We start from the raw sequence: 72,089 nt of genomic DNA, 5'->3' as shown, positions 1-72,089 counted from the left end.
CCCACATTTCCAAATATTGGTTATCAGATCTCCCAGCATGCCATAGCACTAAAGCATTTTCAGTTAAGAACATCCTCAGATTTGTTTTCTCTGTATAGGTTCTGTTACAGGAATAAAATTAAAGGTGCCAATACACGTGAAGATCCGCTTGCTTGGCGGGGTCGCCAAGCGAGCGGATCTTCTCCCGATATCCCCACCTACGGAGAAAATGTAGGCTAATTCAATAGTTTGGCCCTGGGGCCAAACAATCAAATTATAATGGTGGCAATGGGGTAATCGGTTCAGGGACCACATCAACGAGCTGATGAAGCCCCCGATCCGACTAAATCTTTTAACCTTCCCGATCGATATCTGGGCAATTTCAGGCCAGATATCGGTCAGGCATGCCCCTTGTTCCTGACCCTGCACGGCCCGATTAGCTGCCAAATCGGTCCAAGGGTCCGATATCGACAGCTACAATTGGCCGTGTATGGCCACCTTAAGAACACGCTAGCAAGCTGATTAGAGCACATAATATACCATTGTGTGGCCCAGAATTAATATAATCTGTATATTTATGCAATTAAGTATATGGGCAGCAATCCCCTGAGATGGCCAGGGAATCCACTGGAAACATTCTCTTGTCAGTCCACGTTAAAATACCAAACCGTTTTAGAGTTTTTTCAACTGTAATGAGATCAAGATAACCTTTGGCTTCTAAATGGTGGAGGTGAAACGCAGGCTGACCCCTGGCCTGTCCGTGTGACCTTGAGGCGGGCTGCAGCGCCACATCGGGAAAGATCATTTCTATTAGTTCTACTGCAAGGGCAGCCTCCCAGCTTTGTGTTACCAAATGAGCGTGAGTTATAAAGGCAAAATGACAGACATCATTCCTCTGTCTTTCTGCGTCAAATAATCAGACTTATTCCAAACAACAAGGAACTGTATAGTGCGTGTGTTCGGCTTTGAAAGCGAGATGTGTGCGGAAGGCAGTCTCTGGCTCCCCCGTGAGACGCACGATGGATTCGTCCCGGGGCTCCCCACAGCTCCACATTAGCAGCATTTTCCCACTCACCCTCTTTTTTAATGGAAATCACAACATGTCTCCGCTAGATAAATCTGTGTTCCTAAACCCAATTGATTTTTGAATAGAAGCCTTAGAAGAATAGCAATAACTCTATGGCAATTAGCACAAAACTTCCTCACAATCAAAAGGCCTAGGTGAGTGCATAGCTGAAGGCGACAGAAGATGCTGCAGTTTAATTGCTTTTAGCACTAGACCTGTTTAACAGGCTACCAACGTTCTGCTGCGCCATTTGAGAGTTGTAGTTGCACTTCAGGTGCTACAATACAGTGTCAAAGTATGGTCTATTGCTTGCATACCAGAATGATAAAAAAATGAACCCAAATGGCTTTATCATTACTATAAGATAATATTTAACAACATACACATACGCACACAGACAAAATGCTGATGTAGAAATGAGATACATACAGGAAAAATTATTGTTTAATCATAGAAGTGACAAAAAGCTTTAGTCTAACAAGTTTGGCATCTGACTTTCAGATGTAACTTCAAGTGCAAACAAATTGAACACAGTAATACTGAAATGAAGATAACCATTAAATTATTTATATAAACTGTTTTGCGTACGGAAAGCAAATGAAATTCTAAGCAGCTTTCCAAGATACATATTTTTGCACACTGTTAATGGTTTAAAAGTTATTTGTCAAGTAATTTCTGTTGTAATCAGTATCTGGCTGGTTATATTTTCTGCCTTGCTGATTCTGACTTTTGAAACAATGTAGCATAAGCCAGCTAATAAAACCACTGGAATAAATATAACTGGGTACATAGTATTCAGAGTGAGAACTAGAGAAATGAAAAGCATCATGTGATCTGCCAGACTAGAGTATGTATGTTTTAAAATTTAGCATTTATGTAATTCACTAATTAATTAGGGTGGTAGCTTCTTAATGTAAATATTGTGTTAACATTCACCTCTGTGTAAGGGAGATGGAAGCTTTTGCACATGGAATAAAAAAAGTATTTATTGCAGACTGGGTGCCCTGTCTTTTTATGGCAAGTGGGTACAAGACCACTGTCAAAGTTATATATTAAAAAAAATGCCACTTCTTGTCCAGCATCTGCTAATTTACTGTACCCAAGAAGCATTGCTGCTCGCTGCTCAGTGGTGGGGAATTCAGTGTAAAGGGGTGGTTCACCTTTAAGTTAACTTTTAGTTTGCTGAATGGCCAAGTCAAAGTAACTTTTCAGTTGGTCTTCGTTATTTATTTTTAATAGTTTTTGAATTATTTGCCCTTTTCAACTTTTTGCAGCATTTAAATAGGGGTCACTGAGCCCAGCAGCCAAACACTACAATTTAATTGTTATTTTTCTTTTTATTCCTTATTTCTCTATTCATCTTCTCTCGTATTCATATGTCAGTCTCATTTTTAAACCACTCCCAAGTTGCTTAGGTAATTTGGAGCCTATCAACTAAAATGCCAAACTCAAGAGCTTCTGAACAAAAAATTGAAATAATTTGTAGAAAAAACTACAAATGATAAAAAATGAAGATCAGTTGCAAGCTGTTTTTGAACACTGTGTCCTTTTAAAAATGTACACAGTCCTTTTAATTTTCTTTTACGAAATAATGTGTGTATGTGTTTCCTTAACACACGTTTTATTTGCTTTACATGCAGATTTGTGGTGCAAACTTGTTAAGAGTTATTCTACATAGAGGTAAGTGCCTATTCTAACGTTTGAAATCCTGATAGTTAGACATGAGATGTATTTGTGCTGTGCTTGGGGCCATATCTGGTTTCACTTTTAATACAGCGCTGTTTATTAATTCCATTTAATGTGCCACACTCAGATTTTTTTTACCTTTCTGAAATATAAATATTCTTCTCTGCACTTTGTCACATCACTTATCAGGACCCTAGTGCTTGTGCTTAGTATACACTTAACTTGTTCTCAACCCTAGAGTAATAACCCCATACATCGGGCACTGTATTTTTTTTTAGGATGTAATCTAAACAAATGTGGAAAATAAATGTCATCTACTTTTGTTTTTAAAAAAATTAAGGATATTTTAGATTTTATTCATAAAAGCTGCTCTCTAGCCTTGCATTCTTTTCTTTCCAGACTCACATTATCACTATTATCCCAATACATCATAACTTGCATTAAAAAAATGGAATTCATGAAGCAAGGTAGGTTTAAAAATAACCTAAGAATGATGTGTGGACTGAACCACAAAAGTGTACATTACAGTGACCAAATGAAACCAGCATGCAATTTATATTAATCTATGCCGCATTAAAACCCACCATTGATATTGATATTTTCTAGGAATACCAGCTTTCCTGTGCAGGGCCATAACTACAGAGGACCTTTCAACTGCTGGGGGACCCGGGAGGTTTAGGACCCCAGTGATTGATAAGCAGTTTTAATATATGTTTATGAAAAACATAATATTCCCAAAGTTTAGTGAATGCCCCAGGGCAAAAAAATTATTTTGCTGTAGTGCTTTTTTTTTTTTATATTTCTAGTTACTCCACTGCTCCTGTGGATGGGCACACTTCTTTACACACAGTAACTGGGTCCTAAAGCCAGACCATAGTGGCCAGTTTTAAAAAAATCCCCACAAAATATATATATGTTTGTGTGTATATATAGATTCACTTTAGTGCTCATTTACACCCATCTTTACTGTTCTTATATGTCTGTTTTACTTTATTTCGTACTCCCAGTTTAGTAAAATCACAAAAAATAGAAAAATCAAGAAACCCAAAGACTTCTACAAATGTATGCCAGTTTAGTACAGTCACCCATGTACCTTGTTTATTTTAGAACACAAAACGTTGTTGGTTACGACAACACAAATGTAATATTATTAACGTGCAAATATGAAATAATTTCTTCGTGTGTTCTTTGCAGCAGTTCTTATTTCTTGCTCTTTTTTTCTTTTATATTTCTATTAATTCACTCCATGAAAATTATTGGTGACTAATGTTTTTCTGAATGCTTTTGTTATTGCATTGTTAGTCAGGATAACAAGAATCACAAATCTTTATACATGATACACTGTATGTATATATCAAATTGTGATAAACGGCCAAACATCTGCCGTACTTTCTTTTAATTTATTTTAAACTCAACACTGCCCCCTGCTGCCATTCCTCAGATTTTCTTTACAGAAGCATGATAGTGTTGGAAAACCCTTAGCTCAGTGATCCCCAACCAGCGACTCGTGAGCAACATGTTGCTCACCACCCCTTTGATGTTGTTCCCAGCGGCCTCAAAGCGGGTCTTCATTCCTGAATTCCTTCATTCCTTAACTTGGAGGCAAGTTTTGGTGGTAGAAAGACCATGAGAACTACCAAATAAAGCCTCCTGTAGTCTGTTAATCCACATAGGGGCTACAAAATAACCAATTACAGCCCTTTTTTGGCCACCCATGCTTGTGTTGCTCCCCAACTTTTTTTATATTTAAATGTTGCACATGGGTTAAAAAGGTTGAGTACCCCTGCCTTAGCTCATAATGTTCATTATGTCAAGTATGTTTAACCTGGTGCTCTCCATTTTTGTATGGTAACTAAAGCTAGCCTATCAAAACATCAAAGGTCTCATGATTAGGTGGCTTACTGTAATTTCTTCTCTGTGCCTTTTAGGGAGCGCTTCAGTGCTCAGACAAGCAGGAGTTTTGTTTTCTGTGTTGTTGGCTTTTGTCACTTGCTCAGAAGTATCTGAACGACTGTGTGCTGTTGCAGTGTAGCTAAATAAAACTAAGGCAAAGTTCTGTTTTACTGGATTTTGATGTCACTGTCTGTTTTCTAACAAAAGTCCTGTTTGCCTACTACAATCATCCACAATATATACACATATATGCACATCCAAACCATGTATGAAAATAGGCGCACAGTCAAATCATTAGATATACTGCAACATGGATCAATTTCCATAAAGTAAAGGTGGCTTTTCCTGGACATACCTGGATATCAGGCTAATTCGAATTACATCGGCGGGAATAGGCACTGCTGGACCGAGGAAGTTGATGCAGTCTCCGATCCGACAGAAAATCAAACCTGCCCAATTGAGATCTCGCCAGTTTTAGGCCAGATATCGGTCTGGTAAGCCCATTTAACTGCCAATAGATTACCCACGTTAGTGCCACCTAGAACACTATATTTATTCTGCAGAAAGTTTTACCATACCTGAGTAAAAAGCCCTAGAAGCTCCCCCTATATCAGGGGATTTCCCTATTTGTTTAGAATAGCAGCTGCCATTTTAGCTTGGTCTCAGTAGCTTCTATGAGCAGCTCTAGCCCCTGGTAGCTCAGACCACCATTCTGATGGGAGGGGGAGTGAATTTTAATGAATTCCTATGAGAAGGGGGAGCAGGAGACAGGAGAGAGCTGCGCAGACTCCGGCCCAGGAATAAAGGATTTTTCTGAGAGAGGAAGTCTGATATTGAAGAACATGTGTACACAAGGGAAGACAAGAAATCCATCCTGTGTTTCTTTAGATAGAGGACCCAGTTCAGCTTTTCTGTGAGTGCTTATGGCTGTATTTACATAGGCCTTTCTGATTATTTAATTTTTATTATTTTATTATTTAATTTTTATCTTTCCTTCTCCTTTAATGGGTAGTCAAATGATCTCATGATTCCTGCTTGGAAAAGCAGTAAAGCTATATTGATAGCTGTAAGAAGCGCACAAAAAGGAACTTTATGGTGTAGTATTTTTAGTAAAAAGAACATGCACCCAAAAGTGCTAGAGAAACTTCAAACAGTGCTTATTAAGTTGTGACTGTGACAGCACTATACAACGATGATCCACCTTCACCCGCCACGTGGTGAGCCAACCTACTCACCAGACTTAAGGTGGCCATACACGTGGCGATCTGACGATGTTTCGTACGACCATCGGTCGCACGAAACATCGTAAGATCCGCCACACACCATTCAGGGCTGAATCGGCAGGTAAGGAGGTAGAAACAATAGGATTTCTACCTCCTTCTGCCAATTCAGCTCTGAAGGGAGAATTTTGGTCAGGCGCCTTCTATGGCGCCCGATCAAAATTTTCAAACTGGTCCGATCGGCGAGTCGTCCGATATCAGCAGCTTCCTGCGATATCGGTCGACTCGCCGACATGCCATACACGCACCGATTATCGTACGAAACGAGGTTTCGTACGATAATATCGGTGCGTGTATGGCCACCTTAAGAGGGGTATCAAAATCACATCAATCAAATCCAAAAGGCTGACACAGAAACCAATTCCTCAGTGGGACACAAAAACCATCATATAAAAAAATGATTAAAATGCATATAGCATAATAAAAATACGACATTCAAGGTACTCACAAAAGTCCACTTCAAGTCATTTCAAGAAGCGACCACACTGAAGTCATATTTTTATCTTTTGCACAAAATCAACTTTTTTTTAAAGTCAAATTCAAATAGGGCCATTAAAAAAAAACAACTATATATTGGTATATTAAGTACCACTGGTCCCCCCATACTTAAAATTATCTTCCAAAAATGTGCTGGTGTCATGCAACTTTTGATTGATGGCAAGAGAAAGCAATCCATTGTGAGAAGTGGACCACATTAGCTTAATAGTTGCTACATGGTGAGTAGTAGCAATCAAAATGCTTCATAACATTTGGTTACAATGTTGGTATTCAGATGCCCAAAACAGGCAAATTCCAGTACTGTCCATTTTTGATAACTAGCGATAGGACCACACGTGGATTGGCAGACTACATGGATATGGTCAACTGGCCAGATGATTGCATGAGAAAGGTCCACTAATGAGCACAACCCATGCAAACTGGTGCTGTCTGCTGATTTTTGCAATTTGGCATCAACAGCCTTTGCATTGGCAGGCCAAGAATGACTAGATTGTTACACCATGTACTACATCCCCCCCCCCCTCATGCTTTGCATGGTGTATTTTAGTGATCCAAGTGGACAAAGGCAGATTGCTTCCTTCACATATTGCACCTGTTTACAGACTTATTGTATTGGCCAGTGGTGCACAATCTGAGCACTGAGACCCATGTTGGAGTCACAATTGATAATCACATATTAAGTACATAAGAACAATGTTTGCTCAAATAAAACTTAATTCTGTTGAATTTATTTTATCCTTACACATTTGCTGTGGTCATTTAAATGAGTGAAATATAGCCTTTTATTTTTAGCATTGTTAAAGTCCAAGGGCTGAAGGACTATTGATAAAGCATAACTATGCACTAAAGAGAAACTATATTTGTCCTGGTGAGGCAGTGTAAAGGACAGGACAGAGCCTAAGGCAACTGAGTTAGTCTGTGCATTACTAAAAAAAGAGACCCACTTAGGGACTGAATAAAATGCAATCCCTGTTGATCAGCTGTTTACAAAGGACCCAACAGACTGCATGAGAACTGGCTGAGCCTAAGGCACCTCTGTTTGTTCTGATGGGATTATCTGATGACACGTCCCTAAGTGTCCCTGTCACCAAAAGTTCAAGCCATGTGCACCAAAGGTGAAAAGCAGTCACATTATTTGAACTATGATGAACTGTCTGATAAAAAACAAGACAAGGGCCTGATTAGAGCAAAGTGAGCAAAGAAAAGTTGGCTGTGCACAAGTTTGGAAAGGGAAGGGCTTATGTGTGTGATAAGAACCTAGATGACTTCCTTTTGCTGTCAGAACTTGATGTATTGAAATAGGATATTGAAATTCCTTATTTGTATCATATCCAGTCACCCAAATGAAAGGCTGCACAATGCAGCCACTGACCATACAACAAGTGGGTGTTGCTATATAGGCTTCACATCCATGTAATTTAACCTTCTTACTTAGGTTATGAGGCAATACATTTATTTATTATACAATCTATATCTATACAAGTTCTTATATCAGGAGATCTCGCCACTTGTCCACAATGCGAGGTTTCTAATACCTCCAACCATGCACATGTGTTCTAGGAGGATCAGTCAAGAAGTGGGACTATAATAGTCTGTGGAGCTAGATGTTGAGAATGTGGCTCTCCAGGGAAAGATATTGTTTCCAGGCAGCCAAAGAGCTTCACGGTCCCCTTTATATGACACCCTTATTTTGAAAATGTATTTGGTTCCAACATTCTGTTGAAAATTTAGATGGCACTGGTCTACGGGGTCACTGAGTTGCTTTCGCTTATATAAAATATGTCTTCATTGCAAAGCCATCTCCCAAAAATATTTTTTTGCCTAATAAAAGAAAACTTAATTCTAAGCAACCTTGCAATATACATTCATTACATATTTGTAATGGCTTTTAAGTTGTTTGTATATATAATTGCTATTAAAAGTATTGTCTGCCTGTCCATTCTATTCTCTGCCTTGGGGGCTCTGGCGTTTGTTACATTGTTTCAGATTTTACAGACTAGTCTTGCTGGAGGAACCTGGCACTTGCAATATTGTTTAAAAAGTAACAACCAGGAGTTCAGCTAATGCTGCTTTCAATAGCAATTATATTTACAAATAACTTTTAAAGCGCTAATAATTCTCAATAAATTGATATTGGAAAGTTGCTTAGAATTATGTTTTCTTTTATTAGGCAAAAAAAATATTTTTGGAGTTGACATGTCCTTTAAAGTATATTACACAACAGCACCTAGCAGTATATAGCATGCATATCTTGAAACATGTAACAGCTGTCCAGTGTGTCTGTACACCTCCTCTAAAACTGCATGTCCTCAGTTATAACAATGATTGCAAAGGCCAAAATTCTCGACGAGGCGACCGATATCGCAAAAGTCTGCAGATATCAGTTGACTCGTTGTTTGGGCGGGTTAAAAGATTTTGATGGCGCCCAAGCAAAATCTATGTTCAGGGCTGAATCGGCAGAAGGAGGTAGAATTGTTTCTACCTCCGTATCTGATGATTCAGGGTGGGAATGATCTATATGGCAGTCATTTCATAGATGAGAAAGGGTTTGCTGGATTAGTCCTGTATTATGGCTGCAATCGCTATTATTTTGATTGCACAGTGCTTTGGGTTATTATGTTGCTTTATTAGTAACTAATGAGATCAGTTTTCAGGTGTCCATCCTCTCTGGGTGGTAAGGAATAGACATGCATCTTTGATGCTTCCATGGAATAGGATTCTACCTGCATAGTTCCTCATTCTCATTACCATGACACAAGCCATCATTACTCAGATTCTTGAGTCAAATGCTATCCCCTTCACTTTCATGAAGACCATTACACTATGTCAATAAATAAATAATTCTTTTCATGGGAGAAGCAGGTTGGACTGAAATGGGGGTCCCCGCTGCTGAATTCCCCTTTCCCAGAGTCCCTCTTCTAACACCTCACTGACAGATTAGTGTCCCAGACAGGAACAAGAAGGCTATTTTGCCAAGTATGACAATGACACATTGACAGACATGTTTCCATCAGCCTAGCCTCTGTTTGTGTGCCCCTGTATGCTGTGCCTTTATGCAAATTGCTGTTATTTGAAGTTGCTTCCCAGGTGCTGAAGTTAAAAGCAGCAGAGGACCATGATCTACGGAGTGGCCCATCCTGGTGCTGAAAGCCCCCTTGTGTCGGGAGCTAATGGCTGGCCAAAGCAGGTCTGCATTAGAGGAGGTGATGACAGTTCCAGCCAAAGAGCTGCCACACAGGTGACTGGGTTTCAACATAGATCCAGAAAAAAGGAACTCTGTATGGTATGCAAAGGGAAAAGCACCTTCCCTTTATTAGCCTCTGACATCTGACACTTAAGTAACACTGATGCCTTTGGTTACACTGCAGTGGTGGAAATGGTGGAAGCTCCACAGGCAAAAGTAATTGCAGTACAAGTAGTTTATATACTAAACACAAATTGATGGGATTTGATTAATTATTTCCCACTATTCTTTTCTGCAGGCATAAATATTAAAGTAAAAACATGACCAAAATTATATATAAAGATATTCCTAAGGTTTGACAGTGCCATGGGTAGAAGGTATTGATCTGGACAGCACCTTGAAAGACTGGGCTGTCCAGATCAAAACCGGACAGGTAGCAAAGCTAATATACATACAGACACAAAAAATGTCAATACACAGAGGTTCAGACCTACATATTATACATTTGTATGGACAACCAGTGTTTCTAAGCTCATTGAAACCTTAATCAAGCTACAAAAACAAATAATTACAATGCTCATCCCCTGCACCCCCACAGGGACCCCCCTAACCCCCCACTGGGCCCCCGCCACCCGCCCAACAACCTCCCCTGAAGGCCCAGTCCGACCCTGACAATGCTGATGGCCCAATATGTGTTAGAAATTAGTAAAATGCATATCTGTATTGTATACTAAGATATTCAGTTATTTGGATGTTTTGTTATTTCATAACTGTTTGCAAGGACATACATTCATAAGTATATATATATATATATATATATATATATATACATTTTTTATTTTTTTTTGTTCAGACAGGCACACCCTTATAAAAACTTCATGTCTTTATTTTAAGCACATTGCACAAAAAAATCTGACGTTTCGGTCCTTATTAGGACCTTTCTCAAGGATCCTTGACAAAAGGGCCTAATAAGGGTGCAGTGATCCCCCAACCCGTGGCTCGTGAGGAACATGTTGCTCTCCAACCCCTTGGATGTTGCTCACAGTGATTTTAAAGCAGGTGTATTCTGAATTCCTGATTTGGAGGAAAGATTTGGTTGCATAAAAAAACAGGTGTACTGCCAAACAGAGTCTCCTGTAGGCTGTCAGTCCACATAGGGGCTGTCAGTCCACATAGTCTATTACAGCCCTTTTTGGCACCCCCTGGAATCTTTTTCATGCTAGTGTTGCTCCCCAGCTCTTTTCACATTTGAAGTGGCTCATGGGTAAAAAAGGTTGGGGATATCTGCGTCTAGTGCAATGTGATAATAATAATAATGTGTCAAACAAGAACAGGACTTACTACAAAAAACAAGTATTAGAAATGTACAGTGGATATAAAAAGTCTACACACACCTGGTAAAATGTCAGGTTCCTGAGCCGTACAAAAATGAGACAAAGATAAATCATTTCAGAACTTTTTCCACCTTTAATGGGACATAAACTGTACCTATAAACTGAAATCTTTTAGGTGGAGGGAAGAAAACCAAAAAAACTAAAATAATGTGGTTGCATAAGTGTGCACACCCTCTTCTAACTGGGGATGTAGCTGTGTTCAGAATTAAGCAATCACATCAAAATCATGTTAAATAGGAGTCAGCATACACCTGCCATCATTTAAAGTGCCTCCGATTAACCCCAAATAAAGTTCAGCTGCTCTAGTTGGTCTTTCCTGACATTTTTTTCCCACAGCAAAAGCCATGGTCCACAGAGAACTTCCAAAGCATCAGAGGGATCTCATTGTTAAAAGATATCAGTCAGGAGAAGGGTACAAAAGAGTTTCCAAGGCATTAGATATACCATGGAACACAGTGGAGACAGTCATCATCAAGTGGAAAAATATGGCACAACAGTGACATTACCAAGAACTGATCGTCCCTCCAAAATTGATGAAAAGACGAGAAGAAAACTGGTCAGGGAGGCTACCAAGAGGCCTACAGCAACATTAAAGGAGCTGCAGGAATATCTGGCAAGTACTGGCTGTGTGGTACATGTGACAATAATTTCCCATACTCTTCATATGTCTGGGCTATGGGGTAGAGTGGCAAGACGAAAGCCTTTTCTTACAAAGAAAAACATCCAAGCCAGGCTACATTTTGCAAAAACACATCTAAAGTCTCCCAAAAGCACGTGGGAAAAGGTGTTATGGTCTGATGAAACCAAGGTTGAACTTTTTGGCCATAATTCAAAAAAATATGTTTGGCGCAAAAACAAAACTGCACATCACCAAAAGAACACCATACCCACAGTGAAGCATGGTGGTGGCAGCATCATGCTTTGGGGCTGTTTTTCTTCAGCTGGAACTGGGGCCTTAGTTCAGATAGAGGGAATTATGAACAGTTCCAAATACCAGTCAATATTGGCACAAAACCTTCAGGCTTCTGCTAGAAAGCTGAACATGAGGAGGAACTTCATCTTTCAGCATGACCCAAACCCAAAAGCATACATCCAAATCAACAAAGGAATGGCTTTACCGGAAGAAGATTAAAGTTTTGGAATGGCCCAGCCAGAGCCCAGACCTGAATCCGATTAAAAATCTGTGGGGTGACCTGAAGAGGGCTGTGCACAGGAGATGCACTCGCAATCTGACAGATTTGGAGTGTTTCTGCAAAGAAGAGTGGGCAAATCTTGCAAAGTCAAAATGTGCCATGCTGATAGACTCATACCCAAAAGGACTGAGTGCTGTAATAAAATCAAAAGGTGCTTCAACAAAGTATTAGTTTAAGGGTGTGCACACTTATGCAACCACATTATTTTAGTTTTTTTGGTTTTCTTCCCTCCACCTAAAAGATTTCAGTTTGTTTTTCAATTGAGTGGTACAGTTTATAGGTCACATTAAAGGTGGAAAAAGTTCTGAACTGATTTATCTTTGTCTCATTTTTGTACAGAACAGGAACCTGACATTTTATCAGGGGTGTGTAGACTTTTTATATCCACTGTATATTTACAAATTACAGTTTCGTTTCCACTGGGGAATTTACTAATCTACACAAACATTATTACAATACTTGAATTTACCACACCAGTGAAATCAGAAACAAAACATGACGCCAAAAGAATACGCTAAGATTAAGTAACACCCAACCAGCAAATGTCCCTTCTGTAATTAGTTATATACTTGTAAAGGTATGTATTTGCAAATAGTTATGGAATAAAAAGCATCCAAATGATTGAATAGTTGAGTATGCAAGGCAAACAGATATGCATTTTACTGTATGCAGGGTATGTCGTCTAAGCACATAAGATGTCCCACTCATGACTTGGGTTACATAGTAATTAGTAGATGAGGGTGAACAAGACATGTCCATCAAGTTCAACCTTTTGTCCAAGTATCTAATGTATCTGCCACTATAAAAAGATATTGTGTAATCTCAAGGGATGCCCTTGCCTTCTCTGGAAGGATTTACTGGTGATCAAGTAATAATAGAATTTATTTTATGGGCCTTATATATATTTATACAAGTTGATTAGTAAGCCCCTCTGCTCTGTAAACAATCCCAACTTGACCAGCCTTTCTTCATACTGTGTAGAATTATAAATTCTAACAACTGAGACCTGTATCTCTGGGTCCTAGGTTCATTTTCAGCTAGGGCACTGTCTGCAAGGAGTTAGTATGTTGTCTTCATGTTTATGTGGTTTTCTCTGTGGACTCCAATTTCCTCCCACACTTCAAAAACATTCAGGCAGTAAATTAGTTAAGACTTTAAGCTCCACTGGGAACAGGACTGATATGTACGATGTGGAATATTCTATGTAAAAGCATCTTATAATATGTGTAGTAATAAGTATAGTAATCAAATAAACAGCTTGCACAAAATAATTGACTGAAATAACATTGCTCTTCCCTTGGTATGTCTGATCTAGTGATGTGTGGGTTAACCCACAATCCACAGGACCTATGGGTTTACTCTTGGTCTAGGCAGGTTAGGGCTGAAATTTTGGTGACCATTGCCAGTTCGTTTTGGGTGCAGGTCAGACTGGGGAAGTGCACTCTTCCTCTGCTCCCGAAGTTTCACTGTCTTGGAACCTAAGGCACTCACAGTGCAAGTGTGAAGAACCGAAGGACACAGGTTAGGGTGCAGGTCCTAAAATGGCAACATTTTGTGGGTAAGGATCGAGTGCAGATTAGGGTCAGTGCGGGTTGAGTTTTTCTTGACCCGCACATCACTAGTCTGATCCACTGGTAATGAAGGATCAAACCTTCATAGGCATTACTGTGGCATTTCTCCTTCTGCCACTTTGCAGGTGAATTCTCCTGACTGCTTGTCAATTAGTCTTCTTGGCCTCAGGCCATAAATCAAGACAATAAAAGGACTGCAGTAAAATAAACACAAACTGTCCCTCCTTCTCCCATTCAGATGTAGTGAGCTGGGAAAGGTTCATTCTCTCAGAGTGGTTCAGCCATCTCTTGCTTCAGTGCTCTCTGAAGAGGAATCCGCATTGAGCCCGGTATCAATACAGGTGAGCAGGTCACAGAGAGAACCAGTGACTGCTCACAAAGTGCACTGTATACAGGGGTCAGCACAAGGACACAGCACCTTTTACTCAATGAACCCCTTTATTGGCAGCTAATTACAGCTCATTTGTGCAATTACACTTATCCCACCCATCACATTTGAAAATTTGAAACAAAATATTCTTTTATAGTGCTTTACTGATCAACCAAACATTTCTCTCTGCTGGGCTTAGATCACAGGACCTAGCAGGCACCATATACATCATGACCACCTTTCTTTTGCTCCATTTGTTTTACCAAATCTATCAGAACAGCAGAAAATAAAGAGGAGCTGCAGCTTCTTTTCACTACCTTATCTACCTATGCATTGTGCATTGGACCAGTCTAAAAGGAACCAATAGATATTGGTGGCGTCTGTTTGGCCAACGTAAACTTGCCAAAAATCTTTTTTTACAGATTTCTTTGTACATATATGATTCTGTTAAGAAGTAGTTAACATATTACTTGAAACGTGGCTATAAATCAGTTAATAACTTGCATGCCAATGTGCTGGATGACCCCATGTGCACCTCCACTAGGCACAATGGGTTGATAATGGCCATAGAGAAGAAGGTGGATAGGAAGGAGAGTGGAATAAAGAGCCTGTCACTGTGTCATCCCTCCATACATGCACAGCAAGTGTACCAATGCACTTGGGCTTTTGTCCATTCTAAGGTTTTGATAGATTGTTGATATACAAGATGAGAGCTTGATTAGGACAAGAATAGAGGGGCCCTTACATGACACTTTCTGAATAGCCTCCTGACTTTTCTTATTTGCTTAGAGATAAAGGCAGAATGCTGTGGTTATCAGTTAACTGGCTCAGCCCCACCCTCTCAGGTCCCAGGTATGACACACCGGCTGGAGGCCTCTGCAGGTAAAATGGCAGTCAGTGCTCTTGTGGAAGATAGGAATCTGTGAAGTAAGTGCCACAGCCTAGGGGACAATGGGCAGAGCTAGGCTGGGAAGCCATTCATCACCAGGGGACAAAGCAGCTGTCAAAGGGGACAGGAGCATCCTGCAGGCATGTCATCTGTGGCGTGGCCGAGCTGACACGGCAAGCAGGGATACCAGGGCAAGGAGTGTGCAAGGGTGACAGAAAAAATGCAACTACCAAACGTACACACAGATATGTATCGTATGCAAACACTTAGGCCTCTATGATATACACAAACATATCGTATGCAAACACTCACACATGCGCTGATACACACAAACATATTGTGGGCAAACACTCATACATGTGTACTGATATATAAACCAACAGCATTATCATTATGAAGGTTAAAGTGACTCTGAGTATATTTAAGGAAGTTCTTTGCTTAGATACATTTATTGCTGTTAGTTTGCCCTGGCCTGCCTTTGCTTTCTGCCATTACTAATAAGTTCCACTATACTACACCACATACTGATATCATAATGGTGAGCAGAAGTATTACGGCTCATACATACCAGTGTTTTTTAATTCATTTACAAACAAAAAAAGCATCATATGCGTTTATATGCATTTAAACCCTCTATTCTACTGAATAATGGACATGCATCAAGTGCACAGATGTTCAACTTGTGGTCCTACAGCATTTTTTGTTTTTGCAACAACATCCACTGTTCCTCAAAAGCTACAGGTTAGAGGACTTTCTCAGCCAGAATATATTACCTATTTATAGAATAGGCAGGTAGCCTTAAATGCAGGACATAAGATTCAACACAGATTGTGTATTCATATTTTTCCTCCGTTTGGCGATCTATTCAAAGATTAGAGTTTTTTCCCAAGGTGTGTTCGGAAGAGGCAGAGAACTAAAGCTGGCCATATACAAAAACATCAACTTGTTTGCCAAATAAGAGCATCTTCGCCTGATTTACCAAGGTTGGTCTGATCTTTATCCCCCAGTCCAATGATTGAACTACATAGGGGTTCTGTTGACAACAGTCAGAAGAGAACAGCATCCATAGCCCAATGCATTCCTTACCTTTAGTTTGGGAGAGCATTGCTTTGGCCCCATACATGTGCCAATGAGCTACTGATGCAGTAAGGAGTGGTCATATTACTGGCCAATATTGGCCAGCTGAAGGGTTTTTAAACCTTGGACTAAGGTGCTACAATACACACACAGCAAGATAACTACACAGTTTGGTTATATTCCTATTAAAAGCAAAATATACAGGTTTCTGGATAAATTATGAATAATGTAATGCCAAACTGGTCTAAAATTTAAACTTGTTATGAAAATGGTGGTCAAAAATGTGTCTTTTTAGCTCTCTCCCAACATATGTAGCAATTAATTTTTTTTAAAAAATTGAAAACTGGATAAACCTCTCAAGGAGAACCCTTTGTGGTCAGGTCCCCCCATAAAATTACCTGGTTGCAGTCACCCGGAGCAGATTTCAGGGCCAAAACCAGTGTGCATTTTGCCAAAATCATGTGCCTGCACCTAGGCAGACACAGTGGTTTTAGGTGCAGGCACAGGGGTAGACTTGTTAGAGCATAGGGACTGATTCTCAGCCTGTGTTTATCTGTAGGCTGAGAATTACGATCTTTCTTTTTAAGTTCCCACCCTCCACTGATGTTTATGGCTGAATCGTCCGATATGGAGGTAGAAACAATAGGGACTCTATTGTCCCATCCGATCAATGAGATGACCGATATCTGAAGCTTTTGCGATATCGTTCTTCTCGTCGTTCCACCATACCCATATCGAATATCGTTCAAAACCTCGCTTTGTACGATAATATCTGTACGTGTATGGCCAGCTTTAGCCTGGTGTGCCCATAGCTTTAATCTTATTATAGTTATATAAAAAGCCACTATGCTATAGTTACAAGCTTATCTATAGTTCATTCCTAATCTTACCCTACTTTTTATGTTTTTATATTTACTCATCTGTACCCACACCACCCCAGCCTCTGCAATCCACTGCAGAAGTTGCAGCCTAAGAGCTCTGGCACACAGGGAGATTAGTCGCCCGCAACAAATCTCCCTTGTCATGGGCGACAAATCTCCCCGAACTGCCATCCCACCGGCGAAAATGTAAGTCGCCGGTGGGATGGCACACGCTGAGGGTTGTTGAGCGCTGACCTAGTATAAAGTTTTTCCCTATACAGTCCCTATGCTCATGGAATGTCTGTTATAAATCTGTATGTTCTATTTATTAGTGTTACACACACTATCACTGCTATGAGCATGTCATGTATAGTGTACATAATGTTGGGGTACTTCAGTTGCTGCTTCTTTGTGCTAACTTACACTTTTAGATGAATTATATAACTGTTAGCTTGCCGGTATCTTACTGGCCTGTACAAATTATTATTAATGATATATATATATATATATAAGAAATATAGCAGGGAAAGGAAGTCTGGAATTTTTTTTCAGAAAAGGTGCCAATTGTAATTTGTTTTCTTTTTGTAAAGGTGAATTTTATTTATAACATATATATATGTTGTATATAACATACAAATCACAAAAACGTGAATTAAAATTACATTGGCTAGTCACTGGTTAAATGTCAGAAGTTAAGTTATAAAGGTAGTTTATTACAGTACATACAGTCGTAGCTCAAAGGTAGGCGTTCACAATTTGCATTTGTTGAGATTCCCATGAGGGACTCCAAGTTTTTATGGAATTTGGCTGAGGTTCCTCTGACTTAATGGGTGGTTTTAATTAGAGGCATCACATTGTTTACTACTTTAATCCAGGAGTCCCTGGTGAGATGTGATGGACCCATCCAATACATGACCACTGTATTTTTTGCATAGAATAGCAGTGCTCTGAATCTTACTTTTGCATAGTAAGCCAGGGGTTCTATCATGAACATGAAACAATTTATAGATTTGTGATCTATAAATGTAGTGTAACAAGGAACAGAAAGCACTTGTTTTGCGCAAAACATGACTTTAATTGTACAACCCATCAGGGTTAGGGTTGGATTTAAGGGAAGAATTGGCACAGGGTAAGAAATGATCTGTCCCCTGATTGAGTAAAAACAGTTTAAACCTTGTGGCTCATCCTAAAAGCATGATTCCTTTTTCCTTGAATGGATTAAGAAGGACTTTTTGACTCCGCCATGTGAGCCTGAGGTGATCACAGTGGTCAAATCACTCGAAATGTCTAGATTGCAGCCCTTCCAGGGATATATCACAGGGGTATGTAGAATATTCTGCTAGGTTTCAAGCACTACCACATCTTTATTATAGTGTTCAATTTCCACAAAAGATTTTTGAATGGATAAAGCTGATATAAACAAATTACAATTTCATTTTGACATATATTCAGTATATACCTATATATACAGTATAGGTAACATGTTGTTCTCCATGGTATCGTTCTTTATTCAAATCAATCCATGTCCCAGTAGAGCTTACAATCTTTATTAGATACACAAGTCTTACTCTAGGATCAGTTTCTTCAGAAACCAATTAAACTTCCTGTTTGTTTTGAGTATGAGAGGAGCCAAGAGAAAACCAAACCAGCTATGGGTGGAATGTAGAAACTGTATGCACAGTAACATAACCAGACCCCCTACCCCTCTAGTGTGCATTCAAAATCACTGGAGGCACAGGGGTGTGTGGGCCCAGGTGCAACTGCACCCCTGGTAGTTACGCCACTGTGTATGCAACATGCCAGTTCTGCAAAGCAGCAATGCTAACCACTGTTTATGTCCTTTCTGTCCTACCCTAAAGCTAGCCCAAAATGTTTAGCTCGGTAGTTCTGTTCCAAGTTATTGACAGGGCTGCTGGCCAACAGCAGCTTGGGAGCTGGACATTTGCTCAAGCAAACAAGAAAATGTAGTATCATAGTAAATACAGATAGACACCATGCAACATATTACTGTAAAAGATTATATCATAGATGGGAGGCTTCATCCAAATTTAGGTGGCTAGAAATAGAATAACTGTACGCATGCCAGTGCCAAGGCTGGGGTAACCTGTGCATTTCTGATTCTAAGGACGCAGGACAACCACCAAGTTCATAGTATTTGTTTATATACTTAGTATGTTAGTTTGTCAGAGATATTATACTAAATATACTAGATTAGGATCATCAGAGCACTTCTGGACTGCCTTTGATCCGGTAACTTTATACTAGATGACAAACTGGCATGTGCTTTCCCATAAGAGAGGTGTGTGTTGGTGTGGTATCCGGTTGAGCAAACTGGAAATGGTATGGGCTGCATCTGGTTAAAAGGTGGGCTTCTCCCAATGAAACCACTCATACCAAGAGATAGTTAGTATCTAAATCCAGGGCAGGACCTGAGCAATTGCAGGAGATGCAGTGACATCTGTCAATGGCTGTTTAATAATGTAATAAATATATTTGCATCAGCTAAAGACAAGGCTGGGTTTAGAGTTGGGAAGTTTTTTCTGAGCCCCCAGGATCATGGGGCTCCCTCAAAGGTAAATCATAGATGTTATATTTTTTCATTATATACATAGGTGATATATAAGTGGCAGTTGTTGTCCAACTTGTAAGCATCTCACTGACAGGTTGTATATGCCTAATTAATAAAATTCTGCTCCCTAAGGCTTCTCAAACTGTTAAAGCCCTACTTTTCTCTGAATTTAGCCTATTTTGGCTTATGTCGACAGAAAGAGGATAATTGCATCTTGATCCATGATCTAACTTACCAGATGCTCACAATGTAAAATTGCTGTTGTCTGGCACCCTCTGGTGGCTGATTGTATAAAATTGCATTCCTCCACTAAAGTGGCATGTGTGCAGAGTATATGGTATATGCAAATTCAGAATGTAATACATTACAGTCTTTCCTCTGGCCATAATACAAGATGTGGATCCAGTTATAAATTTCCCTAAGTGGGTAATATGAATAAAACTGGAGAGGCCAAAATGTGAACCAACTACTGGCATTTTGCTTGTAGAACAGTTTATGTACAATCTACAAATGTGAATACAGGTGTTACATTAATACCCCTGCAGTCAAGATACATTCATGGCATCTACAATAAATTCCTTGTCATTTTTTGTAGGCTGCGTGCAAAAACTTAACTTGTGAAACCTTTAAAAAAGGGATAGGTGAAACTGTTGGATAAAATTAACCAATATTTGTTAATAAAACAAACTGAAATATATTGTTTAATAATAAAAATGGCAAATGAGAATAATTTTGCTTAAACAAGTGCAAAACATTTTTGTTCCCAAAATCAAATTTGTAAGTGTGTACTTTCTAAGCATCTTTAATAACGTGTTGTTGCTTACTTTTGCCTTATCATTATACTTACTTTTTTCCTCTCTGTGATGCCAACATTTCAGGTTGCTTTCATTGGTCCTATGGAATCTCATGATGGGGATGCTAGGTAGGCCTGGACTGGAAAGGTGTTGGTTCTGGCAAATGCCAGAGGGGCTGCTTTAAGATGCCATAGACCAGGGGTCCCTAACCTTTTTGTACCTATGAGCCACATTGAATTGTAAGAAGTGCTAGGGAACAATGCAAGCATGAAAAAAATTCCTGGGATGCCAAATAAGGGCTGTGATTTGCTATTTGGTAGACCCTCTATGGACTGGCAGGCTTCAGGAGGTTCTCTTTGGTATAGTTTTGGTTTTATGCAACCAAAACTTGCTACCAAGCCATGAATTAAAAAAATGGCGTTGAAGCTACTGGGAGCAACATTCAAGGGGTTGGTGAGCAACATATTGCTTGTAAGCCACTGTTTGGGTATCACTGCCATAGACAGTCACTATTTATTTGGCTGGTTGGGGGCTGTTTGGACCTCTGTATACTTAAAATGCCAGGACCAGTTTTGAATCCCAATCCGGGACTGATGCTAGGTAGTGGCAAGTTTATATCCGGCTCTGCCCTGGGCATGGCCCTCTGCCTTCTCCGACCCAAATGGCATGTGTACTGTACAACCTTTGTGAATGTGTCAATGGAAGAACTGGGTACCCCCCCTCCTATTAACTCCCGCTGGATTTGGTTAATTCTGACCATACTGCCCTACCGTCTGGGCATGTATGTCAGGATGAGAGTTATTTTGACAGGCAGTCCTACAACCCTATCAGATGCACCAGAGAGAACAGTACATAGTGCATTGGCAGAAGGGGAAATGAAGAAGAACCTATGTATGACAGAAAAGGAAAGAAACCCTTTTCTTTAACCAAAATTTGTTAAAGAGCTCCACACAACACAGAAACTCCTTATATACCTATGACTTTAATCTGTTCCTTCAAAAAGTATAAACAAATAAACATTTTTCTCTCATTGCTTTATTTGAAATCTCTGCAGGGAAGGAGGGACTAAAACATTGATGCTAAATTGTAACAAATTCTCCACAGCTTACTGGCAGCATGCAGGAACTACATAAACCACAATGTTTTGTGATGTCCTTTTCATTATTGACATTGCATGTGCAGGGAATTGTGGGATTTGGAAGAGTCAGGATGAAGGCAGACTGAGGACAGTCAACTACTGTTACATTCTAAAAGTATTCAGCCAGATCACCAGGAGAACAGGGGGCTAGGCTTAGGTAACTGTTCCAAACCCTATTATTAAATAAAAAAAGGCTTCACATTTTTTAATTGATGTTTATTGCAAAGTTGCTGACAATAGTTAACTTTTCAAAAAGCTTAAGCTGTGTTTGGATGGAGTTCCCCTTTAAAAGTGAACAGCTAAAAATAAATAAACACTTGGGTTTTTCTTTACACGTTTATGTAGCTATAGGATCAGATCTAAAAGTAGTGTAATAAATGATCATAGTATTTAAATGGAAACTTTCCTTAGAAACACACAAGGGACTCCAGATCTTTTTGCTAGTGCTTAAATAGGTGGCAATTTCAATTTTTAACACACAGGGAACTGACAAGGTAAAGGTCCAGTATAAAAAAATTAAAATTGCTTAAATTGGCAGGTTATATCTGTCCTGTACTTGTAAATATGCTTTATTTTAAGTCAAAGCCTGTCTGTTTATACATCCAGAGAAAGCACCAGCAGGTCTTTTTGTGCTCGTGGGAGCTCGAGTTTACACCTATTCATGACTTGGGCCCTAGACAATGAAAACAGAGTTGATGATGACATCAATACAACATGCAAATGTATATGGGGGTCATTTTATTTCCTGGTGTTCCTAGCACTTAAAACTGTATTTTATATTATATTTCTTGATTATCACACCTATGAAAAGTCTGTATACAGTATATATATCTGTGTGTGGTTATACAAGTCATACAGTATCACATTATGTCCTCTCATAGTTATGCAGTGGCACATTATCATACACATAGGATTCTGAATTGTATTGCAGTTCCTTGGCAGTACGCCGTGCTTCCCTGGCAATGGTCTGGAAGCGGCGGAGGGAGAGAATTATAAAAATGAGCAGTATGCCCTGTATGGTAATTAGAAGAAATAGGCAGATTTGGGAGACCAGTGCCAGATTGCAGTACCAGTACTGACAGGTGGTTACAAGCTCTTCCTCTGTCAAGTACATGATGACCCTTCCCTTGAGTGGCTCTGGGGATGCACAGGTGATATCACGGTATAGAGGTTTGTTCTGCTGCCCTTGCAGCCAGCCACGCAGATAAAGAATGTCACAGTCACAGTGCCACGGGTTCTGCTGCAAGTTAACCTGTCTGAGTTGTGGAAGGCGGTCCAGGAGTCCATTAGGGATATATGCTAAGTTGTTCTGGTTCAGGTGAACCACTTCTGTGAATGAAGGGAAGGAAGCAGGCAATGACTTTGTGCTGAGACCCCTTTGGCTACAATCTACAATTCCAGATCCACAGCGACATGAAGAAGGACAACTGGAAGTCCCCGGGAACACAGAGAGCAGCAATGTTAGCAGGACAGGCCAACGTTCCATATTCATTCCTGAAAGCATACATAGCTATAAATTACATTGTTTTACATTGTTCTGTCTGCATACTGACCCTTAGAGGAACTTGCCTGCTTGATGCTCCATTTACATGGGATCTCAGTTAGCCTACTGTCATCCTGTTCTCCCAGTGCAGCCCCAGATAGCTTGGTTCCTTCATCCTGCAGGACTAGCGTACTCAAATAATCACACTAGCTGCTATGGACCCAAAAAATGGAAAACAGCCTCTGCGCCCCCTCTTGTTAAACTGATTATGGTACCATACATCGAGCAACTACAGGCAGCAGCCGTTCGCTAGCAAAGCATAGCCTTCCTGACTAAAGATAAAGGTCTTGAGGGCTGCACATGGCTTAACAGAATTTAAACTGCTAGAGCTCTTCATTTTCATTCACAGTATCTTTGCTTACACAAAAAAAAATTTATGCATATATGTAGCTACAACAGTTAATACACATGTACAGAGCCCTTTTTCTTTAGTGTTCCCTACCATTTTACAACATGGAGACTGGAAGGGGCTTTAGATTGTATGCAATTCCTAACTGTCCTTAACTGTTGGCAGCACTATACCAAATACCCAACTACAAATTCTCATCCCTGTATGAAATCATACTTTCATTATAATCAGGCTCTATATTCAGGTCATATGAGATAATAGGCCCACTGAATAGGAGATGTTTGACAGCACTTCTCTCTGCTAAGCATAGAAAATGAAAGACTTAAGGCTTCATTTACAAGTGCAGGACAAGGTGCAAAATGCAAAAAAAACACAACTTTTGCACAATTCCCTGTACTTTGCAGAATAGCTGCACTTCTTTGTGCTCTGAATTAGAATTCCACGAATACAGCACTGCCTCCATGCAGAAGGGGGAGGCAAGTAGGCATTCCCCCGCCACCCCTACACATTCCTAATGCAAGTTGGGGAGCACTGGTTTTAGTTTAATGTGAATGAGCACTGATGTGAATTCTATTATCAAATTTAAAATAAATAAAATAAATAACTGAGGACAGATTTCAGTTCATCTGGTGGATAAAACTTTTCCATCTTTTATAACAAATGAACTGATTTTTACATAAATCGGCTATTGTCTGTACTTAACTTTCTTTTTTTTTTTAAATAGAAAAAGATTTCTCTGGACCATATTTTCATAAGTTGAACATATGAATTTGCTACAATGAACATAGATGTAGTTGTTTAGGGCAAGATCACATGGTCTGGAGATCCGCTTCTCTCAGCCCTGCGTTTTTCTGTCAGGCTGAGAGAAGCAGATCCACTTTCCTACACTGCTCCATGTGCCTGCACAGAAAACTACAGTATCCACCTAAGTCTTTGTGTATAACATGATCTTTGTAATACAGTAAGGCCCATGAGCATGAGGTAATTTAGATCAAAACAAAGGCATCGTTTTTGTATATAATACTATCATTACTATTATAGTTATACATGCATATTAATTTCTAACCTCACAGAGATATTCTACATTTTTTAGTGCTCAGGACCCCCAGTTTCATTGTTCTGGGCCTATCAGCCAAAATAGATTAGGAAAAGCCATTACACACTGCAAAGTGGCCTGATGATAAGATCATAATCATACATAGCAACACTGAGAAGCCCAGCTGTCAGCCTACCTAGCTCAGTGCTCAGTAACTTGGCAAAGTAACACTACTAAGTTCTCAACAAGTCAGTCTTTAAGGGCTCTGGCACACGGGGGAGATTAGTCGCCCGCGATAAAACTCCCTGTTCGCGGGCGACAAATCTCCCCGAGTTGCCTACCCCTGCCATCCCACCGGCGAACATGTAAGTCGCCGGCGGGATGGCAGACGCGGCGGCGCGATTTCGCGCAAATCGCCGAAAAAGACTCGCGAGTCTTTTTCGGCGATTCCCTGAAATTGCCCCGCCGCGTCTGCCATCCCGCCGGCGACTTACATGTTCGCCGGTGGGATGGCAGGGGTAGGCAACTCGGGGAGATTAGTCGCCCGCGAACAGGGAGTTTTATCGCCCTTATTGCGGGCGACTAATCTCCTTGATATGACATCCCACCGGCAAAAATGTAAATCGCCGTTGGGATGGCATACGCAGCAGCGCAATTTCCGGAAGGCGGGAGGCAACTTCAGCGATCGCGCTGCCGCGACTAAACTCCCTCTTGTGCCAGAGCCCTTAAGAATAAACTGCATCACTTTGTTGTGGCTTTTAGCCACTGATGCAAGCACCTAAGCTTTCCACCATTTAAGATTTGCCTCAAGTCATGATTACTATACACAGAAAATCTAACATTTGCCAATGGCCAGTTGCACCAAAAGCATGTCCTATGTCAATGCTGCCATTAACTAAGGAACCTTTTTCCTTTCTTGCAAAATCTAAAAAATACACTGTTGTGGCAGGGAAGTCCCTCTTCTCATGATGTCTTGGTAATGAAGACACTAGAAAAAATGAACCCTTTGGAACAGCTGAAATAAGATTCTCAGTATATCTGTTTTTAGCTGGGTCAGTCCCACTGCACCCAGTGGACTCAGGAGTACTGGGGACCCAGGTAAGGTCATTACCAAATTCTTATGTTCAAAGCTATTGTCATCATATGCTGTAACTCAACTTGTAATTTTAGGTTTCCTTTTGCAAAGAAACTTTTGGCTCTCACAATGAAGTAGAACTATATCTCTCTATATCTGGTGCGGGGCTTCTGTGAGAATGTTATCTTCATGTATTCGTTTGCTGGCTCCTGTGTAGCCAGAATACATACCACTCTAAAGCTGGCCATACACGTGGCGATCTAACGATGTTTCGTGCGACCATCGGTCTCACGAAACATCGTTAGATCCGCCACACACAGTCAGGGCTGAAACAGCAGATAAGGAGGTAGAAACAATAGGATTTCTACCTCCTTCTGCCGATTCAGCCCTGACGGCAGATTTTGGTCAGGAGTCTTCTATGGAGCCCGATCAAAATTTTCTAACCTGGCCGATCGGCGAGTCGTCCGATATCAGCAGCTTCCTGCAATATCGGTCGACTTGCCGACATGCCATACATGCACCGAATATCGTACGAAACGAGGTTTCGTGCGATAGTATCGGTGCGTGTATGGCCAGATTTACCATACCCCATAATGCAGACTATAATAAGTTTGCAGCCAACCATCAACAATATAAGAATTAATGACTGTTAGACATTATGTTAGAAACTTACCTTGTATGATGCAGACTTGCCAGTCCCACTAGTCACTCTGGCAGAGAATGTCCCTCTGCTTGTATTGACTTGTATTGTTAAAGTACGTTTGAATGATAAGAGCAGAGTGTGTCCTTAGCAGATAAGATGGAAATTGCACGTCACACCCTCCACATACACACAACAACAGGATCTCTGAAAACCACACTCTTGCCTAGTCTTTACAGCTTTAGGTCAGTTGTACAGCCTGTGTTTTACAGTTAAACACAGGAGGAGGTTGCAATTAATGTTTGGGGATGTCAATATAAATTACTTTTTATAGCAAAGCTTTAAATCCTATACTTGCAGTTTGTCTCTTTTATGATTGACTATAGCTTGCCAAGCAGGAGAAGAACCACTTTGGAATAAGTGCTTACCTCTGTGGTGAATGTGAGCAAACTGAAACTTGAGTTAAGCTGGCCATACATGTTAGGATTTTGAAAAGCTCTTTTCATTATCATAGGGCCAAGCTTATCCTGAAACAGTCGTTTAAAAGTATGATTTGTCCAGCGATAAAAACAACCATTTCAAGCGATATTGTCAAGTTGAAGCTAGGAAAATTACCTGCTTGCTTCTGCAAACAATTTGGCAATGAAGAAATTTTATTGTTAACAACGAAAATTTTCAAACCCACCTAATCAATTTCTGACCAATATGGGATGAAAAATCGTACATGCACACTAACCTTATGATAATTTAACAGTTTTGTTGGATTGAACTTAAATTGGTTGTTAAGGAAGGAAAAATCATTACCTGTATGGCCAGCTTTAGAAATCTAGAGCAGTGATATCCACCTTTTTCGGTTATATGAGGCAGAGGGCCATTAATGGAAGCCAGTGCTGAGCGCTCCCATGCCTATGTTACCACACCCTTTAAGGCAAAACTGCAAGAGACTGACTGCCCAACCTTAAATGGCACAATATTGTCCAGCATCATATGGCACTGACTGCTTTGGCACAGTAACGTCCAGCTCATGTGGGATTGAACACTTCTACCATGTGTTGAGGGTATCCTTAATTGAATATGAGCGGGGGAAGGGGGGTACCAATTCCCATAGGGATGTACCAAATCCAAGATTCAGTTTGAGATTGATTAACTGGGCAGCAAAAGATTTAGGACTTGGCCGAGTCCCAAAAAAGTGCAAACTTAAGCACTTTGGTAGAAATAATTTAAGTGCAAGTTACACACTAAATGGTAGGTGTGTTGGGGGGATCCTTAATTGAGAAGGAGATAACAAGTTGTCTAATTTTAGGCAATGTCATTGAGAGGCTAAATACTAAATCAAATAAAGTGCTGTCTTGCACAAAAATGCATTAATTCAAGGCAGTGATGTCCAACTTCTATGGTACAGAGGGCCGGAATTTTTCTGGCCTACATGGTGGAGGGTCGATAATGAAAGCCCCTTTTTAAACCACACCCACTTCAAACCACACCCATGTTATCACAAGAGCTTTTAAGACCATCCGCCCGTTAATGGTGGTAGCACAGGCTGCCTGTGTGTGCCATTTTCTGCCTGCCCTATTCTGTCTCTGTGTGCCATACAGGGTCTTAAAGGTGTGTAAAATACTGGGGATTACATGTATAAACAATTCAAGAATTTACAGCCTGAATCTGAGGTGTGAACAATGCAGGGGGCAGTTAATCCCATTACTGATACCATTTAAAGCTTGCACAAAGGTAAGAAGTGACAGCAGCCAGACAGGCGGGGGTGAGGTGGGCCACCAGTTGGATAGTGCTGACTCAAGGGATGAAAACATAATTTTGCCACTATAGGTTTCTGGTAAGGCCTCACCTTGAGTAGGCAGTGCAGGGCTTAAAGTATGAGGTTAGACTGTTAAGATTGGGGTTCCCTTGCAAGGGAAAATGATTACTCTATACAAGTACATTAGAGGACATTTTGACAGTGGAAGAGCTTTATTCCCATAGAAAAGATCAAAGAACAAGAGGCCACCACTTTAGAGGAACAGAACTTTAATTTGAAGCAGCTTAGGTGGGTCTTCACAGTGGGCAGTGAGGTTGTGATGGCAGACTCTGTTAATGCCTTTAAGAGGGGCTTGGATGATTTATTGAACAAGCATAGTATCCAAGGCTATTGTGATACTACAGTCTACTATTAGTGTAGATATTGGTTTATATATATATATATATGTAAGTGTATCGTTAGGTATGTATAAGCATGTGTATATATGTGCACTGGGGTTTGTTTGGAAGGGTTGAACTTGATGGACTTTTTTCAACACAAATTCACTATGTTAATATGATGCTGGTATTTATTTTCTGGTCTACTGTACATGTATGCTGTACATAAAGCTGGTATGTGCCTTATTCCACATAAGCTTTGTTTGATTGCCAGACTGGTTTGGTTTGCGGTATGGAGTCAAAGGAAGATCTGGCCCCTGTTGATTGGATCACAAATACTAGAAGCTGTCATGTCTATCTACTGACCACATCCGTCCATGCACAACATCAGGCATTGCCTAAAATGTATCAAGACTGTGTCACTGCACAAAAAGAGGTCACAGAAAGGTGTAGTGCATATTTTATACAGAAAAATGTATTTATGCTTTTTTACATGGAAGCTATTATTAATCATGGGGCTCTATACTAGTTACCAGGTCCCACTGATCTCCTGGGTCCCCTGGGTGGTGGGCTGCCACCAAGTAAAATGGGGCCCGCATATATTAACAACAACAAGAGATCCTCTGCACTCCCCCATTATCAATATATATAGGACATTAAGACATTCTGTGCATTAGGCTACTAAGAAATGCCCTCCCCTTTAAGCAAAACAGGGATTGTTTGTCCATATATTCCAAAATACTTCAAGCTGGCCAACTGCTTCAAAGTCATCCCTTCTGGCCAGTCCTGACTTAAGCGATTCATTAAGAATTCTACTATTTGCCCGCAAATATTAACCACAGGACTGTAATGAAGGACAGTAAATGTCATTCACAATTGTAAGTGCAGTGCAAAGTGCAATTTTGGATTGAATTTGCCATGGTTTTTTTTACCCACAATGCATTTCTCATCATTCCAGCGTAATTGCAGGCAAGAGGGGGAGATGCATCTGATGCAATTTTGTCTGACGTGCCATTGCACTAAAGATTTTCGAGTTGGGATTGCAATTTCCTGTGCTCTGTGTCAAAATTACCTCTGTACTTGATTCTTTAGGCTGAGGGCACATAAAGCGTTTGTTCCTATGCTTTCAGGAAGCTGAACAAACACTCCGTGTGCCCTCACCCTTAGGTGCAAGTATGCTGTGTTTCTTGACATAGGCCAATGTTGGAACCCTGGACCAGGGTGCACATGTGCAATAGAGTGAAAAGCTAAACTTCAACAAAAAAAAGTCTTTTTTACTTTTTTACTCTTAAACATGCATCGACCCAAGGATTTAGAATAATGAAGAGGGGAACAAGAGGATCAATTGCTCACAAATCCATTGGGCCTAAGAGGTGCTAACAGGAGCACCAGCCCAGGGTATCAGTTAAGTGATTACAATTACTGGGTGGAGTCCCTGATATTTGGCACCCCCACCAGTTTTCCTTTAAACCTGGAAATGCAGGTGCTACATTTATGGCTGTATGTCACCTCCTCTGCCAATGGCTGTCAGGAAGAGGGTAAAACAAAGCTGTATTTGTGTAATATACAAAATGAAGAGCAGATAACACACATATATGTGTGTGTTATTCACAGAAGAGTACATGGCCAGGAGCAATGTGCATTTTAATGGTTTATTAAGATTCTCAGGTTGTAAACATTAATTACAGCAACAATTAATATAAGAAATATTTGTACGCAGGATATGCACTGTTCAAGGTGGGCTACTACAGGGCAGAGGGTCACAAAAATACTTCAAATGGAAACAAAGGAGCAGGGTTACCAGGCACAAGGGGTGCTTAATCCAACAGCCTGCAGCTCTCTGCCCCTGCCATAACCTGCCTGGCACCAGCTTGCTGAAGCTGATGGGAGGTAAAGATCAATAAGTGGAAGAGCTTTAGGCTGCCAAGCTATGGTTTATCAACTCAATCCCCATTACACAGAAACACCTAAATGGAATGTCCCCTTATTTGATCTTAAGTCAAGAACTATTGGTAGCCTCAAATGAACCTTTCAGTGCCTTTTGTCAACAATATATCTTGGTGCTGATGGTGGATCCCTGCAACCCAAATAGTGTGTGTTGGTGGAGGCCAATTAAATTGTATTTAGAGTGATGGCAATAAACAAAATCCAGACCCTGTGAATTATATTATAGAAAATGCCGTAGGTTGAAGTAAAAAAACAGGACCATGGAAATTAACCAATACCTTTTATAGAGCTTTCTGGTCCATAAGCAGCTAAATAATTCAGCACCAAATATTTTCAGAGCTTAAGAAAATCAATCCCACGTACCAAGTTTATCAGACCGGTGGTCCTCCAGCTGTCATGAATTTCAGTTCTCAGATAGATCTGAGATCCTTAATAAACACTCACAAAAATGCCTGGGAATGTCAGTTCTTTTACTACAGTATAAAAACTATTTCTGATGAATAAAATATAGTAGGGGTAATTTACTATGCCCCTGGACTCATGTGGAAGCAGACTAAGGGGTGCAGAAGCATGACCCTTAGTAGTCCGCATTTCAAGATAAATGACGCCTTTAGTGTATCACCAAAAAAAAATATTAATTAAGGGTAATCAAGGTAGTGCTTCATTTAGATTTAATTTAGATTTATTCTGCAAGGTCCCATTTTTGAAAATGGATCATGGATCTAAAGAACAGAAATAAAAAACTGGGATTGTGTCCTTCCCTGATTAAACTGAGGCTTCATTTTCTTGTCCTACCCTGACAATATTCCATCATTTAAATGCAGCCATAAAGTAAGCCCAGACTACTGTTTGTGACTAGTGGGAGGTAGCTAATGTCCGATCAGTAATGGGCTTCCACTCAACAGAAAAACAGAAAAATAATTATTTTGCAAAAAGCAGAATAATCCCCATTTACAACGCAACACTAATAGCACAGCCGTTGGCATTGCTGCCTTGTAGTGCTGAGGCTTCAAGGTTGAATTACAGTCAGGGCACTCTCAGCAAGGAGTAGGTATATTCTTCTCCTATTTGTGGGGGTTTTCTTCCTGTTACTTCAGTTTCCTCACACATTCCAAAGACATACAAGCCGGCTTGGGGCTTGGGTTTGTGATACAACTGACAGAGTGTTTTGTAAATGTAATAGGGACTTTAATTGTAATCTTTTCTGGGCAAGGAATTAATGTGTATGATGATTAAGCTCTATGGAATAAATAATAATAATGATATAACTCAAGGTCAGTATTAGGCTGCTAGACACACAAGCAATAGTTAGCAAGACAGTTTGAGCTGCCCAGCATCCTTACGGATAAAAGAGAGACTCTAGGTGACGTCTTTGAACTGGTTATTAAACTAACACAGGGCATAGCTTGTCACTTGCACTTGACGTTACCCTACTGGACTATGATTTGTCTGCTTCTTTTATTGAGTTTCAGTACAATCACGGCACCAAAATATGGCAGCTGCAAATGTACTCCTTATTTATCAGCAACTTCTGATCAGATAAGGATAAAGATAAGAAAATCCTGACTTGGTTTTGGTGTAAACATTGGATTTTTCTTAAATAGCAATTTGTATCAGTGGGTCCAGTTGTGCTTCAGAGGTTTCTCATATCTACTGTCATAAATTTGGCCTAAAGCATGTGTTTTTGTGTGCGATACTTGGGCCTGCTTTTAAAAAACAAAAATAAATGGCAGCAATGTGCAACCCTCACTCCTTTGGAAAGAACTACCACCTTTCTGGGTTCTGCTATAATTAGTCAGTCACCTGCTGAGTAAACATCGATACAGAAAAATAATAATACAAATAAAATAATACAAATAAAAAAGGAAGTCCTGAGTCCAATAAACTGCAACACTGTACAAATAAAAAAAGAACACAAGCTTGTCTCAGAGTGGCAGCGGGAGTTGGTAGAAAACTGATTTGGAATCCTTTCTCCAAGAAATATCCCTCTTTCTGCATTAGGGTCAGAGACAGTGGAAGAAATAGGATAGGCTGTCTAAATGTGATACGATAGTTCCCAGAGTGCACTGGGTAACTTGTTTTTTTTCTCATAAGGCTGTGCAGTTATCCTGCGCAATTCCCAGAATGCTTTGCACTTACGGTTATTTTCTTCTAGTGACATGAAAGATGCTGTGATTAAGCTCATTTTTGACAAAAGATTAGCCTTTAGGTGAAGTGCTTGGTTCCATTATTAGGATGTTGTGGAGGAATAGGACAGGTCATTAAACATTGACATAGAGAGAGAGACGTTCATATAGGACGGGTGATTATAACAATAAATAAGATGCTGCAATGAGTCCACGGGTACCACATCCAACTCCGTACTCATCTTAGAGGTGCTGTGTCAGGTATGTTTGAAAATGTGAAGGGTAAGTGCCGTTCTGACAGGATATTCACTGTTCCTGTATTTGCTGCTGCATTTTCTGCAACATTTCCTGCATCCGTCGCAACTATTCAACAAAGAAAGTAACATCAGTGTTGGAGAAGACATCACAGAACAAATACTAAATCATAATCACCTAAATAGGCATATACCTATCTAGCATATGGAAAATACTGGTGGAGATACTATCTGGGCCTGTGGGTAGTATGTCCTATCAGCCATATTACATTCTGTAAAGCAGTCCTGTCTGGTCAAACCAGGGTCTCGTTTTCCAATTTGCAAAATATTATGTACCCCTAAATATGATTCCAAGACACCTAATTCAACAGCAAAATTTCTACATGAAGGCTTTATTTTTATATGTTGTATTTGTACAAATATTCATTGGTGGTCAAAAGTCAGCACCGTGATTGGGGATGGGACAACTCCTGAGTCAGCTCCTTGTGGCCTTGGTAAAGTTACAATTGCACTGCATCTTAGCTATGAAAACTGTAAACTTTATGGTATAGGAGAGTTTATTTACTATCACAATTGCTACACTGCACCAATGAAGTTACCCATATAGATTCTATATTTGCAGCTTCTATGTGAATCATGCACTGTTAGGCAACTTGCAGATCACATAACATAAAGAGGTTACAGTACAGGTATGGGATCCCTTATCTGGAAACCCATTACCCAGAAAGTTCTGAATTACGGAAAGGCCATCTCCCATAGACTCCATTATAAGTAAATAATTTTAATTTTATAAAATTATTTCCTTTTTCTCTATAATAATAAAACAGAACCTTGTACTTGATCTCAACTAAGATAAAATTAATCCTTATTGGGGGCAACACAGTCCTATTGGGTTTATTCAATACTTAAATTATTTTTAGCAGACTTAAGTTATGGAGACCCAAATTACGGAAAGATCCCTTATCCAGAGAACCACAGGTCCTGAACATTTTGGATAACAGGTCCCATACCTGTATCTCAATTGGAAACTGTACGATTTCTCACAAGGGATATACTGTAACTATCCTTCCACTGATTTAAATGTAAGGGGGTCCCATTTCTATTAAAATCAAAAAAGTAATTTGCTGTACTATATTTCAGCTACGGCAACACATGGAACAGTTGCAGGATCTTGTACGTGCTGCTGATTAAGTTGATAACATTTAAAATGAAATAACATTGCAATAGATTGAAGGTCCTTTAATCATTCAAGAAAGCGCTACACCACACTAGGGTTCATTTGGGATTAGGAAGGTAGTGTGCATAGTGCAAAAATTAGGTGTAATCTGCCATTTTGTAGCACTTTGCACATTGCCTTCCTTGTTTAAAGAATTGCTGCAGCTCTCTGATCTTGGTTTTGGAGCACAGAGACCCGAGGCTGCCTGGCTTCAGCACACAGGGGGTTTTGGGAAAGAACTGGGAGGCCTTGTTCCAGCAAGTACCATACAGCCAGTACTGCCTGGCCCCAGTGCACAGCCCCTGATACTCAAATTAGGATAAGGACAATGAGTATTTGAAGGTATGTGGGCAAACAACACTTACCTCCTCATCTTTCATTTTAATCAGTTTTTCTGTCTCAGCATCTGGGGTTGGCAGTGGCAGGATGGGTATTGGACTTTCTATCCTATTATCTTGAGTCAATTTGCTGTGAGACAAATAGAGCAAAGTCAGTAAATGGAGTTGCAATGAAATAAAAGCAGATCCTAAACGGTAAAGCAATGCACATTAATCCAACTTTTTATTGTGCACTACCCATAAATATTTTCTAAATTTGGATTAGGCACAAGCCTCCAGTATTCCAGAAGAGGGCAGAGTTGAGTACTGATGAAGCCACTTGTTCTGTAACAGCTCAATTCTATTAGAAGCACAAATGTATGATTGTGAGGTGCAGGTTAGCACCAGTTTGAATAACCGATAGCAATCAATAAGCAGCCAGCATTTATAGGTCTGCTGGTTGAAAGCAAACATTTGGGTTCTAGCGTTTTTTTTTTCCTTTTTCATTTACGTAAGAATACTATCGGGCTCCTTGGTGCTCATTTAAAGTGCACTTCTGTATGGTGGTGCTCTGCACCTCATGCAGAATAAGAGAATCTAGTGTGAGGTGCAGAGCGCAGCATCAATGGGGACAAGGCAGCCCTGTCTTTATCTGCCATAGAGGCACAGAGACATAGAAGAGTGATTTCCAACCCCCTCCCCTGAGCGTGCATACTTTCTTACCTTAGGCACGTCGGGAGAGGGGGATCTGCAGGCTGGGGGAGTGCCGGCGGGGCCCACCAGGTTTTTTTTCCCTGCTAGGCCCAGTCCGACCCTGTCTGCACCTACCAGTCTAACTAGAATGCAAGTTAGTGGATGAGAGACCTGCAGCAATTTTTCTATGTGCATGGGGTGGTGCTAATGCAAAACCATTGCCGTTTTTTCACTTTGCACTCCGGCTTGCATGCAGTAAATGACCCCTTATCCTGGGCCAGGCCTTAACATTGGCACTAAAAATGCAGTGCTAGTCTGTCTCCTTCCTATATATGTTGTTGCAAGTATACGTTTTAAATGTTGCTGTGGTATGCTCTTGTTCGAATGGTGGCTTTAGATAAGGCAGAAGGAAATGCTACTGGCTTCCCCTAGCAAACAGCATGAATTGTATTCTAAGGATTTGCTTATTCTCTTAACTGTGACACAATGGATATAAGAGGATAGGGAGCCTTGGTGACTTTAGCAATTGCAGGGGATGCTGGGAGTTGAATTTTAGCAGATTTAAGTAGAAGATACCAAGCCAATGAATATAGTTGTCTGACTTTTATCTTAACATCTACAACCATAGAAATCCCTCCAGACACAGACCCTTTTAATCAGACCCAAATCTGGAGTTAGGTGTATTTTTTTCCAGTGTCTGCATGGGTTTCCTTTTACATTTCCAAAATCTACAGGCAGGTTACTTGGCTTCAGATTAAAACTGACCATAGAGTGTGTGAATGTGATTGTAAACTCCACTGATGTAAATGATGTACAATCTATGTGTACTTTTGTGGCACCATATAAAGAATAATAGTAATATACAGCAGCCCCGTGCAGTGTCACCAACAGCTATATTCCTGGCATCCAGGCTTAACTACAGAGGGTAGTTGACTTGCTCAAGAAATCACACATTTTGGCTACGCATTTGCTAAGCCAAGATGATCACTGCACTTTGTTACTCAGCCCTACTTTATGTAGGATAAGGCAGTATCTGGTACAACACTCGCACATCTACCTTCCAGATATAATGCACACAATACCAACTGTTGGAAAAATTCATGTTGTTAAAAAGCACCATATTTGAACAGAGCTGTCATTTATTTAAACTGAAACATTTGTACATTGGCACAGTGGTAAATTTATTCATAGTTCCTTTCCTTTAGGCACTGGTTTCCAAATTACAGGGTGCCTGGGCATAGAGGAGCTTAAAAAGGGGGACAAGGGCAGACAGAAGGTGAATTAGGGAGATATTTGGGAATAACAATAAGGGAGTGATTTATAAAATTTCAAATTCATATTCTTTACACAATTTAAATTGTGCTAGGCAAAATTCAAACCATTTTTTCAATTCAATATTTTCGTGTATTTCCCTGTTTTTATTTATTTTTCTTTTTTTGAGTTTCCAAACTAAACAAAGAGAGAGTCTTTTATCACTTAAATAGTACGAATATCTCACAAAAAAAATCGAATACCATGAAGTAAAAGGACCACAAAAAAAATTGCCCAGGACAGCTTCCATTGACTTTACATGACCCTCAACAGCTCTTAGATGGTGTAGTATTTTTATGTTTGCAATTTTCATGGTTTTGATTCATATTAAAGGTCGAAAAATTAACTTTTTTTTTATAACAAAAAAAATGTTTTAATGCAAAAAAACAAGAATTGCAGAAGCAAATATGACCATTGGTAAATCTGCTCCTTATTGTCTAGCTATTCTTGAAAGTGGTATTTTAAGACAATTTGCAGCAATCTAAAGTTTTGAGGTTTTGCTGAATTTTTAATATTTTTCTCTAGCAGCTCTCCAGTTTGGAATTTCAGCTGTTATATGGTTGTTAGGGTCTCATCTAACCTAGCAACCAGGCAATCATTTGAATGACAAACTTTATGAGTAGGAGATGGTCTGAAATAGAAGTGACAATCACAGTAAAAATGCACCTTCACAGAGCAAATGGTTTTTGGTTGCAGGGGTCAGTGACCCCATCAGCATAGCCTTTTGTCACCTGCACAATCTCCTCCAGTGTATACAGTGGTGTGAAAAACTATTTGCCCCCTTCCTGATTTCTTATTCTTTTGCATGTTTGTCACACTTAAATGTTTCTGCTCATCAAAAACCGTTAACTATTAGTCAAAGATAACATAATTGAACACAAAATGCAGTTTTTAAATGAAGGTTTACGTTATTAAGGGAGAAAAAAAACTCCAAATCTACATGGCCCTGTGTGAAAAAGTGATTGCCCCCCTTGTTAAAAAATAACTTAACTGTGGTTTATCACACCTGAGTTCAATTTCTGTAGTCACCCCCAGGCCTGATTACTGCCACACCTGTTTCAATCAAGAAATCACTTAAATAGGAGCTACCTGACACAGAGAAGTAGACCAAAAGCACCTCAAAAGCTAGACATCATGCCAAGATCCAAAGAAATTCAGGAACATGAGAGAACAAAAGTAATTGAGATCTATCAGTCTGGTAAAGGTTATAAAGTCATTTCTAAAGCTTTGGGACTCCAGCAAACCACAGTAAGAGCCATTATCCACAAATGGCAAAAACATGGAACAGTGGTGAACCTTCCCAGGAGTGGCCGGCCAACCAAAATTACCCCAAGAGCACAGAGACAACTCATCCGAGAGGCCACAAAAGACCCCAGGACAACATCTAAAGAACTGCAGGCCTCACTTGCCTCAATTAAAGTCAGTGTTCACGACTCCACCATAAGAAAGAGACTGGGCAAAAACAACCTGCATGGCAGATTTCCAAGGCGCAAACCACTTTTAAGCAAAAAGAACATTATGGCTCGTCTCAATTTTGCTAAAAAACATCTCAATGATTGCCAAGACTTTTGGGAAAATACCTTGTGGACCGACGAGACAAAAGTTGAACTTTTTGGAAGGTGCGTGTCCCGTTACATCTGGCGTAAAAGTAACACAGCATTTCAGAAAAAGAACATCATACCAACAGTAAAATATGGTGGCGGTAGTGTGATGGTCTGGGGTTGTTTTGCTGCTTCAGGACCTGGAAGGCTTGCTGTGATAGATGGAACCATGAATTCTACTGTCTACCAAAAAATCCTGAAGGAGAATGTCCGGCCATCTGTTCGTCAACTCAAGCTGAAGCGATCTTGGGTGCTGCAGCAGGACAATGACCCAAAACACACCAGCAAATCCACCTCTGAATGGCTGAAGAAAAACAAATGAAGACTTTGGAGTGGCCTAGTCAAAGGCCTGACCTGAATCCTATTGAGATGTTGTGGCATGACCTTAAAAAGGCGGTTCATGCTAGAAAACCCTCAAATAAAGCTGAATTACAACAATTCTGCAAAGATGAGTGGGCCAAAATTCCTCCAGAGCGCTGTAAAAGACTTGTTGCAAGTTATTGCAAACGCTTGATTGCAGTTATTGCTGCTAAGGGTGGCCCAACCAGTTATTAGGTTCAGGGGGCAATTACTTTTTCACACAGGGCCATGTAGGTTTAGATTTTTTTTCTCCCTAAATAATAAGAACCCTCATTTAAAAACTGCATTTTGTGCTTACTTGTGTTATCTTTGACTAATAGTTAAATGTGTTTGATGATCAGAAACATTTTGTGTGACAAACATGCAAAAGAATAAGAAATCAGGAAGGGGGCAAATAGTTTTTCACACCACTGTATATACAGTACATATATAAATATATATATATATATATATATATATATATATATATATATATATATATATATATATAGGCTTTTTTAGTCTATTGGTGTTAATAGTGAGACATTGATATTCTGATATTGGTTTTAATTTTTAAGGTTTTTTCAGTTAGCTTTTTATTCAGAAACTCTCTAAATTGGTATCAATAGTTTGTTCCCACAGATTTCGGTATAGGCCTCCTGAATCACCCTCTAATTTAAGAACGGCCTTGCATGTAAAGCATTATATTGTTAGTTGCCCTTGAAGTTTCACTTGGACTACACTGAAAAGTTCCTAACGCTTGTCTTTACATGGCCTGTGCATCACTAGGCCCTGTGCACTGAAAATACTGAGAAAAACGTTTAAAAAAAGTATGAGAAAAAATGTGTGTGAGCCCAGTTGTATATTTCAGCCTGGGATCCAGATGTGTTTACAGTTACTTGTGATATGTGATTTTTCATTTAGTTTACAGGGCATGCCAAGATGGCAATTCCATTCTATAATTTGTATAGTTTGGGTGCTTTCCCACTCGCACTATAGCACCAAACTTGCAGCATATTGCAACTACAGCATTTTATATTTACCCTTTAATTGCTGCAATGGATCGTTCAACATGTGGGTCCTTAATTTAATATTTTTGCATTTTACACTGGCTACTTTTATGCTTTCCAAGAGCATAGTGTTATTGTCAATGGATAGCTAAATAGCACTGAATGGCTGATGTTGGAAGGAGCAAATCTAAATGAGAGGGGGGGGGGAAAAGCTGTGAATGTACTCACTACAGTGTCTGCGGGTGCCTGGCCATCAAAGGTTGTCTGTAATTCAAATTATCCATTTATACAGACCAACAGATTTATTCAAATCAGTTTTTAAATTCTACAGATTTTTAAGGTGCGTGTTTAAATATAATTCAAATACTTATGTGCTATTTCTTAGAGAGGTTTATTAGTGTTGCTGATCTAATGTTATTCAGGTTCAGCATTTACATTTTAATATCCTGACCCAATTTGTAAGCTCTGTTTGTAAGGGGAATTCTCAAGACTGGTGCAGTTTCACTTTAAAGTAGTAACCCATAGCAACCAGTCAACAAGGGGTCTAAAGGTGGCCATATACGCTACAATCACAGTCTTTCCCACAACCATTGGCTGTAGAAAGGATCTTTTGTCCACTCTTCTAACATTAAGAGCTGAATTGTCAGATATGCAGGTAGAAACAAAGGAAATCTTTACCCCTGACGATTCAGAATTCAGTTACAATGTTCAGGCACCTTCAAAGGCACTGGATCAAAATTTTCAGTCCTGTCTGATCAACGAGCTGATATCCAAGGCTTTTACAGATATCTGTCCCCTACCATACATGCATTAATTATCGTACAAAACTGTGCATGTTTGACCACCTGAATAGGTTACATGCAGGACAGCATAGTAAAATGCAGAGTCAAATTCTGTTTGGATACTACCAAATACCTCTTTTTGATTTTCTCCATATCTACCAGTTATTCTATTTATCTCAATATTACCTTCAATTTTTAAGAAAGACCATAAAACTTCAATGTCTGACTGTTACCAAAACAGCAAATGTGCATGTTATACTCAAAGAAAGGATGGGGAGAATAGGTTGACTGAGATAACCCTAACCTTGATGCAGTGTTGTGTCTTTCTTCATTCCTTGAAAAGACAAAAAGTGACAGAGATATCATCAATTGATTATTAAATGTTTGAAGATCATTCAGGACATGGTGGGGTTAGTATAATCAAAGGTGAGGGATTAATTGCTCTGTGCAAATATGGCAGTTCTGTGAGAGGTGGTGCAGCCAATAGGGTAGTATGAAAAAGGGGTTCAAGCCTAATATTAAAGAAAAGGATCACTAACCATTCTTATAAATATTTAGAAAATATTGTGTCTTGTCAAAAAGAAAAATGAATGGGTAGCTATATAAATGATTTCCCTTCAATCAGCTCATCAGAGCAAGCCTCTTGTAGAACTAAGCAATATACAGGGATCTGGGATCTGCAAACCCATTTGATGAAAGCTCTTTCAGACACAGCCTGGCACAGACACACCATGGGCATAAGGCTAGGTACAACCCACTGACTAAGAAACTATTCTTAAAGGGCATGTCAACCCCAAAAATAATTTTTTGCATAATGAAAGAAAACATAATTCTAAGCAACTTTCCAATATGAAATAATTAAAATTTGTAGCGCTTTAAAAGCTATTTGTAAATGTAATTGCTATTAAAAGCAGCATTTGCTGAACTCCTGGTTGTTACATTTTAAACAATGTTGCAAAGGTCTTGCTTCTCCAGCAATACAGGTCTGTCAGGCTGCTGCCTTGTGTTACAATGTTTTAACAGTCTGAGCCAACAGGGCAGAGAATAGAAAAGGACAGGCAAACACTGCTTCTAATAGCAATTATAAATACAAATAACTCAAAAACCATTACAAACTTGTAATAAATGTATATTGCAAAGCTGCGTAGAATTTTGGTTTCTTTTATTAGGCAAAAAATTATATTTTGAGTTGCCTTGTCCTTTAAAGTGACACTATACACCCCTTTTCATCTTGAGCTCAATGAATAGGGCTTCTGCTAAACATACCTCTTGCCTGTTTTAAAAAACAAATATCTGTTTCAAATGAGGGGTGGGTGTGTCCTAACGGTCCCTGCCAAAAGCAAAGTAGGAGGGGAGTAGCCAATCACAGCCCTGCAGTCACAGTCCTGCAGTCACACAAGCAAAGACAGGTTTTAGTGCCCTTCAAAGGCAACCTATCTGCTGATAGGAGACATTTTCAATAAATCAGCCCAAAACACAACTATCTCAACAGTCCCCAGGCGTGCTAATTTCAAGAACATGGACACTATGGGAAATAGCCTCCCCATAATTCAGAACTCTGGATGATAGATTTCCGAATAAGGGATCCCATACATGTAGAAGTCACTCCAGACCTGTATAAAAGCACTAGGTCTGCAGCTTGTGCATTTATATGGTCATGAAACACCTCCGTTTTCATATGCTTATATATGCAGTGCAAATGATTCCCAAATCTGCTCTGTGAATTAGATCACACTGTTATAAAATGTACAGTATACACAGAATAGCGATTCATTTGTTACTCATGAAAATGGATGTATAGTTTGAAATGTACTACAACAGGATGCAGAAAGCACCATTTTCTTAAAACAAATGAAGTTGCAGATCACAGACTATAACTGCTGTGCAAATGGCAGTGTTAGTTACTGGTCTGCCTGCCCAATAGTGAAAGTGGTTATTAGCCTTCGAATTAGTGAGTGAGCAGGGCCAGCTTAATTATAAACCTAAGTAAATGTTAGCTTTTGTGTTTAGGTACAAAAGTGGAAGCTCTGAAATCAGAAAAGTAAAGAGCAAGCAATATTCAGAAATTAGTTATATTATCAGATAGCTGCATGCTATAGCGTCTTTACAGAATAGTTCAGGCATAGGCAATCTGTGGCATGTCAGCTAATGCAGAGCTACAATATCCAGCATCTTTATTATTCTGAAGGTGGAGTATATGTATGCTGTGCTAAGAGTTTTATGTGATCAGTAGTTCTGCAAATACTGGAATGACAGCTATTGCCTATGCCTGAGACAAGATAACCCACCCAGACATACCTTGTCATCTGCTGGATGCACTGGGCTCGGTAGTTCTCATAGTGTACATCACAAGTGACATCTTTCAGGTCATGCATGTGTGTCCGAATTAGCATGTTCCTTAGCTTCACAAAGTCACAATGTGCCTGATTCTCCACTGCAAAAAGTCAGAGAACATAGGCTGAGACCTTCCCTCTTGATGTTAAACAGATTACACGCACTTATAGTCAGGGCTGTGGAGTCGGTAGATAAATTCTCCGACTCCTCAGTTTCTGATACTTCCGACTCCGACTCCAACTCCACAACTCCAACTCCGACTCCACAACTCCGATTCCTCTGTTTTTAATATACTAATGTATTTTATACATCCAGGAAGGGGAAGGGGCACACAACTGAACTGATAATAAACTGATAGGCAATTTTATCTATACTCCTACTCCTAATGATTTCCATAGAATCCCATAGTCATGTTTAAAGTTTAAGCTAACATTACAGCTGAATTACAGCAGATTTTCAAATGTTTTAAAGCTTCAGTCTTAAAGGAACAGTAACACCAAAAAATAAAAGAGCTTTAAAGTAATAAAAATATAATGCACTGTTGCCCTGCACTGGTAAAACTGGTGTGTTTGCTACAGTAAAACTACTATAATTTATATAATAAGCTGCTGTGTAGCCACGGGGGCAGCCATTCAAGCTGGAAAAAAAGAGAAAAGGCACAGGTTACATAGCAGATAACAGAAAAGTTCTGTAGAATACAATAGAGTTTTATCTGTTATCTGCTATGTGCCTGTGCATTTTCTCCTTTGAACGGCTGCCCCCGGGCTACACAGCAGGGTATTTATATAAACTATAGTAGGGTTTCTGTAGCAAACACCCCAGCTGTACCAGTGCAGGAATGGCTGCCCCCGGGGCTACACAGTGGGGTATTTATATAAACTATAGTAGGGTTTCTGTAGCAAACACCCCAGCTGTACCAGTGCAGGAATGGCTGCCCCCGGGGCTACACAGTGGGGTATTTATATAAACTATAGTAGGGTTTCTGTAGCAAACACCCCAGCTGTACCAGTGCAGGAATGGCTGCCCCCTAGGCTACACAGCAGCTTATTTATATAAATTATAGTAGATTTTCTGAAGTAAACACACAGTGCAGGGCAGCAGCACATTATATTTTAGTTACTTTTATACACTTTCATTTTTTGGTGTTACTGTTCCTTTAAACTATTGACTATCCATTCCCTTCACGTATACAAGTATTTCTAGTCCTGCAATTTTTTTTTACTTAATTAGTTATCAGTGAGAGTTAGGCTAGGTTCCCAGTGGGCATTGTGTTCCCAGTAACAGAGGAACACGACGCAGTGGAGCTGCCGCACCGTAACTGTTCGTTACATCCCATTTAGTGAAGCATACAGTCAATGAAAAGCATGCTTCATGGTCGCTCAACGTGTTTGTTTATGCACTGCGTGCACTGGGCTTTATTCTTATTTATTCTTATAGCAGAGTAATTAATTATGACTGTTTGTGAATTGGGACATTTAAACTTGCTTTATTTTTTTTTTTTTATTCCCATTTAAATTTAGTAGGAGTCGGAGTCGGTTCATTTTTTGCCGACTCCGACTCCAGGTACCCAAAATTGCCTCCGACTCCCACTCCTTGACTCCGACTCCACAGCCCTGCTTATAGTCAATTAACATGATAACCAGTAGTAACCTTTTTATAGCTTCTCTGGCTCTCATCTGCCATACTTTTCATTAATTGTACAGCTCATTATAGATATTTATAGACCACAGATGGTCATACTGCGGCACGGGCCAATCTGTTGGTTGGTGAGATCCAACTTTAAAGTTACGCTAAGGTAATTAGGGAAGTTTATTTTGCTCCTCTGCACTTCTATGGACTTATAGCAGGGTGCCTGTTACACTAAACATTCTAGCGTGTTGCCATGGTCAAGAAAGCAAAGAAAACATTGGGTATATGTTGCCCTAAAGTGTGTGTAGCCAAACCGGCTGGTTCATTCAGTTATCAGGCCCCCAGTTCTAGAGATGGTTCTACTTTACTATCATTCAAACAAAAACTTTCATGCCATATGCGCCTAATGCTTATTTAGCACACAGTTTGACCTTCCCTGATGCACAAATAGAACTGTATGCTTATTTAATGAAATCCATTATCTGAATAAATCCTCATGTTTATACAGTTTTCTTCTGAAATAAGGTTTGCCTACCATCAGCTTCTAAAGAAACTTTAGACAAAAAGAAATAAGGCACTGAAACCAGTAAAACAAGCACAGTAAAGTACATACTATAGGCACCGCAGACACAGTGAAAGGGACTGAACATCTAAGCACTGTGTCAACAATAGAAGCAGCAATAAATATAACGTAGCAGCTGCAGTGCCATTGTTTAAAAGGTCCAAACATTCTCACAGTGCCTTAAGACAGGGTCACATAATGGGCTAGATTCAGTTTGATGAAAAAAACATCTCATAATCAATTTTCCCTATAAACATCTATTGCGTTTCATGAACCACAAGTTCTTGAAATGAGTTTCAATTTAAATTTGAGATAAATAAAAATATTGAACCATTTGTTAGCTTTAAACAAACATGATTATAAGAATTCACCTGAACAAAATCAAAACCCAAAAGATTTGGCCTTTGCATAAGGTGGTGAATTCCCTCCTGAATCCTCCATTTTGGTTTAGAATTATATGCACTGTAGCACTGTGCTTCTCTCTGCCACTCACCTTCAACAATGCCCCATGGGTACAGACGACCTCTCACCCTCTGGCCTTTGGCCTCTACAACAGTGTTGCTGCCAATGACTGCAAATGGTGCACTTTCCTGTAAAGGGCACAGAGGACAAAGTTCAGGCTACCGTAACACCAAAGCAAATGGGGAGAAACTGAGACAAGACAGAAAATCAGAAGAGATTTGGGTCAAAGAAAGAAAATGAGGAGTCAGGTCACATAGACAAAATAAAGAGTGGGGACTGAGCCAAATGTAGTAATCTCAGAACCTGGAAGGAACTATGAGAAATAAGTGAAAGTAGGAAAAAAGGAGAAACATGCATCATTGCAGTGTTTTACCTTCAACTCTCTATCTTGCTGTTTAAAGTCATCGTCCTCATCAGAGTCACATTCTGGGAACTGATAAACCTTGATGCCGAACTTCTCTATCTCCTCCCTAATCTGGAGATGGCCACCAGCAAATAGAAAGGAAGAAACAATGTATGTATGAGCCATTGAGCAATGTAAATATGTAGGCCCTCTGTTATAGTACAGTTATAAATACTCAAGCGTCCTTAGCTATTCTCTCAGGACTGTGTTAGTCAGCATCACCAAGCTGAGGGTCCCTAATACAAGTTATGAAAGACCATGAGGTAGACTTTATGAAGAGTCTGTGTGGGAATGAAAGATAAACAGGAGCCTAGTTCTTTTTGTTACAGTGTTTATACTGTTACTGTTTATAGTCTAAAAATCAAAGTCCCCCAACAACTGGCAATGTTTTGTGAGACTCACCCGGTCCTTGAGCTTGCGGATCTCGCCAGGAATCAGGCAGTCAGCCTTAGCAATCAGAGGAACAATGTTCACCTTCTCATGCAGAGCTTTCATGAAAGCCACATCCACTGGTCGTAGCCTAGCAGAAAATGCGACAAAGTGAGGAAGGGGTTGGACCACTGTGAGTTTTAGAGGGTTAGGGAAATGATTTTTGGGTTGCCACCTTTTCAGGAAAAAATACTGGTTTTCTCATATTTTTTTGTTTTTTTCCCTATTAATAACATTGGAAACAAACCACTATTTTACCAGCCCTGAAGAACAGGCAGACCTTCATGGTTTCTTTTCAGTGTGTGGAATTGGGTATGTCTATGTAAAAAATTATTTATATGTATTCTTGAAAGTTGAGGTATTGTCTATTCACCTCTTTTTACATAGACCTAACTGAATGAGCTCATGGGAATGTATATTGTCCTGTTGAATGGTATATTCTTTGTTTTCCTTATTCTTATTTACTTTATGTGAATACATTTTTGCATATTCTACCAGGCATAGGAACACTCTACTATTCAGTTTTCCTGTAGGGGAAAATCTATGATGTCACAGATTCATTGTATCTCTTTGTCACTACTAGGTCAAGTGCTATTTACAGATTGTCTGTCCCCAGTGATCTCATTTCATACCCATGCCCGATATAATTTCCATTACACAGGAAATTACTAAAATGTATTTTTAAAATATGACGTTATATGTTTAAAAAAACAATAACACCGGTAAGGAAAGTGTTTTATAGTAATAAAAATATAATGTTCTGTTGCCTCACACTGGTAAAAGTTGTTTGCTAGCTTCAGACACATTACTATATAAATAAGCCGCAGTGCAGCCATTCAGTCAGAAAAAGTAGAAAATGCACTGGTTACATGGCAGATTAGCTCTGTAATAGAATACACAGAGTTTAGATTCCTGTATAAGAGATAAATTAATTATATTCTACAGAGCTTGTAAGCTATTTGCAATTTACCCTGTGCCATTTAGCCCTATTTTAGCTTGAATAGCTGCCCCATGGTAACACAGCAGCTTTCTTACTGGAACTGTAGTAGTGTTTCTAAAGCAAACATACAGTACATTATATTTTACTCACTAATTCTTTGGCAGATGTATGAGCCATACTGAGATATAACTGTACAATATCTGTTACTATATAATTCCAGAAATACATGGGTACAGAGCTCTCCAATAGTTTGACACATCTGGCATGTAATGCACACAATTTTGTGGGAAACTCACCCATGTCCAAAAGGTGAGATGAAGTACAAGCAGCAGTGCACTCTGTTGTCCTGAATGTTCTTCCGATTCAGGCCACTCTCATCCCGAAAATACTGTTCAAACTGCTGGTCTATGTAGTCTGTTATAGGCTTCCAGCTGTGAGATAAATATGTTATTCCACACCACTTTGCTATTGTTCTAGCCAAAACAACAGTATTAATTGGAGTTCTTGGGACCAGGGTTGGATCACTACATGTCAAATCTGCTTAAAATCATTTAAACATTAAATAAACCTGATAGGATTGTTTTGCTACAAATATGGATTCACACAGTTAAGGATTCATGTTTTATTATTACAGAGAAAAAGGAAATCAGTTTTATAAATAGGAATTGCTTCCTTTAAATGGACTTCTGTGGGAGTTGACCTTCCCACAATTCGGAGCTATCCGGATAATGGATTTCCAGATAAGGGGCATTCTCCTTACCATTCATTGTTATTGACTGCATCCCCAAACCCAGGCGTGTCCACTATGGTTAATTTCAGCTTTACTCCCTTTTCCTCAATGTCCACTGTATGCTTAAGAATCTCCACCGTTTGGCTAATTCGCTCTATTATATGGCAAACAGAACAGCACATATTGATGCTCGATCAGCAACTTTTACATTGTGCATATAAATATATATAGATATAGATACAGTTTATAACACAGTAGCTTTAGCTTTGAATTAGAATTCAAAACAATAAATGAGATGGAAAAATAATTATATCAAGGTGCTATAGGCACATCAATACAAAGCAAATAATAAACAGTAGACAAGACCCCATTACATCATGCATGTGATGTCATATCCTCTTTGCCAAAAAGATGTATGGCCTACCTTCTGCATTGAGCAATTTCCTGTCCTTATAGAGATCTGTCAAAAATAGACTGTTCACCAAGGTAGACTTTCCTAGGCCGGACTCCCCTGGATTCACACAAAGAAGACTCAGATTAGTTATAAGTGGCATTTTGTATGAAATAACCATTTCGGAACCGCCATGACAAAACTTACCGGCTACCATGAGAGTAAAGTCAAATCCTTTCTTCACAGACTTCCTGTGAACTTGATTGGGCAAAGTGGCAAAGCCAACATACTGCTTCTCTTGGTCCTACAAGGAAAGTTACACAGTGACAAGCAAACTTATACACATACTAACTGCCAGTTTACAATCTCCTAGTTCTAGCACGAGAAAAGACAAATGCTTGTCTTTTTTCCTTCAGACTAAATTTTGCCTATTTTGAAGCACGACCTTTCATTCATTAGACTACTTGCTTTATGTACAACCACGAATGCAAAAATGGGGAAGCAACACTACCTCCAACAAAATAATATATACAGAAGCTGCAATCCCACAGACAGCAAAACAACACTCACCCTATGTAAAAGGTAAGAATTTCTTTGAGAACCTGAACAACTGAACTGTTGGTATTTACCAATAGATGGTTATGTGCTGTGATCAAGAACTTGTATGTTTGGCCATACCTGGAGACACAAGCTTTTGGACAGAGATTCTGATGCTCTTTAACAGGAAATGGAAGTCAATATGACTGAAAAGTCCAAACAGCATTTCAGCTAAATTCATAGCAGGTGATTTAAATATCAAATATGACTCCAAGTTATGCAAAGAGCTTCAGGCAAATTTATATGCCATAGCTTTTGGGGCTCGAGGAAATGGCCAATGGCCATGCCCAGAAGGGCAACCACAATCCAGAATGGCAAAGTTGCTGAAGAGTTGACAGCTTAGATTCCGGGGCTACACAACCCTTTTTTACCCGTAGGCCATATTCAAATGTAAAAAGAGCTTGGGAGCAAAACAAGCATGAAAAAGATTCATAGGGGTGCCAAATAAGGGCTGTGATTGGATATATGGTAGTCTATATGTGAACTGTCAGCCTACAAGATGCTCCATTTGGCAGTACACATGAAAGTATGACAGGTGTACCTTCAGTCCAATACTCTCACAGGAATGGAGGTCTGTCTGTCACGGTGCATGTCCTAGAGACTGCTATGGGAGTCTGTTGACTGTAGCTGATTTTAGTGATCAAAATGTGCCATATGCCATAACCTTTAGCATTCCCCTCCAGCAATCTTTGGCAAACTGCAGAGAACTGTGTTTGCCCTTTCATAATTATGCCCATATGCAAACAACATAAAAAGTCAAGGATTGCCAAAAAAATTGAGGCGGCCACTAGCATATGGTAGGGAACATAGTTATATTGTGGCCATTATTTCTGGCCATTTCATCTAGTCCTTCATTATACTTAAGAGGAGGTGTGTAAGAAGGCACCATAGAGCCTCCTATACAAAAGAACACAGTCTGTCTGGAACAGGCAGAGGCCATTGATGTGGGACATTACCCCTATACATCGCATCTAACTGTTAGCTGACACTGCATGTATAATAGATAGTACCAGTGCATGCAGGATGAAAAGGCTTGTGGACACTCAGAAGCTAAGATGTTGTTTTCTTAATAACAGAGATGTATTAAGTCTATGAGGAGCAAGCAGCAGGATTCCCATTCTAGTGCTCTATATTTACCACACCATGGAGCAAGCTTCTCTGAAACACCTATTATACCCATGGTTGCATGAGCACATAAGATATGAAGCGGTTTGTCCAATAGGTCTCAGTTCCCTGCACCTAAATGAGCAATTTGAACCTATCCAGGCAACATAGCGCTACGTACTAATCTGTGTAAAAGCATTGTGCTGCCATTGCTCAGGCTGTGAAAGCTGGAATGACACATGCATTTGGGAACCATGGTCAATGGGACGGGCCCGTAAGAGCTAACATATATTCCCAGGGACAGTAATATGCTACAGTTTTCCAGCTTACGTCTGCCTATAGAGAGCAAGCTGCAGCACATCCTATGTTACTGGGAGACCTTGCAGCTGATCCTTACTTACTTATTCACCCTGCATTCTCTATGTCATGGTTTTTAACCAAGTGCACATTGTTATTTTAGTTATACACCAAACCACTGCACTAGCACTCCCATCTGTCACTTCCTTCCCACTCTCCCTCAGCTCCATTCTCCACGAAAGAAAAAAAACGACTTCCTCTCTCTCTCTCTCTCTCTCTCCCCGTGTGGGTTATTCATTAAACCCAATCAGAGCTGATTCTGAGCACTGAGCTCCAAGTCCTCTACTTTTGAAGTCAATGGGAGTTTCCTTTTGGCTGGCACTGCACAATGCTGATTAACCCTTTCAGTGCTGCAAGGCACAGTGCATCATTACATTGGTTTGTATAGGGATATCTATGTCTTTGTAAATGTCCAGAGGCATCCTATCAGTCCGTCCTTGTCCATTCCATAACCCCTGTTTATTACCTTTAGCTTCAATGGGTAGGTTCTCTGTGTGAACGTAGTGGGAGACAATAATCTCTCGGCCAGGAGTTCCTGAATGATAATGGCATCCATACCCACGAACAACAGCACAGCACCAGTCACCCCTTAGACACACACACCCTGGAGTCCCCTCCCACCGCTGACCACATCCATGTGTGTGTGTGCAAGCGACTGCCCTCACAAGCCACTACCCTGGAATTTCCTGTAGCTCCCATTGGAAAGAACATGAAGTTTAGGAACTCTGGAAGGGCATGTGGGAGAGGGAGAACAGGATGAGAACCATGAAAATTTTCCCAGCCGAATCTGTTGGCAGTGCAGTCTGAAGGGGAAGGCTGCATGTAGCTGTGCTGGGCTCTCTCTCTCTCTCTACTGGAACCATTTAAAGGCTTAATATGTACTTTGGACAAAAGCTCTAAACAATGTGAAATCCTGCCATCTGCAAAACAGGCTGCTTTCAGTCCAATTTGTCTCACTTTACAGTGTGGGGAGGAGCGTTCTTCCGTCTCTAACATTTCCTATACTATAACTCCCAGTATCCTCCAACAGCCAGTGCCATTAATTTCTCTGAAGTAATGGGTAAAAAAACTGCAATTTAGTAAAGAGGCCCTATTACCTCTAAGACAACATAGCTATTAGTAAATCACTTGAAGGAGAATTAACAGTAATGGCATTACAATTAGTCCTCAGTCACCCAATTAGCCGATTAACACTCAAAATTGCCCCCAATATATTTTTATGGAAACTGTTTTTAAGAAATAATCGCCTGTAGCCTGTGACACTACCAACATTGTCCTGTGTGCCATGCACAAACAGGGTTGCCAGCTTTTCTGGACAAAAGTACCCAGCCTACCTATATTTTTATCTTTCTTCCCTATTAACATGGGTATTAAGTATATTTTTTAGCAGCCAATCCATTAAAATAGCAGCCAGGTGGCAAGCCTACCCAAACATTTCAAAATCAACAATACATGGCTACCTGGCTATACACTTGATGGCAACTATGAGCTATTAAGCTTCTGGATGTTGTACCTCATTAGGAGCTGAAGAAAAGCCATCAAGTATCACTGCTTAGATCAGTCATGTAAAATATACTCCCACAACCAACAGGCTGTAGTTCTATAACTTTAGGAAGGCTGCAGGTTGCCCAGGTCTGCGTCTGTGGAAGCACTGCTTGTACCTCATGCAGGGGCTACTATTTCTATCAGCTCATTGCCATTTTATGGACTACATAGAAAAGCAACTGGATGGCCCATCTTGAGTTCCTCTACAGAGAGTGACACTGGAGGTATGGCCTGAGATTTAGTAAAGATGATTTGGCCTTGGGTTCTGCTGTCTCAGCTGAAGGATTAGTCAGGAATGTAGCAACTGCTCTGTGTGCATGAGTGCACACCAACGCGCACATCCTGCGCACACACACATACACACAGGGCCTGATTCACTAAAGTTTATTGCACGCTTTTTTGCGGTAAAAAAGACGTGACAATTAGCGCGCGATTCATAACAGCATTACCGCATGCGATAAGTCGCATTTTCGCATGCGGTATTTCTCGCGCTAGTTTTACCGCATACGTTCATTTCCGTGCTGAAAAGAATATGATCGCATGATTCACTATAACTTTTGCGCGCTAAATATTGCATTCGGCTATGCGAAAATTAACACCTACTACAGGCAGGCGAAAAATTATACAAAAGTACAGTAAATGATTTTTTGCAATAAAATATGGACTTACAGTGTTATTTATTCAAGTATGTGTTTCCCCTAGAGTGACGCAGCCGCCAGTTTGCAGGGAAATGGTCATTTTTAATACAGTAATTTTCTGCAAGTATTGGCGTGTATGGCTAACATGGCATGCGTTCATTTGCGCGACTATTTATATTTGGCTACAAGTGATGAAATGTTTCGCCAGGCATGGATTCGCAGCGAATTTTTGGACGTGCGTTGAATTTTTTTGCAGCGGATTTTTTCATGCGTTTCGCAAAACAATCCGCCAATGGCGAAACGCCTGAAAAAATTTCCCACGCAAAAATTCACCGCACATACAAAAATTTATACAAGCGTCAAAAAATAATAGTCACAGCAACAATTTTTTTGCCCGCACAACATTTTTGCCGTTTCGTGGATCTTTCGAAAGATTTGCTAATTTTTCACTAAAGATAACCAGAACACATTTGCTCATCACTAGTGGCTACTATTTATAAGCATCTACTATTTATATGATACCATTTATATGCTACCATTTATATGTGGCTAATATTTATATACACCATTTATATGCGGCGACAATTTTTAAACACTATTTCTAAGCTACCATTCATATGCGGTGACTATTCGCGGGCGTAATTTAGCACATGTTCCGGCAAATACCGCATTGAAATAGTCTTCGCGAGTTAAATAACACATGCAATATCGCGCGTAAAAAAGCGCGAGTATGCTTATAGTGAATCGTGCGAAAAATCGCCAAAATTAAGACGCGGTAAAAATTTTAATGCACGCTATAAATAGCCCACGTTAAATCGCACTTTAGTGAATCAGGCCCACAATCTCTTATTAAATACCACCTTACCTCTGGAACTCTATCCCTGAATCCCTCCGTAGGGAACACTCACTAACTCTCTTTAAGAAAAAACTCAGCTGTTACCTTCTGGAGCACTAAGACATTATTTTGCCCAGTCCTGCGCTTAAGGGCAAATGCCCATACCTGATGCACTCTTACCTTCCAGTTTGTGCCTGTATGTTACCCAACCACTCAGATTGTAAGCTCTACGGGGCAGGGACCTCCTTCCTACTGTGTCTCATTCCACATGGCACTTATATATATATATATATATATATACATATATGTATTTATTGTATTTATTTATTATATCACTCATCCTCCCTGTGTGTAATTTTGTATTCTGTAAGACTGTACAGCGCTGCGTACCCTTGTGGCGCTTTATAAATAAAGTTATACATACATACATACACTTTCTCCTTAAAAGCTATACTATCCTATAAAAATTCCGCTCCTTTTGGCCTTCATAAACTAGTCTTCTCTTCACTGTATTGCACAATGTACACATAGGGTGCCCCATGGGGGTGCTGTGGCAAAGACAGGCAGGGCTACATCCCTCCAGAGCCAATAAATGCAAGCAGAATAACCACAGTGATGTCACTCTTTCATATGTGCTATATCATTTCATGTGAGCAACAGCAATAGTTAATGACTTTAAAGTGGATCTGTCACCCTAAGAAATAATTCCAATTTCTTTTCTATTGTGTTTGTTATGCAAAATTAACTTAGCATACTATATAAATGATATAGATCTTGTTTCCTTCAGTCTTGGAAATATACAATCAGAGCCAGCAGGCAGCTGCCATTTTGTGGGCACTGTTATTAAGGCAAGCTTTGTATCACCCCAAAATCTTGTGTATGTGCCAGTATGGGGGACCTGATGCCCAGGCCCATGCACTGGCTACACAATTAGATAGAGAGAATGTGAGTGCTGAATAGAAAGTTTAAGTACTTGTCTGCCCCGCCTCTATGCCTAAGGCATAGAGGCGGGGCAGGCAGTATATGATTGACAGCTGGGATTTTTAAATTAATTTAAAATGGGATTGAATGTGTTAATATAAAAATGAATTTTGGTTTCATGTTTAATTTGAAAAGGACTTTTATTATACAGATTTTTATGTCTAGGTGACAGGTCCACTTTAAGAGGGGCATGGATGAGTTCTTGAACAAGCATAGTATCCAAGACTATTGTGATACTAATATCTACTGTTAGTATTGATGTTTGTATATATAGTTTATGTATGTGAATGTATAGATAGGTAAGTATAGGTTGTGTATAGGCTGGGGTTTACTTGGAAGTGTTGAACTTGATGGACTCAACAAGTTTGTTGCAGTATTTTAGATATGCACCAGAGGGCAGTATCAGCCTATAAACTGAACCAACAGTAATTCTCACTACATGCACATGTATGTATATATGTATGTTACACAAAATGTTTTTAGTAGCATGTATTACGGTCAATAAAAACAAATATAAGAACATGTAGAAACTCCAGGACAGTACCCAGGTTTAAACTTCTGTTCATATTTCATTCTAAAATACCAATGTGGTTACATTGTGGTTTAATTATAATTTATACAACAGAGAAGCTGACACCAGTAGTACTCAGTTACTTTGTTCTACTCTTGCTGGTACAGTCCATATATACATCACATTTTAAACCAGCCACCTGTAAATAGACAATACCAAATGGCAGAGCATAACTGTCCAGTGCAAATCTAAATCCCTAATATAAATGGGGGCTTGAAGTCTGCAAACCACTGCCTCACAGTACATATTTTAACACTTATACGTTCAGCTCATATTATCTGTGTAGTGGAGTGCATTTGGAGTTACTTTCTATTAGGGTTAGGGCTGTGCATGTTACACATAAAAATGTTGTGCTCCTCGTCCATCATAGTGATCTTTCCGTGCACAAGCAGTGAATTCACCACAAACAGAAAAAGAAGAAAGAAAAAGCAGCAGATAATATTAAAGAGATGCTTATAGGAAAAAGTTTAACTATTAGGAGGGGGTTGACAGCCATAGCTTGGGCACACTGTGCAGTGAAGAGGGAAAGGTTTTATGCAGGTTTGTACTGATGCAGTTTATAGAAGAGCACTACTATCCAGGTGGGAGTGGGAGGCAAGCACAGACAAGTGGTATGTATTGCCAAGAGGAAGAGGTTCATATGGGTCCATACACTGCCCAGAGGTAAAGCAGCAGAAGGAGGGGGTCTTCTTACCATTGGTAGGGTCTGGGGCCGACCCTCATGGGAGCCCACTGTATAACCACTTCTCAAACCATCATATACTGCTGTCTGCAAGAGATCAAAAGGACATAGGCTTCAAGGGCTCTGTGATAAAAGAAAATCTCTTGGCACCCTGGTAACAGCCGCTGACTCCATCTGCCACTGCAGCATAACTAAGGGGTGCAACAGGTACAGAGCAGTACTCCCACTGCTTTCTGTGACATACACCAATGGATTACCCAATCAGCAATGCATTGTGAGAGCAAAAAGATTGCATTTAGCCACAGGCAGCGTGTATTTTATTTTCAGCTTAGATACCAATATATGTGAGCACCCTGAACCCCTGAGCTTCTCTTTTGCAAAGCATTCCTCTATTTGTATAAATCATTTGCATAATAATAGATGTTTCTTAAAAACAACAGGCACAAAATATATCTGACACTCTTAGAATGTAGAACCTGGTTATGTGTTGCCCCTCTAAATAGCCACCCATTATTCTGTTGCAGTTCTCCCTTAAAAAAGACATACTGTCCCCTTTTTCCTGGAATAATATAGTTCACACAGTAAATCCAACATCAATTCCTGTGCAGCTCTTTATACTGAACCAACTTACTTCCTTGTACCACTTGGCCACAATGGCAGAACCCACAAACCATATCCCAGCGGGGCACTGGGCTATAGATTGTATCATCTTTGTACAACAGTATTGTATTCACAAGCACAGTGGTTGAAGGAGGGGGTAAAGCAACAGATGCCACCCTTTACTAAAAGCACACCCTGGAGGGAATACTGACAAGTTATGTTGGGCAGACAGCCAGAAAACACTTGTACACAACTCAGAAGGAATGTTGCATGCTAGTGACAATGCCCATGTCACGATGTGGGAGAATTTAACTAGTGACTTAATGTAGGTCAGACCAAAAACTGTCAAGCATATTATCATAAAAGGATACTGACCCTTTGTAGACTGCTACAATGCCATCCCAATACCTGATATCCTGAGGATGGCAAGATATTTTTCCTACTGCAAGTCATCCCATATTGTTGCTGGAACATCAGAAAAACTTAGGAGAATTTTCAACAAACATCGCAATCCTGTGTTTTTCAAACCCAGTAAAACTCTGAGACAAAAGCTGGTGCATCCTAAAGACCCTACACACAAGCACATGAAAAGTAATGTGGTCTATGCTGTCCAGTGTAGTGAAGAGTGCTCTGACTTATACATTGGGGAGACAAAACAACCTCTCTAAGAGAATGGCCCAACATAGGCGGGCGAGCTCCTCAGGACAAGACTCCGCAGTCTATCTACACCTCAAAGAAAAAGGTCACTCTTTTGAGAACAGTAATGTGCATATTTTGGACTGAGAGGACAGATGGTTTGAAAGAGGTGTGAAAGAGGCCATTTATGCCAGCCTGGAAAAACCATCCCTGAACAGAGGAGGGGGCCTGCGACACCGCTTGTCATCAACATACAATGTCGCTTTGACATCCTTACCCCGGCGGTTTCACAACAGTTCACACTTCCAGTCATGTACTTTGAAGGATTAACACCTTCATCAATGAGAATCATGGTACCATTGTGATTAGATCATACCTTCTTCCACCTGTCAGTTTCAGCTAACACCTAAACACCTAACTGAATAAGTTCAATGGAACCGTTGTGATTGGATGTCTGTGACTGTACTACCATCAAGAGTTTAAATAACGGGGAATTCCCTACCAGTCATTTGAACTGAAGAAGCCACTCGGATTGAGTGGTGAAACGTTTTCAAGAAAAATTCAGAAAGTCCAGTTGTTTTAGACTTAATTCTACTAGATACTGTATATCATGACCTGGATGAATGAGAATCTTCATAGTCATACTGCACTCCTTCTGCAGCTACAGAAGGCCCAGAAGCCTCCACTGCCTATGAAACTAGAATATCAGGCTTCTGCCATAGAGAAGTTTGAAGGGGAATAGTCCCAAAAAAGAGGTGATTTGAAAAAAAAAAAAACGTCACCCACACAATGCTGGGCCCTTGGAAAGAATTCATAGCAGCAATTTTACTGATATGTCAGTATGCCTTTAAACTGTGAGCTAATACATTAAGAACAGAGGAAAGCAGATAATGCTAGCGCTGCATACATAAGTAGTGCTTTATAAATAAAGATATACATACATACTGCACCAGTGTAGTATATGTACAACTACTCCTACACAATTGATGTTAAGGATATACATAATGCAAAACACTGAAGCATGTTTATTAAAGGCAATGTGCAAAATGTTTTGGTGCTGCCTCTCAAAAATGCCCTCGAAAGGTTGTACACATTGTTTTTAATGTTGCTCCATGACTTGTGCCCTGCTATATTGTGCCACCTCGTATCCTTGTCGTAATGCACTAAAGATAAGACACCAAAAACTATTGTAGCCTAATTTTTTGGCATGATGAGTTTTATCAGTTTTATTATGACCATGAAAGATCTGCAAGAATTCTTTGTTCTCCCCGTTCTTGTTTTGGGTTTCCTCCCATAATCTTCAAGCAGGCTAGTAATTGGCTGCGGCTGTAACTGACACCATTGTATCACTGTGTGGGGAAATTATATTGTAACTCAACTGTGTGACCAGACAACATACAGCTCTATACAGGGAATAATAATTATACATATTCCTTTTTTCTGTGGGTTTCCAGTAGACTCTCTTCTTTGAGGCCTTCCTGAGGTCATAACCCACATATGCCTTCCCACAGATATGATAATCAATATATCCTTTCCACTGACAGATATAATAAACCCACATATCGCTCCAGTCCTTGGATTTACCCTATATCTCATATCATAGCACAGTAAACCCTGTATCTGACAGCTATGAAATTATGTATATATTAATTTGTAGCTGTGCCCACAAAATGAATATATACATAATTTGCTATACACGCTAATGTACTATACATGCTATGAACATGTTTTGTTTTTATTCACTGTCAAAAAATTAGTCTAGCCATGCTTCAATAATACTTACAGCAAGTACCACTATGACACTTTAGATGTCTCATGTGCTTTTATCACATCTTATATATATATTGTGACATGCTAACTGCCTGTACACATAATTTTGGTGGAATTAGCAATGGTAGGCAGGCAGGCAGGCATGCAGAGGATCTGGAGCATAGAGACAGGGACACCACGTCTTCAGGCAAAACACAGGTTTATTTAGGGCCAATTCTTCCCAACAGAAACATAAGACAGTTCATAAACATACAGTTCAGGGTTGTGATTTGTCCCTTCATCAGGGCTCTCACCTTCCAGGGTTAGTTCCACACTCTGGAACACTCAGGCTTCACATTAAGCCTTGCTGAGCCCTCTCAGCACGCATCCATCGGGTCATAACTCCCTCTGCTTCCTGCAGTGGCAGGTGGCACCCCCAGCTCCTCTGGGAGTTCCTGACACAGGCTGCCCTCCTGCTCTGTGCCCCGCTCTGAGAGTGACCTTCACACAGTCAAGGTTCAATTCCAACTCCCAGAAACTCTGTGTAATCACACAGCCCTTTTTATTGGTTGCTCACCTGCAGCCTAATCAGGCAGCTCCCTACAGCTGGCCAAATCAAAACCTTAAAGGGAGATTTCCTCCAACACAGCATCACCTGCTGTAAAACCAGGTATTTTATCTAGTGCCATTTGTATCCCACCTTAAACACTGGTGGAAATACACCAAATAATGACCTTTTCCATTGCATCTCTCACATAATACATATATATATATATATATCTAAAAGAGGAGAAAAATAGCACACAATATATATATGTATATATATATGTAGTATACTATTTCCCCAAACAGGAAGATCCAGCAGAAGAAAGGGCATTCAAGCTGTTGTGAGCGCCATGTAGAGACCTGGAGGCCCGGGTGCCAGGCACTGTGTGTGACACAAAGGCACAGCTGCAGCTACTGGAGTCCTGAAGCGTCACACAGTGGCTCCTCTGAGCAGACCCCAGGTGCACTAGGGCACCCTAATATATGCACGGCTTTGCTAAACATGGCCGGAACATATAAAGCCACCTCCTGGCTGAGCATCTGGCAGCAGAATACTGCTTAATCTCAAAGGAAAAAGACTGTCATGTGTCTGAGATTTCAATAAGATTCAGTACAGCAAAGTCAAAAGGGGGTGGAAAAAAGCCAAGCCAAGCATATAAATTGTGTATCCTTTTAATAGCATGTACTGGATGGGATCTTTTTCTCTTATGCCAATACCATGGCCTATTTCTCCATCTGTTGCAGCACCAAAGACTGTGAAGCTACTGCCTAATCACAACACTCTCTCTTTGTAGCAAATAGACATGTACAGCAGCCTACACTAATTCTTTTTCTAACATTAACCTTGTTTCCATAGTAACGCATTCTATTTCCTCCACAAGGGTTGCACTGCAGTGTGTTGATAGAAAGAGTTAAATGTGTATGGTACAGAAAGGCCCAATGACACTCTTATCAACAATCTACATGTTTGAGCCAAGATGAGCCCATGCCAACACATTAGGCCAAGTGCCACTACCATGGTCTCTATAGCACGCTTAACTCTTTTATACTGGCACCACTGGCTGCTTTGGATTTCCCACAGTTCTTCTCATTACGTCTTAAAATAAACAGAGAGAGAGAGAGACCCCTTGCACTGGCTCGGACAATCCAGCTGAATAAACATGCCCCACTGCCTCTGACACTCTTTGACTCCTGATTATGTCCACAGTCACTGCCTTCCTGATGAATGGCATTAACCAAAATGCTGCCAGACGTTGGCATGCTTATACACCTGAATTGTCTTTAGTGGCAATAGCCCAATTGAACTTCCTTTAGGGCTCTGGTACATGGGGAGATTAGTCGCCCGCGGCAAAACTCCCTGCTTGCGGGCGACTAATCTCCCCGAGTTGCCTTCCCTCTGCCATCCCACCGGCGAACATGTAAGTCGCCGGCGGGATGGCAGACGCGGCGGGGCGATTTCATGAAATCGCCGAAAAAGCCTCGCGAGTCTTTTTCGGCGATTTGCGCGAAATCGCGCCGCCGCGTCTGCCATCCCGCCGGCGACTTACATGTTCGCCGGTGGGATGGCAGAGGGAAGGCAACTCGGGGAGATTAGCCGCCCGCGAGCAGGGAGTTTTGCCGCGGGCGACTAATCTCCCCGTGTACCAGAGCCCTTACTATCTTGCACTATGGCATATTTTTTAAAGGGTGAAAAGACAGTTATCAGAGAACTCCACTGCTCTCTAATCTCTTTGTTGTCCTCTAGCAAACTGTCCCCAGTAGTGACAGTACAAGTAAGAGGAACAGACGCAGGTATGGAGAGATAAGAACAGTCATAGATAACCCAGGATGGCCAGGTTTTGTCAGTCAGCTTTTAGCTATGAATGGTGAAAGCTGTAGTTCAAGAATAGGTAAAGGGGTGTGTGTGTGTGTGTGTGTGCTCGTTTGTGTGGGTGTGTGTGTGAGCGCTCGTTTGTGTGGGTGTGTGTGTGAGCGCTCGTTTCTATGGGTTCAAGAATGGGTAAAGGGGTGTGTGTGTGCGCTTGTTTGTGTGGGTGTGGGGGTGCTATATGAGGATAGCACACCATTCAGCAATGCCTAAGATATGCTTAAATAAAATGACAACAAACCATACTGCAAGAACAGAAAATTCTTTCTTTGCATTTACACTGATAAGCCACACTGTCAGTATATTTCTGCCCATTAAGAGTGCAGGTAGACTGCTGTGCTCTACTCTATAATATGTATGAAGGTAGAAGGTGTTTTTTGTGTCAGTTTGTTTAAAGAGACAGCATATTTTTATTTAATGAGATGCACGGGCTGTTGACCAACCAAAGATACCCTAATGAGAAGTAAATGTGAGCACTGTCCAGATGAAGGGAGCTGTCATTTATATAACAGGCACCAAACTACAGTGTACATCGAATAGTTCTTTTGCACAAAAAAATTTTCTTGTTCCTTTCTGATAGGTTGAGATTTAAATGGTGAGAGCATGCTTCCTACAGCAAACAACCCATGATTGTGTTTGTTGAAGCTAAACATGTTAGGTTAAGCAACTGACAGATAAATATTATAAACAAAAGTATGAAAATCTACATGAATTATAAAACACATTTATTAAAGAAGTAAAGCCATTTCATATGATGGTCTATACACAGACCACCCTCCCCATCTATATAATGAGACTCCCAAAAGTAAGTACTGTCTATCTGAGCCTAAAATGCAGTGGTTATAAGCTGCTAAGTTTGGCTTCAACAGATCCTGTCAGAAGCTTATAGTGTGCATGTTTCAGGACAGCGATCACTACCATGCAGCCTCTGACAGTACATGACTTGGCCTAACATGGCACCACTGACCCTAGTGCACAAATATGCATTTAGGGCACAAACATATGGGACTGGGGGCTCCTTTCAGGAGTCTTGCAATGTGGCTGGGAGGGTGGCCTGTGCCAGGGCCCTATTGTATAAAAATGGGTTTACTTCCCCTATAAACATCATCTCTGTGATGGTCCTGTCTGGTCCAAGAAGGCGTTAGGTGCAGGGCTCACTGGCACAAAAGCGCGCCCCAAATTATATCCTATCCGCCAAAATAGATCCAGCCAGCAAACTGGCCCTTCCATGCTATTATGCACAAGTTCAAGTTGGTGCAAGCATATTTGATTTCACAAGCTGATTCACTAAAGTCTGAAAAGAGATATTTATAGCATGTGCTAAAAATATTATCACAAGAAGCAATGTTATTGTCGTTATTTATCTGGCAATAACACATTTTTAAGCAATATTTTAAACCATGCGATATATTTATGCGTTATGTTGTAGCACGCAATATTAGCACACGCTATTACGTACGGAACCGTTACTTTCTGAAAACTACTGTTCTGAATATGACCATTTCCCTGAAAACTCTAGGATGCATCACTCTAGGGCAGGGGTAGGGAACCTATGGCTCGGGAGCCAGATGTGGCTCTTTTGATGGCTGCATCTGGCTCGCTGCCAAATCTTTAATAAAAATATATAATGGGGGAGTGGCCTGCACTTGGTGGATAGAAGACGTATTCTAAGCCTTAGAACACGTCTTCTATCCGCAAGGCCACGCCCTCATAGCAACATAGTAAGTTAGGTTGAAAAAAGACGTATGTCCATCACGTTCAACCATAATGCCTTCTATCCACCGAGCGCAGGCCACGCCCTCCTCCGCATCGCATCCGGCATCCTTGGGACCCGCCCTACCTTGCACCGCAGCATTCGCGGCCAATCATATTGTATGGCTCTCACGGAATAACATTTTAAAATATGTGGTGTTTATGGCTCTCTCAGCCAAAAAGGTTCCTGACCCCTGCTCTAGGGCAATCACATACCTGATCCTCTTTTTCACAAGCAAACAAAAATCTGACTGCAAACTCCATCTTGTCTTGCCAAACGCTCACAAACCGCAATGTTTTTTAGATACCACCTACTCCAAGTAGGTGTTAATATTAGCACAGATTACCGCAATATTTCACGCGTTTAATGCTTCATATGTGTTTGTGAATTATGCTTTAGTATTATTTATTTTCTATTATTTCGATAATTACTGCAGTGCCATGCAAATAACGCTTTGCGATAATGCGTTTTTTTCTGCATGCGATATGAGTAGTAACGCATGCGAAATTACTGTGATGAATCGGTACTTAATTATCGAACACTTTTTAACTATGCGCTATGCGTTAACGACCTTTAGTGAATCGGCCCCATAGCGTATTGGATTTTGATGTGTACAAATCTACGTACATTTTAGCAGCAAACCTGGCATGTAAGGATTGTAAATAAGACTTTTTTTGCTTCAGTTATTACTTGGTATAATATTGTGAATATTACTGATAATATATTGGCTACCAGGTCAGGTTAGGGATTTTTGAATGAGGCTACCCTAGAGAAATAATGACCAGTCCTGCACATATGATGCCCCTGTGCAGACCAACCAATGCTGTGTGTTTATTTAAACATTTCTAGAAATAGAAAGACATATTTACACAAATATGACACAATAAATGAATTCATGGTTTACCTACAGGAAATATTAAGAACCTGGGTAGAAGTGAAGTGTGAATATGTGAGTCTAAGTTAGCAAAACAGACTTTATGGTCCAATATTTGGTAGCCCCCCTCAATGCACATAATAACATGAAACAATATGACAAGTATAAAAGGGCATTGAAACTAACCTAAAGCTCTAGAGATATCCAAGAGACAAAACAAACATTCAACACGAAACATAACCCTGGCCACATCCAACCAACAGTTTATGAACCACTGAACTTAAACACTGAAAGAGAGAAATACATTACTAATGTGTATATAGATTATTGTTATAGCTCTCTTTTCTCTTATGCCTGTAAATAAACATAGCACATTTTGTATATGATCCAGACATGAATGAGGAAAAATATTAGGACAGTATCTTGGCTGCATACATGAAGCTTCTACTTTATTAGGCCAAAAAGTGAAAACCTATTGTAGGATTTGTTAGGTTAAGTGATCTAGCTATAAGGATTCACCTCTAGCACTAGGCTCATTTTAGGCTGGGCGCCTATATATGTATATGCTGCAAGGTCTTCATACACAGCAACTGGTAACAAGTGGCCAGGGTATAGACACAATAGGCCCTGGCATGTATTAAAGATGGCATACATGGATCCAAACGAAAGCAGGAAGGTACGATAAGGACAAAGTTTTGAAACAGGAAAGTCCTGCATGCTGGATGTCTGACTGGAGCAGACTAGAACAAGAAAGGAAAGAGGCTGAAAACTGGTCCATGTACTGACTAAATTAGTGTTCCCCAACCAGTGGCTCAGGAGCAACATGTTGCTCATGAACCCCTTGGATGTTTCTCCCAGTGGCCTCAAAGCAGGTTCTTATTATTGAATTTCTGGTAAGGAGGCAAGTTTTGGTTGCATAAAAAACAGGTATAATGCCAAAGAGAGACTTCTGCAGGCTGCCAGTCCACATAGGGGCTATTAAGTAGCCAATTATAGCTCTTATTGTCACCCCCCCCCCCCCCCACACACACACACCTTTTTCATGCTTGTGTTGCTCCCCAACACTTTTTCCATTTGAATGTGGTTTATGGGTATAAAAGGCTGGGGATCCCTGGACTAAATAGTGGAGCAAACTGGCTGAAGCTTGATAATGGATCAGGGATCTGAGGTCACTGCAGAAACTTGTAGGCTGAGAAGGAGCAGAAAGGGGCATGCTACAGAAAACACAATGCTGGCTAGATGAATAATAAGCTTGGTGCAAAGATGGTTGGAATAGAGTTCAAAATGGAAACAGATGGAAAAACTCAGATACGGTTCAGAAATAAGCCCGCAAATGATAGCAAAAAGATCAGCAAATAACCACAAAGGCAAAGTCTATGACTGAGTAGCACAAGTTCTGACAAACGTATTTCAAAGTTGGTGAAAAGTGGAAAACCAGCACCCTGGGGCTTAAACTGTGACATCATTGTGGCCCACCAAAAGGCACCACAATTCAAACATAGCTGTCAGTTTTTGAGGCAGTTCTTGAAAGGAATCTCAATACAATGTGCATAAACAGCCACAGCATTCATACAAGGAATTGCTGGAAACCCTTAAGCTGAATAACAATACTAATCATCACTAATTCATGTCATGAAGGACAGAAGTTCCTTCTGTACAGGGGAACAGCAAGCTGCTGAAGCCTTTTCACCAACAGTACAATATTACTTGTAAGCTATTCTTCTAACTTTATTTTCACAAGCAAATTTAAATGATTATTGGGATAATAAGACATAAAAACAGCAATGTTATTGTAGGGTAGATAGCTACAAATCATATTATCCCCATAAGCACATATTTTCCCATAAGAACAGATGTGTGTTGTCTACAAGAAACAGGGTGGGGAATGAAGAAATATACCAGAAGTAATTTTCCCCTGCCCTACCCCCTGCCTTGAAGACAAGTGTTCAGGATATATGACTTTAGTATTCAACTCTTCTTGGGATCCAGTACTGAATACTTAAAAATGAAAATTAAAAAAAAGTATATCTGTAATAGCTGACTTACACAAGAAGATAGATGCACTACTGACTGCTGGGTTGTACCATTATTTTAGTTTTGTGATGCCTACTTTCATCATTGGGGACATTTCTTTTTGGTCTTTGTGCTTTAAGCCTGTTAAAACACAGAAGCCCAAAACCCCCAAATCAATAAGTGCCACGGGCCTTAACGCACCATCATATATAAATGGTTGCCATACATGGGCAGTTTTAAACTGCAGATTTGAATCCTTTAGTCCAATATGGCAGCCTATCTGCCCTGATGGGCCTCCCCAATCAATATCTGGCTAAAAATCGGCCAGGTGTTGATCAGGCAGGTTTTGATTTTCCCGACAGCTCATTGATGCGGTCCTTGGTCCGATTACCCTATGTCTGACATAATTTGATTGTTTTGGCCCTAGGCTAAATGATCGGATTAGCCCGATACTGCTTACCTTAGGTGGGCATGTCAGTAAAAGATCCACTCGTTTGGCAACCTTGCCAAATGAGAAGATTGTAACCTGTATGGACCTGATCAGCACATAAAAGATATCATATTAGTGACAAAAATACACATCCATGGTATTCAGCATTTTGTAAAACTCTTTGGCAGTTATTTTATATAACCCAGAACCCCTATTTTTGGTCAGCAGCTATTTTTATTTCATATATAAATATTCCATCAGTCAAGACAGTGTATATATATATATATATATATATATATATATATATCTTGTGTCTCCAGTGCTTCTTTCTTTGCATTGCAGCTGCATCATAGAAACATTACTTCCCTTTTTTCCTTCCATACTAAATAGTGCTATCAGTTTTACAAATATTTACTTAACCTCTATATGTCTGAATTAGACATAGGGAAAGTGAAAAATAATCACCTTGTGACCGTTCCCTTACCCTGGGTGGCTGGTATGTGGTTTAAATGGGCCTTTCCTGCCTTTCCCCTTCATTATTTCAGCATCCTGAACTGCCATCAAATCCCTCTTCATTGTAACATTCTGTAGTAGCAAAGTAAGAATTGGCATGCTTAGCGTTCTAGCTCTAGCAACCAACACTAAGCAGTAGGGTAATATTTGGAGCTAGTCCTTATTATAGAAGTGCCTGGAACTCTCCCTTATGATTTATTTATTAATTTTTAAATGCTGTAAGTAGATGGTAAGGATTAGAAAAAGAATATTGATTATGTTTTAGCTCCCCCTGACAGAATAAGAGGATTACCAGGTAACAGTGCTGCCAAGAACTTAAAGGTTTCAGAATTTCCAATAAAATGATTTCCTAAATACACTCATATCTATGGTATATAAATAACATCCCGCAAGCCCCAAATGTTACACGTTTTATTTCATTAAATCTTTGTGGTATGCCCATAAGGAAATTAATCTAAAAGAGAGAGAACTCCGTATGAAAGGGTAACTAAAACACTTAAAATATTTCTGTACTATTCTGTACCAGCTTCATGTAGCATAAATACTCAGTAAAATTATGCTGCACCTTACTCCTTCTGCAAATATAAGCATGCAGAGATGGCAGTACACACTGGTACATGCATTGTGGATGTACTTATATGTAGAAAAGGTACAGCATACACATTATAAGCACGTGTAATCACATTACAAGAAGAGACCTGCAGATACATTTCTTCATGTTTCTTGGGCAGACTGGGGCATAGTCAACAGGGACATAATAACCCTGTACTACCCATTCCCAACAGTTCTATGAAGTCATGAAGTGTAAGGCCCTTCTGGCATAACTGCTAACAAACAAGCTGGACTATATACTTAGTTATAAGTTGCCATTTCTGAAGTCACTGGTGTTTATACAATGAAACCTTTTACCAATACATGCAAAAATATGTATGCATTTCCTCAAATTCCCTGAGTCCTCATCCTTTCTTTCTCCAAGTCTGTGTATATTTATAACATACAATATATGACTGTTCACTGTAGTTATTAATAGTGCCATGACATAAGTGCAGCAAGAAATGTCTAATTATGTGCTAAGGACCCAGCCCATGGAGCTACACCTAAAGGTGTTTTTACTGTCTCCATTTAATATATAATGTAGCAGAGTGGCAGAGACTGAGAGGATTATAGAACAACAGCAGAATAAACAACAGTTTTGCAAAATAGCACTGAAGGTGAAACTATCCTCAAAATAAAGTCAAAGGAACAATATACTATCATGATATGATGTATTATCTGGCCTAGCTACTAGGTACTTCAGATACAAGAAGGACAAACTGGGATAGATGAGAATCTATAACGGAAACCTAAGTGTTGATACATCTGGGCTAGGCCACTAGTACTGTAATTTACCCTAAAAGGTAAACAGTCTAGACCCCAGTTTCAGTCTAGTATTGGCTGGATACCTGGTACTGTCTACAAATGCCCAAGAAATTTCTCCTGTGTCAACCCCTCATGGGGCTAGGCAAGTCAGTCAGTCATTGAACCATTCTTTTTTTAGTGTTACTGTTAGGGAGAAAACTAAAGGAGCAGTGCACTGTGGGTAATTATGTGGGGTAAAAATGAAGCATGTCACAGCATCAGGAGGGTTAAGGGGAGGAAGTGTCATCATAACAGCTAGTACATATATTTACAATACACAGCACTGCTAGCTCCATTCACATCCAATGGTCTCTCTTCCTTTCCTGGGATGAGAAGGCTCCCAGGAACAGTGCAACCATAGTACCCCTCCATGTGTCCCCGCCCTTCAGACTAGGTGTTCCCAGCTGCATGCAAGGTGTCACAACAAGACAACAGGAGGAGCAATGCTCTGGCTGGATAATCAGGAACGGTCGCTCTCTTATATATCACACAGATTATATTTGATTACAGAGCTGCCTAAATACATTTCTGATCTGCTTTTCTGATTATGTACTTTAATATTCAAGGGGAAAAATTCTGTCAGTCACAAGTTTAATATGCTAGTATCTCCTCAGAATCCATATTGGCCCTAAGCACTCCAGCCTCCAGGTTAGGAGCATGGCCTTTCCCTCTGCTCCAGGTATTTCATGTATGTGAAGATTCTTATCATGTCACTCTGACATTTCTTTCTCCAAGGCGGGATGACATGATGCTGCAATTAACCCCTCTCCTGCCAAATATACCTAGAGGCAAGTGTAGAATGTTTCACAGCAATAAAATTAAATGTTATGGTATGTCATAAAGCAGGTGCCCACTGGGGAAGGGAAGTACCTTGGACTCAATACTTCCTGCTGGGTATTGACATAGTGGAACTCAGTAAGGATGTCAGAAATACAAGGGAATTATCTTCCCCCACTCTACAAGGAAAACAATATTTTGTACACTATAACTTGATTTTCTGAACATGTTAATACTATAATGAATTTATACAGAAAAAAACAGCATGTTAGGGTTATATACAAACTGAATGCTATGCAAAGTGTTACTACTCTTTTGACAACTGTGCCGCTGAATCGCCTAATACCAGGTTAATGCATAAATGTGCACAGAGAGCATTAATGGCACAATAATAGCACAATGGCAGCATTCCACCTCTCACAGAGGGATATGGTACCAAAACTTTATATACACACAATCCCTCATTTCTCCATGTGTGGTTGCTATAGATACTGCACTTTACTGCATGGCAGCATCTCTAAATGACTGTGTATTCATGAATTAACTGTAGGCAATATCATCCCCCCAACAGATACATCTGAGTCCTGTACTGCAACAGATCACTGGAACTGCCCTCATTTTCTCAACATCCTGCATGAATTTTCCACTCCTGCTGTAGCTGAAAATCCCTTTGCTTGGTACAACCCAAACCTCAGCCTATGTCACCCAGTGACCTCAACCAGCACCTCCCTGGGATAGGCACATTCAGCTCCTGGGGCATATATACTAGCTTTGCAAATATGTAGAGAATTATCCGAGTTCAAAAAGGCACCTGAATAATGAGACATGCTAATGCACACAAGCTTGGAGAGGATTTAAGCGCATCATGTTCAACCTTTTAGCAAAGCCTATCTATGTTGTAATAAAGCCAAATCAACCAGTATGATCTCTGCCTGTTCCGAACTAAGAAAATGATTAACCCAGAACTGAAGGAGAACCCCCAGTGCATATTCATTTTTTTCTGTGACCATAACAACATGCTTCCCTTAAAGCATCTCTTGAGAAGAGGCAGATAAAAATACACTTTATTATTTATTTCAGTGACTGCACAAGGCACAACCTAATATGTATCAATCACCATGAGGTTAAAATCAATGTATTGCCATTAGTAAGGAGCAAGCATAGGCTACTGGCCTGAGATCTGAAATAGACTGCTACTGTGAGGCCGTGGCAAGAGTATAGTAAGATGGTGTTGAAAAAGCCACTATATAGTTTCTAGTTGTTGTTGCACTACATCAACCAAAATACCCCAAAACATTGGCGTTGCAGCTGAAAATGTGCACATTTGTTTCTAGAGGACATGCTCCACACAAGGTTAAGAAAATGGGTTACTCGCTTACATCATGGATGCCTCAGGGTTCATTGAAAACAGCAAGGCTGCAGCCTAAAGCACACAACAGACTACACATTCACAAATGGCATTCACAGGGTCTTGTCTGTAACACCAAGGTTTTATTTTAAAAAAAGGTTATTTCTCTTTACAACTGCTGTGAGAAGCCCTCATATGCCCAGACCTAGGGTAGCATATTATTAGGGGCAGAAGGCCTGCTACTGCTGCTCAAACGATGCCTTTCAAAAATGAGAGAACATGTGTCACCAGGCCCGGAAACCTCCTTCTTCAGCACAGTGAGTGACTTCAAATGGAGGAGCAGAAGTGCATATTAGCCCATGAGCAAAAAGGCAAATCCATCCCTGACCTGTCATGTAGTTCTGATCTGTGATTTAAAGTAGACCCTGGCATTTCTAGTACACAGAGGCCCAAACAGCCCCCAACCAGCCCAATAAATAGTGATTGTCTATGGCATCTTACTGCAGCCCCTCTGACCAGAACCCACAGATTTTCAATGTAGGCCTGATGTCATGTCAGGGTGCTGCAGGTTGGTAAATATGAGCATAATTCTGAAAACATGAAGCCCCACTAATAGAGAGAGTGTGTCATATAATCTACAAACTAAAAACAAATGCAGTTAATGCAAATCTTCTACAAATGTGGTTCTTAATACTGCAAACCTACAGCAGTCTGCAATACAAGCCAGACACAGCACAGCAGCAGCCACAAAAAGGTGAGCTGACCTAAAGGATGGGTTGGCCAAGTCCCTTACATTCCAAAACGACGGCCTTGCTCAGCATCCATCCATTATACTGGGCAGCATAGCTTAAGGGCCCACATTCCATGCTCAGTGCTCTGGTATTTTCCCCCAAAGCATACAGAACATACTTAAATGGAACAAGGAACACAAATGCAACATCCAGCATCTGATGTATACCAGCTATGCCACTGTGAATATTATTGTGCCCATGAAGTGCAATTGACATATGGTGTGTGTGTGTGTGTGTGTGTATATATATATATAGCAATATGGTGCATATTCTACAGGTAAGGGCATTTACAGGGCTTGGTAAATTTGAATACACTTTGATTTGACAGGGCAGCATTAATGTATTCCTTCTGTTGTGGATAATGGTAAATATCTTGTATAGTAAATCCCTGGTTATGGTCCCCAGATGGTGGTGGAATATGCCCCAGATACTCTGTATGGGATGTCAGTAAAGCCACTGTGATGCTTGCCGTTCCGAACATGGGATCATGCGTTGCTGCTGCTGCTCAGGGTGTAAAAGCTTGAGATCACGATGTAGGAAAGCAGTGAGTATGAATGGGCTGTACCTGCTAACTAGGTCTCACCCACCCAGAGAGCGCAGGCACGGCTGTCCCCATAGATGCAATGGCACAGTCACTGCTCCCACCCCAGTACTGACGCTACAATAGGGGCTACCGTGTGTGTCCTACAGGCACAAGTATTCGGTGTGGCACTGGGAGCAGCGATAACATCAGTCATAGAATCGTACTAGTTAGAACAGCGAATATGGGTTCATGTTGCCCATCCCCTAGATCCCTAGCGATCCTCTCCCCTCCCGGCCATGGCCAATAAGAAACCGGAGATGGGCGCTTACCTCCTTCTCATCTGTATGGGGTCCCGGGAGGCCACACAGGATACGGCAAAGGAGAGAGGAAACAGACAGGTCAGGGATGAGAGCTGATCACACCGGCTTCCCCCCTTTCACCCACCGGGCCTGCTCTGCAGCTCACCTGTTTTCAGCAGCTTGCTCTTGTACCTGATACTGGTGCTCATGGTGCCTAGTGCCTGGGATCCAGTGTGCGCTGCCCTGTGTGGTGCAGTGTGAAGTGCTGCTCTTTGTGCTGCTCCTGCCCGCTGCTCCCCTTACAATAGACACAGAGCTGGGGAGAGCAGCTCCTGCTGCATAACTGAGCCCACGGCCGCCTACCATTGGTTTCGCCCGGCCTAGCCCTTAGCATTGAGCCAATAGGGAAGCACGAATGTCCTGGGCCAGCCCGCCCCCTGTCTGCTATTATTTTGTGCATCTGTGTCAGTGTGTGACTGCCAGTGTAACGCAGTGACACACAGCTGCACTTGGCACGGCGACTAGTAGCACACAAAGCCGGCTTAGCTGTGACAGGGACACAGGGAGCTCTGATCTATAGCAGCTATGTAGTACAGCACAATCACACTATAGCGGCTATGTAGTACAGCACAATCACACTATAGCGGCTATGTAGTACAGCAGAAACATACTATAGCGGCTATGTAGTACAGCACAATCACACTATAGCGGCTATGTAGTACAGCACAATCACACTATAGCGGCTATGTAGTACAGCAGAAACATACTATAGCGGCTATGTAGTACAGCACAATCACACTATAGCGGCTATGTAGTACAGCAGAAACATACTATAGCGGCTATGTAGTACAGCACAATCACACTATAGCGGCTATGTAGTACAGCAGAAACACACTATAGCGGCTATGTAGTACAGCACAATCACACTATAGCGGCTATGTAGTACAGCACAATCACACTATAGCGGCTATG

General features: G+C 40.4%; 2 protein-coding genes and 1 long non-coding RNA gene across 10 annotated transcripts; 1 reads left to right on the top strand and 2 right to left on the bottom strand.

Moving 5' to 3' along the window:
* Positions 1-715: 715 nt before the first annotated feature.
* LOC101732760 lies at positions 716-4,969 on the top strand. 2 transcript variants are annotated; one of them, XR_004220877.1, is made up of 4 exons: positions 716-1,200; positions 2,686-2,725; positions 3,131-3,198; positions 4,660-4,969. It is a non-coding gene; the product is annotated as an uncharacterized LOC101732760 (long non-coding RNA). The 2 variants fall into 2 exon arrangements; XR_208183.4 differs by lacking the exon at positions 4,660-4,969 and adding an exon at positions 3,338-4,375.
* Positions 4,970-22,164: 17,195 nt separating this feature from the next.
* On the bottom strand, positions 22,165-26,252 carry gp1bb (glycoprotein Ib platelet subunit beta). Its single transcript, XM_002931881.5, has 2 exons — positions 26,118-26,252; positions 22,165-22,935 (listed from the first exon to the last, which is right to left on the bottom strand). The coding sequence occupies exon 2, from the start codon at positions 22,931-22,933 to the stop codon at positions 22,307-22,309; it is 627 nt and encodes a 208-aa protein (XP_002931927.1). The 5' UTR covers positions 22,934-22,935; positions 26,118-26,252; the 3' UTR covers positions 22,165-22,306.
* A 3,600-nt stretch (positions 26,253-29,852) lies between these two features.
* Positions 29,853-71,548, bottom strand: septin5 (septin 5). Of its 7 annotated transcripts, XM_012966353.3 has the most exons (14): positions 71,284-71,448; positions 71,148-71,158; positions 55,013-55,087; positions 47,898-47,994; positions 47,724-47,810; positions 47,330-47,453; positions 46,866-47,000; positions 45,603-45,720; positions 45,171-45,272; positions 44,829-44,925; positions 42,109-42,244; positions 40,115-40,144; positions 34,123-34,225; positions 29,853-32,650 (listed from the first exon to the last, which is right to left on the bottom strand). In XM_012966353.3, the coding sequence occupies exons 1-14, from the start codon at positions 71,324-71,326 to the stop codon at positions 32,594-32,596; spliced, it is 1,215 nt and encodes a 404-aa protein (XP_012821807.1). In that variant the 5' UTR covers positions 71,327-71,448; the 3' UTR covers positions 29,853-32,593. The 7 variants fall into 7 exon arrangements, with proteins under 7 accessions (XP_012821807.1, XP_012821957.1, XP_012821862.1 ...); XM_012966503.3 differs by lacking the exon at positions 55,013-55,087 and having other exon boundaries at positions 71,284-71,547; XM_012966408.3 differs by lacking the exon at positions 40,115-40,144.
* Positions 71,549-72,089: the final 541 nt, after the last annotated feature.

Source organism: Xenopus tropicalis, chromosome 1 (genome assembly GCF_000004195.4).
Source record: "Xenopus tropicalis strain Nigerian chromosome 1, UCB_Xtro_10.0, whole genome shotgun sequence".
In the NCBI taxonomy this organism is placed as follows: domain Eukaryota; kingdom Metazoa; phylum Chordata; class Amphibia; order Anura; family Pipidae; genus Xenopus; species Xenopus tropicalis.
This window is presented reverse-complemented; position numbering and strand designations above follow the sequence as displayed.

Bases quoted from the DNA above. Each gene is read 5' to 3' on its own strand.
- gp1bb (XM_002931881.5), bottom strand. From the start codon at position 22,933: ATGAATATGGAACGTTGGCCTGTCCTGCTAACATTGCTGCTCTCTGTG.
- septin5 (XM_012966353.3), bottom strand. From the start codon at position 71,326: ATGAGCACCAGTATCAGGTACAAGAGCAAGCTGCTGAAAACAG. The intron at 47,995-55,012 runs GTAAGAAGACCC...CTTTCCTTGTAG, and splicing joins GGCCCCAGACCCTACCAATG to GACCAAGAGAAGCAGTATGT. The intron at 45,273-45,602 runs GTGAGTCTCACA...GGCCATCTCCAG, and splicing joins TCCGCAAGCTCAAGGACCGG to ATTAGGGAGGAGATAGAGAA.